We start from the raw sequence: 72,089 nt of genomic DNA, 5'->3' as shown, positions 1-72,089 counted from the left end.
AAAGTTACTCATATCAAAAATCATCTTCAAAACCATAACCAATGCTCTTTCAAATTGTTGGGGAATAATTTTCAACAGTACCTCCCCAAAAATTGGGGTTTACCACCCGTCACGGGTTCCCTCAAACCAATCTCAGTACCGCATCAGCATTCCAATTTAGTGGTTTTCACATTCGTCCTTCAAAACCAATCATTATAAATCTCAATCTAATTCCAAGGTCACTATGACCAAACATCATGGTACTCATCTCTCAAACACGACAACTTGCACTCTCTCATCATCTAAATCCAATTATGCATCAATGATAATTTCCTCATCCGCTTTAGAACCATCAAAGCTCGCAGCCGCAATCAATTCCAACTATTGGGGATCATTACTTGCAGTAACCCACTTAACCCTTCTAGTATTTAAACATAAGATACTATAGTAAACTTTTACAGCTCTTATTCATAGCTATCCTGTGTTACTGCTTCCACAAGTTTCCGCTGCTTTATTCTGATCTCTCGTCTAGTACGAGTTCTATCACTTACTTCCTCACAACCACAACTTAGCATGACTGGCATTTCAAACCAACGTTTCCAAATCCATCATTTAGGACCATTCTTTATCTATTTAAATCAAAGGAACTAAAAGTCACGGGTTCAATCCGTTTCACCAAAAATCCAGAAATCAACCAACTACATAACAAACACAACACATCATTCTCAATAGAAAATCATTTACATCTCAGGCATTTATCCATTTGTAGTAAGGCAAATCCTTACTCGGACCATCCGGTTTGCTTCTCAGTCTAATATTAAGCTTGACATTCCCAGTTTTACTGTACAGGCGGTATTATAAAATCACGCACTGTCCTTTAAGCCTGATTATTGCAATTACCTCAATCTTACTGTCGCAATCGGCCCGCATCCTGACTCTCTCCTTGTTGGCAATTTCTTGATACATGCCCTGGTAACCCGCACTTGTAACATATACCTAACCCCAATCGGCACGGCCTATTTGGGTGATGACTCCCACATCTCTGACAGCTCGAAGCATCAGAAGCAGCCGCTGCCCGCTTTTCCTTACCATTCCTTTGGGACTCCTCACTCGTCGCAAAGTTAGTCTGTCCTTGGGGAAAGTGTTGTACGTATCCTCTCTCCTTAAACTCTCGACCCCTTGGTGCGAATCCTTGGTTGTGCTTTCTATGACTTCCTTTCTCTGCAACCCTCCTTTTCACACACTCTTCAGCAATTCTGCTCTTATTCACGAACTCTGAAAAAGTTCGGATCTCCATTGGTCCCACTGAACTTAAGATGTCGCTCCGGAGCCCTCCTTCATACTTAATGCATTTTCATTCCTCGAAGTCTCCCGGAGCTCCTTGACACATGCGGAAAAATCTGAATAGCTCCTCAAATTTGTCTGTATACTCAGATACGGACATAGCACCTTGCTTTAGCTGCAGTAACTCCAATTCCTTGGCTGTCCTGGCGAAATTCGGAAAGTACTTCTTATAGAATTCCACCTGGAAGGCATCCCAAGTGATAAGATCATTCCCCTGTTATAGGAGGCGTCGAACCCCTTGCCACCAATGCGATGCTTCTCCCGTGAGTAGATGGGTAGCAAATTCAACACACTGCTCTTCAGGTACCAACTGCGCTTGCAGTGCTCGCTCCATGGCCTAAAACCAAGTATCAGCTTCAGTCGGATTGGTGGTTCCCTTGAACTTAGGTGGATTAACCTTTAAGAAAGTCGCCAGTGTCATCAGGCCCTGAGCTTCCCTTCCGCCATTGCCATTATTGTTTATCTGTTGCCCAAGAGCCTCCGTAGTGGCCTGCATAGCAGCAGTCATATTCTCCAACGCAACCATAAGGTTTACCGGGTTATTCGGGTTAATTTTCGATTCCTGCGTATTAGTACGGTTTCTTTCACGTCTACGATCGGGTCCACGAGGCGCCATCTGGTTCCTATACACACTAAACAATCGATATTAAGTTGATCAGTCTCAATATCGAAAGTATAATGCTTCAAGTACCAAAGGTACACTCATGGACTTCATGCTAGATGTATCAGTTAGATACCCTAACTAGCACAGGCACAGACTCAGAGTATGCATTGAAGCATAAGCAGTTCCATCCCTCAGGCTCACGAGGACGAACTGCTCTGATACCATAATGTAACACCCTAATACTCAAATCCTTATGCTCGAGTCATAAGTCAATGATATTACGGTGGTACGACTCTCAGGTGGATTTTTAATATATAAATATAGGTAATTTCGAAAAGAGTATTAATCGAGAAGCCTGAAAAGAGTAGAAATAAAATCGCGAAGGCGTATCACTCACGTTTCGACAACGAAAAGTTAAACTGCTAAGCCAAACGCGATATACGGACAAGGCATAAAGGAGATTAAGAGATAGATATATATAACATAAGTAAATAGACACTAGTCGCGACCCGCGAAGTTTAGGCCGGCTAGGGTACAGTATGAAAGTAGATGACAACAACATATCCTAATCTCTCCCAAAGGAAACATAAGAGCCTCTATAGGCAAGTTCCGAAAGAGTTCAATACATAATATAATCTTTTCAAAACAAAGGTGGAAAGATTCTAATCAAAACACAAAGTAGAGGAAATAAAGATCTTTGCCGTCTCTCAGACGACCCACAACTCACTTCTGAGCACCTGGACCTGTATCTGAAAAACAAGAGATATATACGGAATGAGAACCCCGGGCCCATGGGTTCCCAGTACGGTAAAAGTGCCAAATAGATACAATGTACTGCAATAAAAACTCACTAAGCATCCTAAACTTCTTCACCAAATATTCATCCTAGGTTCTCGCTAATCCATGAATAGGCAACTGTCATAAGGGAGTGCTAAATCTAATTCATGTTTCACATATTTCCCAACTCGCTGACTCTTCCACGAATCAGACTCAGAATTATAAGCAAAACCATCACCAGTTGTTCTGCCTCAGCAATTCTATATCAATACATCATACCCTCGCCTGGAGCTAGTGAAACTACATCACTGCGTCTACCCAGGGAGCTCCGATTATCTCATTCAATAATCATCATCATCATGCAATCGCATCATCAGTTCATCCCATCAAGAACAACCCTCACACCTACCGACACCAGCATGAGGGCATCTCAGTTGTACAAACACAAGCAATTCAGGCAAGTAATACACAAATATGGTACAAGTAGAACAAGTAGCATATAGTCAGGTAACATGGCATATATGGTGTAGAAATCCAAAACAAATGGCAAACCCAAACAATTCAAACATATGCAAATGATGAATGCCTGCCCTATGGCTGATGATATCATCTGTCGGTTATCAAGCCAACCCGACATGTCCGGTAGTTAACCCGGGCACAGTCTCTCTGTTGCGTATTAATATCATTAGAGGGAATATGTGCCCTGTCACCATTAGAGGGTATCTACGCCCTGTCGCCATTAGAGGGTATCTGCGCCCTGTCGCCATTAGAGGGTATCTGCGCCCTGTCGCCATTAGAGGGTATCGGTGCCCTGTCACCCTTACAACCAGAGAGAAAACACAAGCATGCTTACATTTGACATTTTTCATCATTATTCATTCAATCTCAATTCATATTATAAATCCTCATTGTTATCAAATCTCAAACATTAACCTGGAGCAAGTGGGACGAACCACAACCCTTACTACTACCCAGGTATCACAAATACATTCATTCAAAACTCCATAATTAAACTCATTTATCATAAACATCCTTTTCCGTCTCATAACCGGAGCAAGTGGACAACGCCACTGCCTACTACCCGGGGTCACACATCACATTTCAACATTTTCCATTATTATCCATTTAACACATTCATTCATTAATCGTATATGCATTTATACTCAGCCATAAACATTAATGGCTTTGCCGTAACCCGACAATAACTCAGCCATCCGGCCCATGGTTCAATCAAGAACCGGCCATTTATCAATAATTATAGCCTTTCGGCTCATGGCTTACACGGTACTTCCACCGTCATCCTCCATATCTCATATAATCATATCTGATCATCATTGATCATAACCTTTTTCCCTTGCTTCACTCGCAAGTTACCACATCCCCTAGCTCCTTCCTCATTGCTAGGCATACCATAATGATTTAATACATAAGGGGTGAGATCGGAGGCTTAAAAGTATGAGGTTTGGCTTTAAAACTCAAAAATCAACTTTGGCATGAAAACAGAGCCACGCGCACGCGTACTCCACGCGCACGCGTGGATGGCCAAAAACTCATCGACGCGCAAGCGTTATACGCGCGAACGCGCGGGTTGAAAAATATCCAAACGGCGCGCAAGCGTCAGCCACGTGTACGCGTGGGTGCTCTTGCGCCCAGGCACAACTCTGGCACAACTCTGGCACAACTCTCTGGAAAATGGCTGGGCATTTGGTACAGCGCATCGACGCGCCCGCGCACACCATGCGCACGCGTGGATGGTGCTTTCTGGAAGAACGGCGCGCACGCGCCAGGTGCACCTACGCGCGTAGGGTCGTTCTGCTAAAAATTTTCCAAGTTAAAAGCTGCAGAATTTACAAATTCAACCCCCAATCTTCCGACGGACATAACTCTCTCATTTTAAATCGTTTTTCACCCGTTCTTCGAACGGCATGGACATCTCGGATCCAATTTCATTTCTAAATAGATTTGGCAGAAAACAGAGATCCGTAGTCCAGGTTATGTCCCGTCAAAGTATGCCCAAAAATCATATTTTCATACAAAACCACAAAGTGCCATTTTCAAAACAAGCCATTTTCAACTCTTTTCAAAATCAATCAAAACATGCCAATTTCAGCCTTTTCTTTGAAATCAATCAAAATATACCAAAATCAACATCAAACCTCCTCAACTCGCACGTTGACACTTTCTCAAACTCAAACACATTTACATATCATATACTCTTTCTCATGCCAAATTTCAACAACACTATTTCCAATCAACCATCATTATACATAATCAATATTGTACTCACTATCACGCGGCCTCACCCACAAATCAACATTAATCATTCCTCAAGCATATATCACGACATACATATCTCTAGTGCATCATCATACCATCAAGGCATCAATAATCATAATCACATATATGACCATATAATATATCTCAACCAAAACCAAATATACCTCATCTATATAATTGCACCCAAATTTACCAAATCCCACACCTCAACTCCTCAAACCTTATTATTCAATAACCAACCCAATCATTCATATATTCATTATCTGAAATTCATCCAATCACTTGTGTCATCATACAATGCACACATCAACTTACCTTTCTTGCCTTTTTCCGGCCTCCGGCCCAAAATTCACGGCCTCCGGCCCAATTTCATAATTTAAATGCATAAACCACAAATCAATACTCATTACCCAGTACATCAAATTCTCAATACACCAAGTATACAAGGCCACACAATTCTCAACCCAAATCATTAATTCACATTACATACCAACTATGCATATTAGCACCAACCATTTACACAATCCAAACTTAATCCTAGGGGCATCTAGCCTAGGAATTCTCATCACAACACACAGTACTTAAATAAAACTTAAACCGTACCTCTTGTAGCCAAACCAATTGAGCCTCTTCTATGGAAGTCTTCACCAACCTTAGCTCCAAGCCTCACCAAAGCTCCTCAAGCAATACCAATCTCCCAATTGTGCACCAACATCACCAAATACACTAACATAACCAATATCACATACATACATCAACCTAGGGCTCATAAAAATGACAAATCACAAGGGTTTGAGCACTTCTTACCTCAGCCCATATGAAGTAGGGATAGAACCCACTTAGAATCCATGTTGGAGTATCCCTAAACACCCAAAATCACAAGATTTCAACACTAATTACCCAAAAACGTGTAACAGTGGGGAATTTCGAAAACTGGGCAGAGATGAATGGAATACACACCACAAAACTTAAATAGAATTGTAGAGGATGAGAAGAGCGACGCGTGGCCGCAAACGGCTCGTCAATCGGAGCTCCGTAGCTCAAGTTATGGTGGTTTGAAGATCAAAGAGAGTTAGGTTTTCACTCTTCTCTTCTCTCTTCTCAAATCAGCACCCAACACCCCTTCTTTAGGGAAAAATGAGCTGAAATACTCATAACTAATGTTTATATATGTTGGGTCTTGGGCCCACTTAGGCCCGGTTCACTTATTTTTGTCCGTTGGCCCAATTTTGGACCAAAACCTTTAAGATTAGCGCTCTAAATCGCACTTCAAATATTTCTACCTTCCCTAATTATAATTCCTCATTTCTTAATCTTATTTACTCATAATCAATTTTCTCAGCTGTAGTACCAGACAGATCTCAGCCGGTACTGCCGGTCAAAATTCCACTGCGCGCTTTTGCGCAGAAAACTATATTTTCCGACTCGGAAAAATTCACTGAATCCAAATATCATATTTAAATCATCAAAATCCAATTGCCAAATCTTCCAACCATATTCACTCCCATTTAACTTATTATTTAATTAATTTTGGTTAGACCGGGTATTACAAGTACTCACAACTTGGTAAAATGTTATATCAAACCAAAGGTAATAAGAATTTAGATTATATCCTTTCTGGTCACTGAATTTCACCCAACAAGTACTAGAATGACAAAATTGAAATTTACACTTTATAATGAACAATAAGTCATGAGTAATGTGGATTTAATTATACTGGTTGGATGAGAAGGAAATGTTCAGATAAGGTAATACTTAATTATCACAAGAGTCGCAACAATTTAATCACGGTTCTTATACTACCAAAACAAGAGCAAAAGATATGAACTAATATAATAATAAACAAGACATGATAGTTGATGAAAAAATTAGAGGCAAAAGAATAATGTGTGTTCCTTCTTCCTTCTCCTACTCATACCTATACCACCCCAAAAAATAACGTGTGTGATAGTTTCCTTGAATTGTAATGCAATGAGCAGTGGGCACTACTATCAAGATGGCGGTGGAAAAACTCTGCTGTAACACTAGGATTCATTCCCTTAGGATCCATATTCAATCTTATTAGCAATAACTATATAATTAACAGAGTTGCATCACTAAGCATTATTATATATCCTTATTATTCATTATTATATACTATGTTAGTGGAATTCGGTGCCTAGATGCTTCATTGTTATTTCCCGCACTTAAAATTTATGCGCATGCACGCACATAATTGCAATGTTTATCTCAACCAGGGAAAATTGGCCAAAGCATGTTGCAGCTATATGTATGTTTTGTTCTATTTTTCGGATTGATAAATACATAATTCGGTAACTTCGGTGCAAAAAAGAAGGAAAAAAAAGAAGGGGGGCGGAGATGATTTGAGGCATTCTTGGGATCCACCGATAGCTTTCCTCAATCATCGATTTCATTTGAGGGCAGATTGTGATCAATTTATTTATAATCTTACCTACGTAATATGTCAGCTTAACAAACCACAGAGGAAAATACTTGTAAACACATAATACAACGTTAGGCCGCTACTTTTCAATCTATATCATAGCCTTGTGCGTGAAGGAATTCCTCGCCAACGAAATGATCAAATGAACGATCAAAGTACGATCACATATGCCCACTTGAGACATATAGAGATACCCTTATATTATAGATTTTCGTACTCCAATCAAAAGTTCAATGCATGAACCAAAAGGAACAAATCACAATTAGGATCGTATGCATATTACATTATTACATGATATTAAAAAACTAATTCCTCCAATCCTCCCAAACCTAAAAAAGAAAGGAAGAGATAAGCTACATAATATCACTGTAACACCCTAATTACCCTAAGCCTTACGTCACATCGTAAAGCAAAGATTAATCAAAGGTTACGACAATACTAAAGCTAGTACATAAATATATAGAAAGAAATAATAATTATAGAAGTCCGATGAAGAATTAAGCTAAAAAATAGAGTTTGAAAAGAGCAAAGCATTCACCTGAAGCTACAAACTTAAGGCACAAGATATACATACAAATATCAAGACATATATAGATATATAAGAGCATAATAGTATAAAGATCTAGCCGCAGCTCACGGAGTTTAAGCCGACTAGCTATATACAAACAATACAGAGTTTTTGAAAGTAAAACAGCTTATACAATATTTCTCTCAAAGTAAGCCTCTAAGGCATAGATAAATACAAAAGTGAGAGATCTACACAAAATAAACCAAAAGACTTCCAAAACACAACAAGGATTCTCCGTTCTGTCACCATCAAGCAACTCACCGAGGTGGGTTGTGACCTGCATCTGAAAAATAACAACAGAATATGGAATGAGAACCGGAGGTTCTCAGTATGATAACAGTTCCCAATGATGTAAGATATAAGATTCCGGGATGCCAGAGGCAATCCTAGAACTTCATATCCATCACAAGATTCAAGCTTAAACCATAAGTAAATTTAAAACATTAACTTTAAAACCACAATGAAAAATGGTAATCTAACTTAGTGGATTTCTAATCTAACGATTCTCCGCTGTCCCACAGCCTTTGCCAGCCTAACCGCCATGCGATCCCATTGCCACCTCCTTCCGAACCTCCTCAATCCCAGTAGAATACACAGATAATAACAATGCAAGTAAAGCACAAGTATAAGCATGTATATCAAGTAATTCAATAAGCATTTAGGCATGTTAAACACTTAGGCAAAACAATACAAGTCGGCAAAGCAAACAAACAGATAGAATATGCACATGATGAATGCCTGTCGTATTTGGCTGTGATATCACATTGCCGGTTCAACTGCCAACCCGACACATCTCCATGGAGATGTCGCCTTTCGATCACGAACATAGATACGGGAACCCCCACGGCTATAGTGTCGGGCACACTTATGTGATCCGAAAGGATGCGAGCGGGATACTCTACCTCAGACCTCACATCTCAATGTAAGGGGGATTAACCACCGTCTTTACGCCGCCGCCGCAACCTCGACAAGTGGGATTAACCACTGTCCTTGCCAGGCGCATAGCGTCTCAACAATCTCAACTTAAAAATATTACATCAGTGGTTTTTAGAAATCATTTTATTCAGTACTTGGTAGTTCACCACTTCCACAACTCGTATCATTAATCATCAATACAATACTCTGCCTTCTCACTCAACCACATCCGTCCTCAATACTCCAGAAACCTAAGTCTCCGTTTTCTAAATTCATGTAAAATTCATCTAATTAAGTCACTAATTCTCTTTTATAGGTCTTTAAGCCTAACTATAAAACATTACCCTTAAACTGCATCTTGGAGAAGTTTTAAAAGTTTGGAGAAACCTTAAAAATAAAGGAAATAATTTTTTAGCCAAACAGGGGGTCTCGCGTACGCAAGCCCCTGCCTCGTGTACGCATGCTGTTGAAAAAGGGGTAGTCGCATATGCAACCCCCTGCTCGTGTATGCGAGATGCCCAACCCGAGTGGGTTGCTCACGTCACGTATTAAAGTTTGCGTACGCAAGGTTGCAATTTTGATAGCTCGCGTACGCATGCAGTGCCTCGCGTACGCAAGTGGCCCAACCCGAATGGTTTGGTCGCGTCGTGTGCACTGTGTTACATACGCAAGGGTTGAAAATCTGTTAGCTCGTGTACGCAGGCAGTGTTCGCGTACGCAGCCCACACCAGACTTAGAAAATTTTCAAATGTTGCAGAATTCAATTTTTGGTACCAAACTTCAAACAGTCATAACTTCCTCTATAAAAATCCATTTTCTTCAAACTTTATATCAATTTAAAGCTCTAAAAGTAACCTTTAATTTAAAATAAATTTCATTCAATTTCAAGCTTTGAGGCTCAAGTTATGATCCGTCAAAGTTCACCAAAAACTAGTTTTTACCAAAAAACAACAAGGTTCTCAACTTTCCAAATTTCACAACTGATGACCGGATAATTTATACCCTTTTCGGCATTATTTTTACATAGTTTTTAGTATGTTTTAATTACTTTTTATTATATTTTTATTAGTTTTTATTCAAAAATCATATTTCTGAACTTTACTATGAGTTTGCGTATTTTTCTGTGATTTCAGGTATTTTCTGGTTGAAATTGAGGGACCTGAGCTAAAATCTGATTCAGAGGCTGAAAAAGGACTGCAGATGCTGTTGGATTCTGACCTCCCTGCATTCGAAGTGGATTTTATGGAGCTACAGAAGCCCAATTGGTGTCTTCTTAATTGCGTTGGAAAGTAGACATCCTGAGCTTTCTAGCAATATATAATAGTCCATACTTTGCCCGAGATTTGATGGCCCAAACTGGCGTTCAAAGTCAGCCTAGAACATCTTGGCGTAAAACGCCCAAACTGGCACCAAAACTGGCGTTTAACTCCAGGAACAGCCTAAGGACGAAAAAGCTTCAATGCTTAGCCCAAGCACACACCAAGTGGGCCCCAGAAGTGGATTTCTGCACTATCTGCACTTAGTTACTCATTTTCTGTAAACACTAGTTACTAGTTTAGTATAAAAACTACTTTTAGAGATTTATTTTAGAGTTTTTTTGATCAATCAAATACTATCATCTATTGTACACGTTTGGAGGCTAGCCTCATGGCCATGCCTAGACCTTTCACTTATGTATTTTCTACGGTGGAGTTTCAACACCTCATAGATTAAGGTGTGGAGCTCTGCTGTTCTTCATGAATTAATACAAGTACTATTATTTTTCTATTCAATTCACGCCTACTTCTTCTCTAAGATATTCACTCGCACTTCAACTTGATGAATGTGATGATCCGTGACACTCATCATCATTCTCAATTATGAACGCGTGCCTGACAACCACTTCTGTTCTATCTGCAATAGCTTGAGTGTATATCTCTTGGCCTCCTGGTTCACGACGCATGGTTGCCTCTCCTGACAACAGAGCATTCCATTCCATGAGATCAGAGTCTTCGTGGTATAGGCTAGAACCATTGGCACCATTCATGAGATCCGGAAAGTCTAAACCTTGTCTATGGTATTCCGAGTAGGATCTGAGAAGGGATGACTGTGACGAGCTTCAAACCTGCGAATGTGGGGCACAAGTGACAGTGTGCAAAAGGACAATGGTCCTATTCCGACGCTAGCGGAAATCGACAGATGATTAGCCGTGCGGTGACAGCACATATGGATTTATTTTCATCTGAGAGGATCATACAGCTTGCCATGGAAGGAGGTAACGCATGGTTGGAAGAAGACAATAGGAAAGCAGAGGTTCAGAAGCAACAAAGCATCTCCAGACGCTTATCTGAAATTCCCACCAATGAATTACATAAGTAACTTTATCTTATTTTATATTTTATTTATATTTTAATTATCAAAACCTCATAACCATTTGAATCTGCCTGACTGAGATTTACAAGGATGACCATAGCTTGCTTCAAGCCGATAATCTCCGTGGGATCGACCCTTACTCACGCAAGGTATTACTTGGACGACCCAGTGCACTTGCTGGTTAGTTGTGCGGAGTTGTGAAAAAGAGTTGAGACTAAGATTGTGCGTACCAAGTTTTTGGCGCCATTGTTAGAGATCACAATTTCGTGCACCAAGTTTTTGGCGCCGTTACCGGGGATTGTTCAAGTTTGGACAACTGACGGTTCATCTTGTTGCTCAGATTAGGTAATTTTATTTTATGTTTAAGCATTTTATTTTTAATTTTATTTTTGAAAAATAATTCAAAAAAAATATATCAATAATAATATTTAGTTTTCTAAAAATAAGAATGAATTCTAGAGTTTCATCATGATCTGTTGAAGCTTGGCTGGCTGTTAAGTCATGTCTAAATTTTTTTGGACCGAGGCTTCCACTTATCATTGCAGGAGCCTTTTGATTCCCATCAATTTGGCTGTTGTAAGTAATGCTCTGTTGAAGCTTGGCTGGCCATTGGCCATGTCTAATCTTTTGGACCGAAGCTTTCACATAAAGCTTGGCTGGCTATTAAGCCATGTCTAAATTTTTGGACCGGAGCTTTAGACTAACATTGCATGATTCCTGGAATTCTCATTAAAAATTTTGAATTTCTTATTTTTTTTTTCAAAATATTTTCAAAAAATACAAAAAATTAATAAAATCATAAAAACCAAAAAAAAAAAATTATGTTTCTTGTTTGAGTCTTGTGTGAAGTTTTAAGTTTGGTGTCAATTGCATCTTTTTAATTTTCTTAAAATTTTCGAAAAATACATGCTTTGTGTTCTTCATTGATCTTCAAGTTGTTCTTGATGATTGTCTTTGTTTGATCTTTACATTTTTTTGTTTTGTGTCTTTCCTTGTTTTTCATATGCATTTTTGATTTATTAGTGTCTAAAGTTTAAAAATTTTTAAGTTTGGTGTCTTGCATGTTTTTCTTTTCTTAAAAATTTTCAAAAATATATTCTTGATATTCATCATGATCTTCAAAGTGTTCTTGGTGTTCATCTTGACATTCAAAGTGTTCTTGCATATTTTTCTTATTTTGATTCATAATTCTTATGTCATGTTTCATTTTGATATTTTTCTCTTTCCTCATTATAATTCAAAAATAAAAAAATATCTTTCCCTTATTCTTTTCATAAATCTTGAAATTTTGATTGATTTAGTCAAAAAGTTTTAAAATTTAATTGTTTCTTATGAGTCAAGTCAAATCTTCTATTTAAAAATTCTATCTTTTCAAATCTCTTTAAAAAAAATCAAATCTTTTTTATTTTTCTTTTATGTTTTTCGAAAATTTCAAAAAATCGATTTTCAAAATATTTTTCTTATTTTTATTTCATAATTTTCGAAAGCTTTGCTAATAATTAATATTTTGATTCCAAAACTTCAAGTTGTTACTTGCCTATTAAGAAAGGTTCAATCTTTAAATTCTAGAATAACATCTTTTAGTTTCTTATTAGTCAAGTAATCAACTTTAATTTCAAAAATCAAATCTTTTTAATTTCCTTTTCAAATCTTTTTCAAAATCAAGTTCAAAATCTTTTCTAACTTCTTATCTTTTCAAAATTGATTTTCAAATCTTTTGCGATTAACCACTTAACTTTTTGTTTGATTTTAAAAGTTTTACTATTTCTTATCTTTTTCAAAACTACCTAACTACTTTTCTCTCTCTTATTTTCGAAAACTCCTCACCACTTTTTCAAAATTTCTTTTTAATTAACTAATTGTTTTAAATTTTAATTTTATTTTATTCCTTTTTATGATTTTCGAATTATAACTAATAATTAAAATAAAAACAAAAATATTTTCCTTTTATTTTAATTTAAAATTCGAAGTTTCTCTCTCTCTCATCTCTTTCTATTTATTTATTTATTTACTAACACTTCTCTTCTTCTTATAATTCGAACCCTCTCTCCCTCTCTATGTTTGAATTCTTCATCTTCTCTCTTCTTCATTCTACTCTTTTATTCTTCTACTCACATAAAGGAATCTCTATACTGTGACATAGAGGATTTCTATTCTTTTCTGTTCTCTTCTTTTTCATATGAGCATGAGGAAGGATAAGAACATTCTTGTTGAAGCTGATCCGGAACCTGAAAGGACTCTAAAGAGGAAGCTAAGAGAAGCTAAGGCACAACACTCTGGAGAGGACCTGACAGAATTTTTCGAAAAAGAAGAAGAGATGGCCAAACCCAACAACAATGGTGGAGATGCAAGGAAGATGCTTGGTGACTTTATTGCACCCTCTTCTAACTTCTGTGGAAGGAGCATCTCAATTCCTGCAATTGGAGCAAACAACTTTGAGCTTAAGCCTCAATTAGTTTCTCTGATGCAGTAGAATTGCAAGTTTCATGGACTTCCATTGGAAGATCCTCATCAGTTTTTAGCTGAATTCTTACAAATCTGTGACACTGTTAAGACCAATGGGGTTAATCGTGAGGTCTACAGACTTATGCTTTTCCCCTTTGCTGTAAGAGACAGAGCTAGGACATGGTTGGACTCACAACCTAAAGATAGCCTGAACTCTTGAGAGAAGTTAGTCAATGCTTTCTTGGCCAAATTCTTTCCACCTCATAAGTTGAGCAAGCTTAGAGTGGAAGTCCAAACCTTCAGACAGAAGGAAGGTGAATCCCTCTATGAAGCTTGGGAAAGATACAAGCAATTGATCAGAAGGTGTCCTTCTGACATGTTTTCAGAATGGAGCATCATATGTATATTCTATGATGGTCTGTCTGAATTGTCCAAGATATCATTGGACCACTCTGCTGGAGGATCTCTTCATCTGAAGAAGACGCCTGCAGAAGCCCAGGAAATCATTGAAATGGTTGCAAATAACCAGTTCATGTACACTTCTGAAAGGAATCCTGTAAATAATGGGACAACTCAGAAGAAAGGAGTTCTTGAGATTGATACTCTGAATGCAATATTAGCTCAGAACAAAATATTGACTCAGCAAGTCAATATGATTTCTCAGAGTCTGTTTGGAATGCAAGCTGCAACAGGCAGTACTAAGGAGGCTTCCTCTGAAGAAGAAGCCTATGACCCTGAGAATCCTGCAATGGCAGAGGTGAATTACATGGGAGAATCCTATGGAAACACCTATAATCCTTCATGGAGGAATCATCCTAATCTTTCATGGAAGGATCAACAGAAGCCTAATCAAGGCTTCAATAATAATAATGGTGGAAGAAACAGGTTTGGCAATAGCAAACCTTTTCCATCATCTTCTCACCAACAGATAGAGAATTCTAAGCAGAGCCACTCTGACTTAGCAACTGTAGCCTCTGATCTATCTAAGACCACTCTCAGTTTCATGACTGAAGCAAGGTCCTCCATTAGAAATTTGGAGGCACAAGTGGGTCAGCTGAGTAAAAGAGTTACTGAACTCCCTCCTAGTACTCTCCCAACACTACAAGAAAAAGTAATATTTGTAACAAAAAAATTTGTTACAAAAAATCGAAATTTTGAAACAAAAGAATTTTGTAACAAAAAAAGGGGCCGTTGCAGTATGTCCCGTTACAAAAAAATTTTGTAACAAAAAACAGAACTGTTACAATTCAAAATGATATTTTGTAACAAATTTTTGTGATACAAAAAATCAGAAGTCATTACAAAAGCGGTAACAAATTTTGATCTTCAAGGTATTTTTGGTGACAATCTATTTTTTCCTATCATAAAATTTTGTTACAAAATGTAACTTAATTTTGTAACATTTTTTTCTTTAGTTACAAAATACTATTTATTTTGTAATAATTTTTTTTACTACAAATTACACACATAATTTATCAGATTATATTATTTTTTAATTAAAAAATATATTAACTAATTTACTCAACAAGTCAACATTTATATAATATATAATAACATAGATAGTTCAAATATCTTTCATTAACTAAGATTATTTTATAAATCTTCAACATATAAACTTTAAAGTACAAACTAACAAGACATATTGAAGAACCCTAATGAACTAGATAGATACATAAGACAAGAAAAACAAGGAATTATAAATCTCCAAAATGTAAACTACAAATTACAAACTCCATCATGTTCATACAGCTCCTTTCTCATTTCTCATGGAGAAGTTCTAATAAGTGCCACACACCTGAAAATCTTAAATAAAAAAATAATAATATAAATTGTCTAAGAAAATCTTAAATAATGCAGACTCACTCTAAGAAGTAATTAAGAACTTAGTATTCAGAAAGGGAACGAATACATTGTATTGCAAATATGAGTTTAGATATAGAGTGTCAAAGTATTGAAACCGAACTGCATGCATGAAGAAACAGAAATCCAGCACAAAGTATGAAGGTACATGAAACTAAAATCCATCCAATAACTACTAGGCTGCAACCACCACAAAATTCAACACAGTCATGATTTGAAATGCAATAAAAAAAAGTAGCTCAATATAATATAATGACTAACAGTCAATGAACTTACAAGTATACAAGGCACTGCATCCCAAGTAAGGAACATTCTGCATATTCAAAAGGAATTTCTGAATCAAGCTTGGAAGAAGCACCCAATTTCATAAAAATAGAATTGGTTCATATCAATTATAACTAAAACACTTTGATTCCTGTTCACACCACATGATCATTATTCATTGCATCAACAAATCCTTCTTCCTTTTTTTTTAATTTTTCTCTCATAAAACTTCAATATATAACAGAACTAACACTTTTCTCCCAATATTACCAATTCATGAGAGATACAAAGAATCTTCAACAAAAGTAATCAAAACACGCTAGTGTCAGTGGATGGTGCTACTATATGCTCCTTTATTAGTTCAGAGTTTTAACACTTTATAATAGGTTTAACTAAACCTCAATCTTCTTTTAATTATAATTTGATAGTTTCTATATACAAAGTAGTCAATAATTAATGTGCCAGAAATATGATATTAATTAAAAATAATAGTAATAAAAAGAAGTGATGTACTCATCACAAGGACACTTGCAGATGTTTATTTTATTATTATTTTTTTCTAAATGGCATGCAACACATTTTCTTTCTAAAAAAAATAGTTTAAGCTTTTAAAAGAATTGGCTCATACCAATTATATTCTAAGTTCTAACGTGAAATCCCCGAACTACTTAATATTTTGTTTTAGACCTATTAACAAGTTGAGATGCTGAAGATTAATATGTAAATCAAAAATAAAGAACTTTTGGCATCTCGATGTTCAAATTTTTAGAGCTTTGATCAATAGATGTGTTCACATCAACGTCAACATAAGTATTAGGTAAGACAAGAAGCTAAAGAATGACCCCAATAACATCAGTATAATTATCTACATACTACTGAAAAAGTTAATGCTTATAACCAGTTTACTGGGCTTTATTATAGCATTACAAGACATAGCTCTCAGTTGAAATATGTTTGCGTTTATTGAATGATGTTATTATTTAATGGATTTTCAAAAGGAGATTTTAGTAAAGCACATTATTGGTGCACGAAATTGTGATCTCCAGGTTCTAACAAATCCTGGTAATGGCTCCAAAGCTTGGTGCTCTGATCTTAATTCATGATTGTCACAACTTCGATACAACTAACCAGCAAGTGCACTGGGTCGTCCAAGTAATACCTTACGTGAGTAAGGGTCGAATCCCACGGAGATTGTTGGTATGAAGCAAGCTATGGTCACCTTGTAAATCTCAGTCAGGCAAATATAAAATAATCATGGAGTTTTCGAATAATAAATAATAGAATAGGGATAGAGATACTTATGTGATTCATTGGTAGGAATTTCAGACAAGCGAATGGAGATGCTTTTCGTTCCTCTGAACCTCTGCTTTCCTGCTATCTTCATCCAATCAGTCTTACTCCTTTCCATGGCTGGCTTTATGTGATACATCACCACTGTCAATGGCTACTTTCGGTCATCTCACGGGAAAATGATCCAATGCCCTGTCACGGCACGGCTAATCGTCTGGAGGCATCACCCTTGTCAATGGCTTCATCTTATCCTCTCAGTGAATAATATGCTCACGCACCCTGTCACGGCACGGCTATTCATCTGTCGGTTCTCGATCATGCTGGAATAGGATTTACTATCCTTTTGCGTCTGTCACTAACGCCTGCAATCGCGAGTTAGGAGCTCGTCACAGTCATTCAATCATTGAATCCTACTCGGAATACCACGGACAAGGTTTAGACTTTCCGGATTCTCTTGAATGCCGCCATCATTCTAGCTTACGCCACGAAGATTCTGGTTAGGAGATCTAAGAGATACTCATTCTAGCTTAATTCATGTAGAACAGAAGTGTTTGTCAGGCACGCGTTCATAAGGGAGAAGGATGATGAGCGTCACACATAATCATCACCTTCATCACGTTCTTGGGTGCGAATGGATATCTTAGAAGAGAAATAAGAAGAATTGAATAGAAAACAGTAGTACTTTGCATTAATCTTTGAGGAACAGCAGAGCTCCACACCTTAATCTATGGAGTGTAGAAACTCTACCGTTGAAAATACATAAGTGAAGGTCCAGGCATGGCCGAGATGGCCAGCCCCTCTGATCTAAGAACCAAGTGTCCAAAGATGATCAAAAGATACCTAATACAATAGTAAAAGGTCCTATTTATAATAAACTAGTCACTAGGGTTTACATGAGTAAGTAATTGATGCATAAATCCACTTCCGGGGCCCACTTGGTGTGTGTTTGGGCTGAGCTTAAGTGTAGCACGTGCAGAGGCCATTTGTGGAGTTGAACGCCAGTTTCTATGCCAGTTTGGGCGTTCAACTCTGGTTTTGGATCCTTTTCTGGCGCTGGACTCCAGATTTGGGCAGAAGGCTGGCGTTGAACGCCAGTTTAAGTCGTCAATTCTTGGCCAAAGTATGGACTATTATATATTTCTGGAAAGCCCTGGATGTCTACTTTCCAACGCAATTGGAAGCGCGCCATTTCGAGTTCTGTAGCTCTAGAAAATCCACTTTGAGTGCAGGGAGGTCAGAATCCAACAGCATCAGCAGTCCTTTTTCAACCTCTGAATCTGATTTCTGCTCAAGTCCCTCAATTTCAGCCAGAAAATACCTGAAATCACAGAAAAACACACAAACTCATAGTAAAGTCCAGAAATATGAATTTAACATAAAAACTAATGAAAACATCCCTAAAAGTAACTAGATCCTACTAAAAACATACTAAAAACAATGCCAAAAAGCGTATAAATTATCCGCTCATCACAACACCAAACTTAAATTGTTGCTTGTCCCCAAGCAACTGAAAATCAAATAGGATAAAAAGAAGAGAATATACTACAAATTCCAAACTATCAATGAAACATAGCTTCAATCAAATGAGCGGGACTTATAGCTTTTTGCCTCTTGAATAGTTTTGGCATCTCACTTCATCCATTGAGGTTCAGAATGATTGGCATCTATAGGAACTCAGATTTCAGATAGTGTTATTGATTTTCCTAGTTTAGTATGGTGATTCTTGAACACAGCTTCTTTATGAGTCTTGGCCGTGGCCCTAAGCACTTTGTTTTCCAATATTACCACCGGATACATAAATGCCACAGACACATAATTGGGTGAACCTTTTCAGATTGTGACTCAGCTTTGCTAGAGTCCCCAATTAGAGGTGTCCAGGGTTCTTAAGCACACTCTTTGTTTTTGCTTTGGACCTTGAATTTAACCGCTCAGTCTCAAGTTTTCACTTGACACCTACACGCCACAAGCACATAGTTAGGGACAGCTTGGTTTAGCCGCTTAGACCAGGATTTTATTCCTTTAGGCCCTCCTATCCACTGATGCTCAAAGCCTTGGGATCCTTTTTATTTGCCCTTGCCTTTTGGTTTTAAGGGTTATTGGCTTTTTCTGCTTGCTTTTTCTTTTTCTTTCTATTTTTTTTTCGCCTATTTTTTTCTTTTTCTTTTTTTTTTTTCTGCAAGCTTTGTTCTTTGCTGCTTTTTCTTGCTTCAAGAATCATTTTTATGATTTTTCAGATTATCAAATAACATGTCTCCTAGTCATCATTCTTTCAAGAGCCAACATATTTAACATTCTTAAACAACAACTTCACAAGACATATGCACTGTTCAAGCATACATTCAGAAAACAAGAAGCATTGTCACCACATCAATATAATTAAGCTAAGTTCAAGGATAAATTCGAAACTCATGTACTTCTTGTTCTTTTGATTTAAAACAGTTTTTATTTAAGAGAGGTGATGGATTCATAGGACATTCATATCTTTAAGACAAAGTTACTAACTACTAATGATCATGTAATGAAGACACAAACATAGATAAGCACATAACATAGAAAACGAAAAACAGAGGAAAGCAAGAACAAGGAATGAATCCACCTTAGTGATGGTGGCGTTTCCTTCTTGAGGGACCAATGATGTCCTTGAGCTCTTCTATGTCTCTTCCTTGTCTTTGTTGCTCCTCCCTCATTGCCTTTTGATCTTCTCTTATTTCATGCAGCATGATGGAGTGCTCTTGATGTTCCACCCTTAGTTGTCCCATATTGGAACTCAATTCTCCTAGGGAGGTGTTGATGTGCTCCCAATAGTTTTGTGGAGGAAAGTGCATTTGAGGCATTTCCGGAATCTCATGGTGATGAGCTTCTTGCGCCTCTTGAGCTCCATGACTGGGCTCTCTTGCTTGCTCCATCTTTTTCTTAGTGATGGGCTTTTCCTCTTTAATGAGGATATCTCCCTCTATGTCAATTCCAGCTGAATTGCATAGGTGGCAAATGAGGTGAGGAAAGGCTAACCTTGCCATGGTGGAGGACTTGTCAGCCACCTTGTAGAGTTCTTGAGGTATAATCTCATGAACTTCCACCTCTTCTCCAATCATGATGCTATGGATCATGATGGCCCGGTCTATAGTAACTTCAGACCGGTTGCTAGTGGGAATGATTGAGCATTGAATGAACTCCAACCATCCTCTAGCTATAGGCTTGAGGTCCACTCTTCTTAGTTGAACCGGCTTGCCTTTGGAGTCAATCTTCCATTGAGCTCCTTCTACACATATGTCCATAAGGACTTGGTCCAACCTTTGATCAAAGTTGACTCTCCTTGTGTAGGGGCGTGCGTTCTCTTCCATGTATGGCAAGTTGAACGCCAACCTCACATTTTCCGGACTAAAATCTAAGTATTTCCCCCGAACCATTGTAACATAGTTCTTTGGATCCGGGTTCTTACTTTGATCATGGTTCTTGGTGATCCATGCATTGGCATATAACTCTTGAACCATTAGGATGCCGACTTGTTGGATGGGATTTGTTAGAACTTCCCAACCTCTTCTTTGAATTTCATGTCGGATCTCCGGATACTCATTTCTTTTGAGTTTAAAAGGGACCTCAGGGATCACCTTCTTCTTGGCCACAACATCATAGAAGTGGTCTTGATGGGCTTTGGAGATGAACCTTTCCATCTCCCATGACTCGGATGTGGAAGCTTTTGTCTTCCCTTTCCCTCTTCTAGAGGATTCTCCGGTCTTAGATGCCATCAATGGTAATGGAAAAACAAAAAAGCTATGCTTTTACCACACCAAACTTAGAATATTGCTCGCCCTCGAGCAATAAACAAAAGAATAGAAGAAGAAGAAGAAGAAATATGGAGAGGGAGAGGGAGATGAGGTTTCGGCTAAGGAGAGTGTAGAGGGGTGTGTTGTGTGAATTTGGTGAAGAATGGAGGTCTTTATATAAGGAAGGGAGGGGGGTTTAAGGTTCGGCCATATGGGTGGGTTTGGGTGGAAAATTGGTTTTGAATTTTGAAGGTAGGTGGAGTTTATGAGGTAGGTTTATGGGGAAGAGTGGGTGGATGTGAGTGGTGAAGGTTTAGTGGGGAAGAGAGATTGAGGTGATTGGTGAGGGGTTTTTAGGGAAGAGTGTTTATGGGGTTGTGTGAAAGAGAGTGGTGAGAAGAAGTGAGTGGAGGTAGGTGGGGATCCTGTGGGGTCCACAGATCCTGAGTGGATCCTGTGGGGTCCACAGATCCTGAGGTGTCAAGGCATTTACATCCCTGCACCAATTTAGGCATGTAAAATGCCCTTGCACACAACTCTGGGCGTTCAGCGCCAGGTTGGTGCCCATTTTGGGCGTTCAACGCCCATCTGTGTGCCATTTCTGGCGTTGAACGCCAGAACCATGCCTGTTCTGGCGTTCAGCGCCCAGAAGCTGCCCATTTTGGGCGTTCAGCGCCAGAACCATGCTCTGTTCTGGCGCTGAACGCCAGACAGATGCTCCTCCAGGGTGTGATTTTTCTTCTGCTGTTTTTGATTCCGTTTTCAATTTTTCTATTTATTTTGTGACTCCACATGATCATGAACCTAAGAAAACATGAAAAACAATAAAAATAAGAATTAGATAAACATTGGGTTGCCTCCCAACAAGCGCTTCTTTAATGTCAATAGCTTGACAGTGGGCTCTCATGGAGCCTCACAGATGTGCAGAGCTTTGTTGAGACTCTCCAACACCAAACTTAGAGTTTGGATATGGGAGTTCAACACCAAACTTAGAGTTTGGTTGTGCCCTCCCAACACCAAACTTAGAGTTTGACTGTGGAGGCTCTGGTTGACTCTGCTTTGAGAGAAGCTTTTCAAGCTTCCTCTCCATGGTTGCAGAGGGAGATCCTTGAGTTTTGAATACAAGGGAGTTCTCATTCCATTGAAGGACTATTTCACCTCTGTCAACATCAATCACAGCTCTTGCTGTGGCCAGGAAAGGTCTTCCTAGGATGATGGATTCATCCTCTTCCTTTCCAGTATCCAGGACTATGAAATCAGTAGGTATGTAAAGGCCCTCAACCTTTACTAATACATCTTCTACTTGTCCATAAGCCTGTCTTCTTGAGCTGTCTGCCATCTCTAGTGAGATTTTAGCAGCTTGCACCCCATAGATTCCCAGTTTCTCTATTACAGAGAGGGGCATGAGGTTTATTCCTGAACCAAGGTCACACAGAGCCTTAAAGAGCATGGTGCCTATGGTACAGGGTATTATGAACTTTCCAGGATCCTGTCTCTTCTGAGGCAATGTCAGTTGATCCAGATCACTTAGTTCATTGATGAACAAGGGAGGTTCAACTTCCCAAGTATCAATGCCAAACAATTTGGCATTCAGCTTCATGATTGCACCAAGAAACTTGGCAGTTTGCTCTTCAGTAACATCCTCATTCTCTTCAGAAGAGGAATACTCATCAGAGCTCATGAAGGGCATAAGGAGGTTCAATGGGATCTCTATAGTCTCTAGATGAGCCTCAGAGTCCTTTGATTCCCCAGAGAGAAGCTCCTTATTGATCACTGGACGTCCCAGGAGGTCTTCCTCCTTGGGATTCACGTCCTCTCCTCTCCTCTCAGGTTCGGCCATGGCACTTATGTCAATGGCCTTGCACTCTCCTTTTGGGTTCTCTTCTGTATTGCTTGGGAGAGTACTAGGAGGGATTTCAGTGATCCTTTTACTCAGCTGGCCCACTTGTGCTTCCAGATTTCTGATGGAAGATCTTGTTTCATTCATGAAACTTACAGTGGCCTTAGATAGATCAGAGACTAGATTTGCTAAATTAGAAGCATTTTGTTCAGAGTTCTCTGTCTGTTGCTGAGTTGATGATGGAAAAGGCTTGCTATTGCTAAACCTGTTTCTTCCACCATTATTAAAGCCTTGTTGGGGCTTTTGATCCTTCTATGAGAAATTTGGATGATTTCTCCATGTTGAGTTATAGGTGTTTCCATAAGGTTCACCTAAGTAATTTACCTCTGCTATTGCAGGGTTCTCAGGATCATAGGCTTCTTCTTCAGAAGATGCCTCTTGAGTACTGTTGGATGCAGCTTGCATTCCATGCAGACTCTGAGAAATCATATTGACTTGCTGAGTCAATATTTTATTCTGAGCCAATATGGCATTCAGAGTATCAACCTCAAGAACTCCCTTCTTCATAGGCGTCCCATTACTCACAGGATTCCTTTCAGAAGTGTACATGAACTGGTTATTAGCAACCATGTCAATGAGTTCTTGAGCTTCTGCAGGTGTTTTCTTTAGGTGAATGGATCCACCTGCAGAAGTGTCCAGTGACATCTTTGATAGCTCAGATAAACCATCATAGAATATATCCAGGATGGTCCATTCTGAAAGCATGTCAGAAGGACACTTTTTGGTCAACTGTTTGTATCTTTCCCAAGCTTCATAGAGGGATTCACCTTCTTTCTGTCTGAAGGTTTGAACATCAGCTCTAAGCTTGCTCAGCTTTTGAGGAGGAAAGTACTTGGCTAAGAAAGCCGTGACCAGCTTATCCCAAGAGTTCAGGCTGTCTTTAGGTTGAGAATCCAACCATAATCTAGCTCTGTCTCTTACAGCAAAAGGGAAAAGCATGAGCCTGTAGAGTTCAGGATCTATTCCATTAGTCTTAACAGTATCACATATCTGCAAGAATTCAGTTAAGAACTGAAAAGGATCTTCAGATGGAAGTCCATGAAACTTGCAGTTCTGCTGCATCAGAGAAACTAATTGAGGTTTCAGCTCAAAGTTGTTTGCTCCAATGGCAGGAATGGAGATGATTCTTCCATGTAAATTGGAATTAGGTGCAGTAAAGTCACCAAGCATCTTCCTTACATTATCATTATTTTCGGCTGCCATCTCCTCTGCCTGTTCGAAAATTTCTGAAAGGTTATCTCTGGATTGTTGTATTTTAGCTTCTCTTAATTTTCTCTTCAGAGTCCTTTCAGGTTCTGGATCTGCTTCTACAAGAATGTTCTTATCCTTGCTCCTGCTCATATGACAAAGAAGAAGGCACAGAAAAATAATAATAATAATAATAGAGATTCTTTATACCACAGTATAGGGATCCCTTTGTGAGTGGAAGAAAAAGGGGAGACAAAGAATGTAATATAAAGGAAGAAACACAATTGTGAGAATGGAAGAGATGTGAGATGAGATGTTAGGATATGAATGAATAAATAGAATAGGATGGGGGAGGTATAATTTTCGAAAATTATTTTTGAAAAGGAGTTAGTGATTTTTGAAAATAGTTTTTGAAAATTGTTAGTATTTTTTCGAAAATTTTTTGAAATAAAAATAAAAATAAAATAATTAGTTAATTAAAAAGAAATTTTTGAAAAAGGGGGAGATATTTTCGAAAAATGAGAGAGAGAGAGAGTTAGTTAGGTGGTTTTGAAAAAGTTAAGAAACAAACAAAAAGTTAGTTAGTTAGTTGAAACAAATTTTTGAAAAGATAAGAGGTTAGGAAGTTAGAAAAGATATTTTGAAAAGATATTTTTGAAAAAGATAATATAAGAAGATATTTTTGAAAAGATATGATTGAAATTAGTTTTGAAAAAGATTTGATTTTTAAAATCACAATTAATGACTTGATTCACAAGAAATCACAAGATATGATTCTAGAACTCAAAGTTTGAATCTTTCTTAACAATCAAGTAACAAACTTCAAATTTTTGAATCAAAACATTAATTGTTTATGTTATTTTCGAAAATTTGGTATAAAAATAAGAAAAAGATTTTTGAAAAATATTTTTTTGAAATTTTCGAAAATAACTAATAGTTTTGAAAAAGATTTGATTTTTGAAAAAGATTTTGAAAAAGATAAGATTTTCAAATTTGAAAATTTGGTTTGACTCATAAGAAACAATTTGATTTTAAAAATTTTTGAAAAAGTCAATCCAAATTTTCGAATTTGATGAGAGAAAAAGGGAAAGATATTTTTTTGATTTTTGAATTTTTATGATGCAAGAGAGAAAAACACTAAAAAGATGCAATGCATGAAATTTTTTAGATCAAAACATGTGATGCATGCAAGAATGCTATGAATGTCAAGATGAACACCAAGAACACTTTGAATGTCATGATGATCATCAAGAACATATTTTTGAAAAATTTTTAATGCAAAGAAAACATGCAAGACACCAAACTTAGAATTCTTTAATGCTTAGACACTAAGAATTCAAGAATGCATATGAAAAACATGAAAAGACACAAAACAAAAAAAATCTTCAAGATCAAACAAGAAGACTTACCAAGAACAACTTGAAGATCATGAAGAACACCATGAATGCATGAGAATTTTCGAAAAATGCAAGATGCATATGCAAGTGACACCAAACTTATAATGTGACTCAAGACTCAAACAAGAAACACAAAAAATATTTTTGATTTTTATGATTTTCTAATTTTTTTGGATTTTTTTTTATATTTTTCGAAAATTATATGAAAAAGAAAAATAAGGATTCCAAAATTTTTAATATGAATTCCAGGAATTTTGCCATGTTAGTCTAAAGCTTCAGTCCAGGAATTAGACATGGCTCACTAGCCAGCCAAGCTTTCAAAGAAAGCTCCAGTCCAAAACACTAGACATGGCCAATGGCCAGCCAAGCTTTAGCATGTAAATCAGAAACAGTAGCAGGTGGATTAACTCCAACTAGCTTGCTCTTGATAACAAATTGCTGCCTCAGTCCAAATAAATTTAGACATGGCTTTACAGCCAGCCAGGCTTCACATGCTTCATGAAACACTAGAATTCATTCTTAAAAATCTTGAATAAAATTTTGAAAACATTTTTATTTTTTTTCGAAAACAAGAGAAATTTTTTTGAAAATATTTTTGAAAAATTTTTGAAAATAAAATAAAAAGAAAATTACCTAATCTGAGCAACAAGATGAGCCGTCAGTTGTCCAAACTCAAACAATCCCCGGCAACGGCGCCAAAAACTTGGTGCACGAAATTGTGATCTCCAGGCTCGAACAAATCCTGGTAATGGCTCCAAAGCTTGGTGCTCTGATCTTAATTCATGATTGTCACAACTTCGATACAACTAACCAGCAAGTGCACTGGGTCGTCCAAGTAATACCTTACGTGAGTAAGGGTCGAATCCCACGGAGATTGTTGGTATGAAGCAAGCTATGGTCACCTTGTAAATCTCAGTCAGGCAAATATAAAATAATCATGGAGTTTTCGAATAATAAATAATAGAATAGGGATAGAGATACTTATGTGATTCATTGGTAGGAATTTCAGACAAGCGAATGGAGATGCTTTTCGTTCCTCTGAACCTCTGCTTTCCTGCTATCTTCATCCAATCAGTCTTACTCCTTTCCATGGCTGGCTTTATGTGATACATCACCACTGTCAATGGCTACTTTCGGTCATCTCACGGGAAAATGATCCAATGCCCTGTCACGGCACGGCTAATCGTCTGGAGGCATCACCCTTGTCAATGGCTTCATCTTATCCTCTCAGTGAATAATATGCTCACGCACCCTGTCACGGCACGGCTATTCATCTGTCGATTCTCGATCATGCTGGAATAGGATTTACTATCCTTTTGCGTCTGTCACTAACGCCCTGCAATCGCGAGTTAGGAGCTCGTCACAGTCATTCAATCATTGAATCCTACTCGGAATACCACGGACAAGGTTTAGACTTTCCGGATTCTCTTGAATGCCGCCATCATTCTAGCTTACGCCACGAAGATTCTGGTTAGGAGATCTAAGAGATACTCATTCTAGCTTAATTCATGTAGAACAGAAGTGTTTGTCAGGCACGCGTTCATAAGGGAGAAGGATGATGAGCGTCACACATAATCATCACCTTCATCACGTTCTTGGGTGCAAATGGATATCTTAGAAGAGAAATAAGAAGAATTGAATAGAAAACAGTAGTACTTTGCATTAATCTTTGAGGAACAGCAGAGCTCCACACCTTAATCTATGGAGTGTAGAAACTCTACCGTTGAAAATACATAAGTGAAGGTCCAGGCATGGCCGAGATGGCCAGCCCCTCTGATCTAAGAACCAAGCGTCCAAAGATGATCCTAAGATCCTAAGATGATCAAAAGATACCTAATACAATAGTAAAAGGTCCTATTTATAATAAACTAGTCACTAGGGTTTACATGAGTAAGTAATTGATGCATAAATCCACTTCCGGGGCCCACTTGGTGTGTGTTTGGGCTGAGCTTAAGTGTAGCACGTGCAGAGGCCATTTGTGGAGTTGAACGCCAGTTTCTATGCCAGTTTGGGCGTTCAACTCTGGTTTTGGATCCTTTTCTGGCGCTGGACTCCAGATTTGGGCAGAAGGCTGGCGTTGAACGCCAGTTTACGTCGTCAATTCTTGGCCAAAGTATGGACTATTATATATTTCTGGAAAGCCCTGGATGTCTACTTTCCAACGCAATTGGAAGCGCGCCATTTCGAGTTCTGTAGCTCCAGAAAATCCACTTTGAGTGCAGGGAGGTCAGAATCCAACAGCATCAGCAGTCCTTTTTCAACCTCTGAATCTGATTTCTGCTCAAGTCCCTCAATTTCAGCCAGAAAATACCTGAAATCACAGAAAAACACACAAACTCATAGTAAAGTCCAGAAATGTGAATTTAACATAAAAACTAATGAAAACATCCCTAAAAGTAACTAGATCCTACTAAAAACATACTAAAAACAATGCCAAAAAGCGTATTAATTATCCGCTCATCAATTATCAAATAAAAGAAAGGTATTATAAGAGCTCTCAATAGAGAAATTGAGAAACTGAGAGGAACTGAGACACCTTACCTATAAAATTTGACAGTTTTTCAGTGTGCTTTTCCCACCTTGTAGTTCACAAAAAATTCCAAATAAAGAATAAGCAAACAGAACAGTAGTAATTGAGTTAGTAAAACATTAATCTTTAAAATTTTTCTTTCTTTGATTGTGGGGGTGTTTCAAGTGATGATTTTCCTTTCTTTGGAATGGATAATTATAAATATATAATCCTCCAAGACTTATGGTACTTTAAAATGTTCATACAAATAGATAGTTAGATAGGGGTTTGGAGGATCACATTAAAAAAGCCCTCACTATCTAATCCTCAGACTTCCAAATAAGATAATGGTTTATTATATGTAGATGCAGATTTCGATTAAATGTACTCCCACCAAAAGATAAATCTAGAAAAGTTAAGCTATTGTAATTCATCAAAAGAAGCAAACACCAGTTTCCATTGAAGTTTCATATCCATTAATGCTAAATTACTAAATTACAAGTAATAATTTGAAGTTCCAATAATACTAAATTACTAATCAGAACAAGTAAAAAAAAGTAACAAATCAGAAAAAAAACTACACAGAACAATAATCAACAGCCTTAATATTCATAAGTTCTGATAATCAAAAACAATATCCCTAATCAGAAGTTCTAATAAATTAAATCCTAAACTACCATGGCATTCATAAATTAAAACAGTTAATTTCAAAATAAAATCTCCTACCTCAATTAGCCAAAACTTGGTAATTAAACGTAACAAACCATTCGTTTGCTTTTAATTCCTAGTAGCAACAACTTTCCTCTTGGAGCAGCAGCAACAATGATCTCAGCACCAATCATAATTGTTTAGGAGATAAATTAGCAACACTAGAATAAAATATGCTAACATAATTAGGACGGAAATATGACAGAGGAATAAAATGGTAACAAAGCAAGGAAGAAAATGTTACAGGTCTCATAAACGAAGGAATTGGAACCAGAATGGGAACAGTGCTACCGGCAACAACGGCAGTGACATCCCCTTTCAAGTTTCACGATGACAGAACGCTCCTTAGCAGCTAGCTCCAGTGGCGACGACAATGGCTCCGGCGGCTAGCCCTAGCAACAGCAGTGGCAACTCCTCCCTCACCCCTCCATCACGTCTTTCACTCTCTCTGCTTTGTGCGATGGCGGCAGCTTCGGGCTCGACAGTGGCGCGCGATGATGGCGATGCAACAGCCGCAGAGAGCTGGACGCGAACGGCCTCCCTCCAGCGGCGGCGACAGGACGCAGGCGGCCTCCCTCTTCTCACGGACTCTCTCTCTTCGCGTCTTGACAGCCTTTTCTCCACGGTTCCATTTCTGATGGTGATTCAGCAGTAGTGACCGATGGTAAAGCGCGACAGAGGTTGCTCAACGATCGCCAGTAGCGGCGCGGCCTCACCCCTTTCCTTTCCTTCTTCTTCCCCGCGACTCCCTCACTTCCTCGAGTCTCTCTATATGCCTGTGTCTGTGTATACACTTGTATTGGTGGTGTGTGTGGTGTGCTGTGAGTGTTAGAAAAAGATAGGATTAGAGATTGGGTAACTTAAATATTTTTAATAAAAATAAGGATAAGTGGTGTGCTGTGAATGTTAGAAAAAGATAGGGTTAGAGATTGAGTAACTTAAATATTTTTAATAAAAATAAGGATAAGGATAACTTAAATATTTTTAAATATTTTTAATTTTAAGAATTAGAGTAATTAAATTAATTATTTTTAAAATATTATTTTATTCTTATTTTATAATTATTTTTAAACAAATATTAATTAAGATAAAATTGGAGATATTCAAGTTAATTTTTTTATTCATAAAATTTAAAATATTAAATTCAAAAATTTTAAATATTTAAATTAAATGATATAAAATTTTTATATTTTTTTCAATTACTAAAATTTTTAATTATAAATAAGAAAATACTCTGTTTAATATATAAATCTCTAAAAATTTATTTTGAATAAGTATAATAAATTATAAATAATTTATTATTTAATTTTTAAAATAATTTTAAACTCAAACTATCATTAATTAGACTTAAATATTTTTAGTAAAATAAATTTTTAAATATAAAATCTTAAATAAATATAATAAATCATAAATAACTTATTATGTTAATTTTTAAAATTTCAAAGTCTTACATTTAGTATCTTGAAACAAAATTTTTTATTAGCTACAAAAAATCTTTGAATTTTGGGACAAATAAATAACTTGTTACAAAAATATTGTATTTTGTGATAAATTAATTTTTTGTTACAAAATATTTTGAATTTTTGCAACAATATAATCTTTTGTTACAAAATATTATAACATTTTGTAACAAAACAACAATTCGATACGAAAGATAACATAATTTGTAACAAAAGAAATTAAGTTGTTACAAAATATTGAAATGTTTTGTAACAAATTTTCTTATTGTTACAAAATATTCTTATTTTGTAACAATAACTAATTATTGTTACAAAAAAACTATAATTTGTAACAATTTTAAATTTGATACAAATTTTTTGTTACAAATGTTTCATTTTCTTGTAGTGCAAGCAATACAGAAGAGAATCCAAAAAGAGAGTGCAAGGGCATAACTATAACCAACATGGCCGAACCTGGAGAGGAAGAAAAGGCAGTGATTTCCAATGAGGAAGACCTCAATGGACGTCCACTGGCCTCCAAGGAGTTCCCTAATAAGGAACCAAAGGAATCTAAGGCTCATATAGAGACCATAGAGATTCCACTGAACTTACTGTTGCCATTCATGAGCTCTGATGAGTATTCTTCCTCTAAAGAGGATGAGGATATTACTGAAGAGCAAGTTGCTCAATATCTAGGAGCAATCATGAAGCTGAATGCCAAGTTATTTGGTAATGAGACTTGGGAGGATGAACCCCCATTACTCATCAATGAACTAAATGATCTGGTTCAACTGAAATTACCTCAGAAGAAACAGGATCCTGGAAAGTTCTTAATACCTTGTACCATAGGCACCATGACCTTTGAGAAGGCTCTGTGTGACCTGGGGTCAGGGATAAACCTCATGCCCCTCTCTGTAATGGAGAAACTAGGGATCTTTGAGGTGCAAGCTGCAAGAATCTCATTAGAGATGGCAGACAATTCAAGGAAACAGGCTTATGGACTTGTAGAGGATGTCTTAGTGAATGTTGAAGGCTATTACATTCCTGCTGACTTCATAATCCTAGAGACTGGGAAGGATGAAGATGAATCCATCATCCTTGGAAGACCCTTCCTGGCCACAGCAAGAGCTGTGATTGATGTGGACAAAGGAGAGTTAGTCCTTCAAGTGAATGAGGACTACCTTATGTTTAAGGCACAAGGATCTTCTTCTGTAACCATGGAGAGGAAGCATGAAAAGCTTCTCTCAATATAGAGTCAAACAGAGCCCCCACACTCAACTTCTAAGTTTGGTGTTGGGAGGCCAACATCAAGCTATGAGTCTCTGTGAAGCTCTCTAAGAGCTTCACTGTCAAGCTACTGACATTAGAGAAGCGCTTATTGGGAGGCAACCCAATGTTATTTAATTATATTTATTTATTTTCCATTGTTATTTTATGTTTTCTTTAGGTTGATGATCATGTGAAGTCACAAAAACAACTGAAAAATCAAAAACAAAACGAAAAACAGCATTAAAAATAGCACACCCTGGAGGACAGGCTTACTGGCGTTTAAACGCCAGTAAGGATAGCAGAATGGGCGTTTAACGCCCAGCCTGGCAGCATTCTGGGCGTTAAACGCCAGAATGGACAGCACTATGGGCGTTTAACGCCCAAAAGGGCTGTCTGGCATCTGGCTGGTGTTAAACGCCAGAAATGGGCATCTGGCCGGCGTTTAACGCCAGAAACGGGCATTTGGCCGGCGTTTAACGTCAGAATGGGCAGCAGAGTGGCGTTTAACGCCAGGAAAGGTAGCAGAGCTGGCGTTAAACGCTAGCTTTAGCACACAATGGGAGTTTAAATGCCAGATTCGTGCAGGGACTCGAATTCCTTGACACCTCAGGATCTGTGGACCCCACAGGATTCCCACCTACCCCACCTCTTCTTCTCTCCTCTTCACACCTTTCCGTAACACTCTTCCCCAAATACCCTTGACCACTCCCTCCCAAACCCAACCCCTATCACAAGAATTTCCTCTCCACTCCACTCCTATATAAGCCCCTCATCACTCCTTCCTTTTTCACACATCATAACCAACTAAACCCCCCTTGGCCGAACCCTCTCCTCACCTCCATCTCCTCAATTTCTTCTTCTTCTAATCCCTTCTTTCTTTTTTTGCTCGAGGACTAGCAAACCTTTTAAGTTTGGTGTGGAAAAAGCTCTGCTTTTTATTTTTCCATAACCATTAATGGCACCTAAGGCCGGAGAGACCTCTAGAAAGAGGAAAGGAAAGGCAATTGCTTCCACTTCCGAGTCATGGGAGATGGAGAGATTCATCTCAAAGGTCCATCAAGACCACTTCTATGAAGTTGTGGCCAAGAAAAAGGTGATCCCCGAGGTCCCCTTCAAGCTCAAAAAGAGTGAATATCTGGAGATCCAACATAAAGTTCGAAGAAGAGGTTGGGAAATCCTCAGCAACCCCATTCAACAAGTCGGGATCTTAATGGTTCAAGAGTTCTATGCCAATGCATGGATCACTAAGAACCATGACCAAAGTGTGAACCCGAACCCAAAGAATTGGCTTACAATGGTTTGGGGGAATTACTTGGATTTCAGTTCGGAAAATGCGAGGTTGGCATTTAACTTGCCAATGATGTAAGGAGATCCTCACCCTTTCACTAGAAGGGTCAACTTTGATCAAAAGTTGGACCAAGTCCTTATGGATATTTGTGTGGAAGGCGCTCAATGGAAGAGAGATTCAAGAGGCAAACCGGTTCAACTAAGAATGCTTGACCTCAAACCAGTGGCTAGGGGATGGTTGGAGTTTATCCAACGCTTTATAATTCCTACTAGCAACTAGTCTGAAGTTACTGTAGACCGGGCTATCATAATCCATAGTATCATGAATGGAGAGGAAGTAGAAGTTCATGAGATCATATCCCTAGAACTCTACAAGGTGGCGGACAAGCCCTCTACTTTGGCAAGGTTAGCCTTCCCTCATCTCATTTGTCACCTATGCAATTCAGCTGGAGTTGTCATAGAGGAAGACACCCTCATTGAAGAGGATAAGCCCATCACTAAGAAAAGGATGGAGCAAACAAGAGAGCCCACTCATGGACCTCAACAAGAGCATGAGGAAGTTCCTCATCATGAAATCCCTGAGATGCCTCAAGGGATGCACTTTCCTACACAAAACTATTGGGAGCAAATCAACACCTCCCTAGGAGAATTAAGTTCCAACATGGGACAACTAAGGGTGGAGCACCAAGAGCATTCCATCCTCCTCCATGAAATTAGAGAAGACCAAAGAGCCATGAGGGAGGAGCAACAAAAGCAAGAAAGAGACATTGAGGAGCTCAAGCACTCCATAAGATCTTCAAAAGGAAGAACTAGCCGCCATCACTAAGGTGGACCCGTTCTTTAATTTCCTTGTTCTTTATTTTCTGTTATTCGTTTCATATGCCTTATGTTTTATTTACGTTGTGTCTTTATTACATGATCATTAGTGTCTAGTGTTTATGTCTTAAAGCTATGAATGTCCTATGAATCCATCACCTTTCTTAAATAAAAAATGTTTTAATTACAAAAGAACAAGAAGTGCATGATTTCGAATTCTATCTTGAAATTAGTTTAATTATTTTGATGTGGTGGCAATACCTTTTGTTTTCTGAATGAATGCTTGAACAGTGCATAATTTTGAATTTGTTGTTTATGAATGTTAAAATTGTTGGCTCTTGAAAGAATAAAGAAAAAGGAGAAATGTTATTGATAATATGAAAAATCATAAAATTGATTCTTGAAGCAAGAAAAGGCAGTGAACACAAAGCTTGCAGAAAAAAATGGCGAAAAAAAAGAGAAGAAAAAGATAGAAAAAAGAAAAAGCAAGTAGAAAAAGCCAATAGCCCTTTAAACCAAAAGGCAAGGGTAAAAAGGATCCAAGGCTTTGAGCATTAATGGATAGGAGGGCCTAAAGGAATAAAATCCTGGCCTAAGCGGCTAAACCAAGCTGTCCCTAACCATGTGCTTGTAGCGTGAAGGTGTCAAGTGAAAAGCTTGAGACTGAGCGGTTAAAGTCGTAGTCCAAAGCAAAAAGAGTGTGCTTAAGAGCTCTGGACACCTCTAACTGGGGAGTCTAGCAAAGCTGAGTCACAATCTGAAAAAGGTTCACCTAGTCATGTGTCTGTGGCATTTATGTATCCGGTGGTAATAGTGGAAAACAAAATGCTTAGAGTCACGTCCAAGACTCATAAAGTAGCTGTGTTCAAGAATCAACATACTGAAATAAAAGAATCAATACCACTATCTGAATTCTAAGTTCCTATAGAAGCCAATCATTCTGAACTTCAAAGGATAAAGTGAGATGCCAAAACTGTTCAGAAGCAAAAAGGCTACAAGTCCCGCTCATTTAATTGGAACTAAGTTCATTGATAAGTTTGAAATTCATTGTATATTCTCTTCTTTTTATCCTATTTTGTTTTTAGTTGCTTGGGGACAAGCAACAATTTAAGTTTGGTGTTGTGATGAGCGGATAATTTATACCCTTTTTGGCATTATTTTTACATAGTTTTTAGTATGTTTTAATTATTTTTTATTATATTTTTATTAGTTTTTATTCAAAAATCACATTTCTGGACTTTACTATGAGTTTGTGTGTTTTTCTATGATTTCAGGTATTTTCTGGCTGAAATTGAGGGACCTGAGCTAAAATCTGATTCAGAGGCTGAAAAAGGACTGCAGATGCTGTTGGATTCTGACCTCCCTTCACTCGAAGTGAATTTTCTGGAGCTACAAAAGCCCAATTTGTGCCTTCTTAATTGTGTTGGAAAGTAGACATCCTGGGCTTTCGAGCAATATATAATAGTCCATACTTTGCCCGAGATTTGATGGCCCAAACGGGCGTTCAAAGTCAGCCTAAAACATCTAGGCGTAAAACGCCCAAACTGGCACCAGAATTGGAGTTAAACACCCAAACTGGCACCAAAGCTGGCGTTTAACTCCAGGAACAGCCTAAGCACGAAAAAGTTTCAATGCTCACCCCAAGCACACACCAAGTGGGCCCCGAAAGTGGATTTCTGCACTATCTGCACTTAGTTACTCATTCTCTGTAAACCCTAGTTACTAGTTTAGTATAAAAACTACTTTTAGAGATTTATTTTAGAGTTTTTTTTTATCAATCGAATGCTATCATCTATTGTACACATTTGGAGGCTGGCCTCACGGCCATGCCTAGACCTTTCACTTATGTATTTTCTACAGTGGAGTTTCTACACCCCATAGATTAAGGTGTGGAGCTCTGCTGTTCTTCATGAATTAATACAAGTACTATTGTTTTTCTATTCAATTCACGCCTACTTCTTCTCTAAGATATTCACTCGCATTTCAACCTGATGAATGTGATGACCCGTGACACTCATCATCATTCTCACTTATGAACGCGTGCCTAACAACCACTTCCGTTCTATCTGCAATAGCTTGAGTGTATATCTCTTGGCCTCCTGGTTCACGACGCATGGTTGCCTCTCCTGACAATAGAGCATTCCATTCTGTGAGATCAGAGTCTTCGTGGTATAGGCTAGAACCTTTGGTACCATTCATGAGATCCGAAAAGTCTAAACCTTGTCTGTGATATTCCGAGTAGGATCTGGGAAGGGATGACTGTGACGAGCTTCAAACCTGCGAATGTGGGGCACAAGTGATAGTGTGCAAAAGGACAATGGTCCTATTCCGACGCTAGCGGGAACCGATAGATGATTAGCCGTGCGATGACAGTGCATATGGATTTGTTTTCATCCGAGAGGATCATACAACTTTCCATGGAAGGAGGTAACGCATGGTTGGAAGAAGACAATAGAAATGCAGAGGTTCAGAAGCAACAAAGCATCTCCAGACGCTTATCTGAAATTCCCACCAATAAATTACATAGGTAACTTTATCTTATTTTATATTTTATTTATATTTTAATTATCAAAACCTCATAACCATTTGAATCTGCCTGACTGAGATTTACAAGGATGACCATAGCTTGCTTCAAGCCGACAATCTCCGTGGGATCGACCCTTACTCACGTAAGGTATTACTTGGACGACCCAGTGCACTTACTGGTTAGTTGTGCGGAGTTGTGAAAAAGAGTTGAGACTAAGATTGTGCATACCAAGTTTTTGGCGCCATTGTTAGAGATCACAATTTCGTGCACCAACAACCAAAACCCAATCAAAACCAAATATCCTACACCCAAAACAGTTTCAAGTTGACTAAATATTACTCATGCACCTTCTATGTCATTCCTTATCATACCAACACACAATTTTACTCATTTCATCCACAAATTCTCACTCAATGCATCATTCCACATTCCTCAACTTTCACCAACATCAACAAGCATCAAAATTTACCATAAACACTCCAAATCATCATGTTCAAGCCTCATTCCAATAATGAATAACAATATCAAAGTGCAACATCACAATTCATCAAATCAACAACACCATCATACATTATCAAATCCAATAACCAATTCAATCCTATCCTAAGGTCCACTAGTCTAAGTGTCCAGAAATATTACATATTACATAGAGAAAACCAAAACCATAACTTGGCCGATTCCCAATATGCACAAAACCCAAATTTGAGTCCCAACCAAGCCTCCAATCACAAGAGTTAACTCCCAAAGCTCCAATTCCACAAGTTCAACCTCTAATTTGGTTTTTCACCAACAATATTTAATCTAAACCATATACAACTACAATTAACCCCTAAACTCAAAATCTCAAGAATTCATAAGAAGATTAGGGTTCTTACCTTTTCCAAAGGTCATAGGATCACAACCCAATACTTTCCTTAAGTTAGATTGATCCTAAACACACTAAAACATCAAAATCTCAAAACCTCAAGCACTAAATTTTCGAATTTATGGAAGGGAAGGCTGAGAGAAAAATCGAGATTTTCTTACCAATTTCTTAGGTGTGTTTTGTAGAGCTCTTTGTGGTGATTGTGTGGCCGCAAACGGTGCGGCGATCGGAGCTCCGTAGCTCAAGTTATGAGCTTGGGAAGATGTATGTGAATAGTGACAATGGAACTCTCACTCTCTTCTCATTTACAGCTGCAACTCTCACTCTCTAAGGGTAATGGTGGCTGAAATGGGGTTCATTTGAGTGTTTATATATGTTAGGTTTCGGCCCAACTTAGGCCCGATCCAATCCGTTAGTGTTTTTGGCCCGTTAACCTTTAAAATTAATGCCTGATTTTCAATTCCAAATGTTTTCCTAAGGTTTTCTACTGTTGTTATTATTCTCGCACAGTACCAGACCGATTTAAGCTGGTATTACCGGTTAATTTACCGGTTCGCATTTTTATGCGATTTTTTGCAAAAAATTATATTTTCTAACTCAGAAAAATCTACTGAGTCCAAATATCATATTTAAATTTCCTAATTAATATTCTAAATTTTTGATCCTATTTTGGGCAGTTAATTTAATTTAATTAACGGTTAATTAGTCACGGTTCTTATATTCTTCCCACCAAATTAGAAATTTTGTCCCCAAAATTTAATGTTACTTGAGAATAACTCGGGATAATCCTTCTACATCTCAGACTCCAACTTCCAAGTATGTTCTTCAACTTCTGCTTGTTTCCAAGCCACTTTAACCAACTGAACTTCCTTTCCTCGCAGTTTCTTCACACTAGTATTGTCAATACGCACTGGTGTTACTTGAAACGCCAAATTCTCCCTCAACTCGACCGACTCGGGCTCTAACACATGAGCCACATCCGATGTGTACTTACGTAGTTGTGACACGTGGAATACGTCATGCAAGTTAGACAAGTGAGGCGGCAAAGCTACTTGATATGCCACCGGCCCGAATCGCCTCAGAATCTCGAACGGTCCAATGAATCTTGGATTCAGCTTCTTGGTCTTAATTGCTCTTCCAATCCAAGTTGTCGGAGTAACCCTCAGAAATACATGCTCTCCCACTTCAAATTCCAACGGTTTTCTTCTCTGATCCGCATAACTTTTCTATCGGCTCTGTGCAGTTAAAATCCTTGCTCGAATCTTTCTAATCTTCTCAGTAGTCTCTGCTACCAAATCACGACCCAAAACACTTGCTTCACCGGTTTCATACCAACACAGTGGAGATTGGCACTTCCGTCCATACAAAGCCTCATAGGGAGCCATCCCAATGCTCGCATGAAAGCTGTTATTGTACGCAAACTCCACCAATGGCATGTAATGGTCCCAACTTCCCGGTTGATCCAAAACACACGCCCTTAGCATATCCTCCGACGTCTGAATAGTCCTTTCTAACTGTCCATTCATTTGCGGATGATATGCCGTGCTGAGACATAGTCTCGTACCGAAAGATCTTTGGAAAGCTCCTTAAAACCTTGATGTAAATCGGGGATCACGGTCTGACACTATGCTCGATGGCACACCGTGAGACCTTACAATCTCCTTTATGTAGAATCTCACCAATTCCTCCATAGAATAGTTCACTTGGACAGGAAGGAAATGAGCGGACTTGGTTAAACGATCCACGATCACCAAACCGCATCAAATCTCGACCTAGTCCTCAGTAAACTGGTCACAAAATCCATTGCAATTCTTTCCCACTTCCACTGAGGAATCTCAAGTGGCTGTAATATTCTCGATGATCTCTGATGCTCTATCTTCACCTTCTGGCATGTCAAGCACTTAGACACAACTGTAGCTACATCATTTTTTATCCCAGGCCACCAGAACATCTTCTTTAGATCAGAGTACATCTTCGTACTCCCTAGATGAATAGAAAACCCACTGTTATGAGCTTTCGACAACAATTCTTGTCTCAAACTTCCGACATCTGGCACACAGATTCTCCCCTTATACCTCCATAACCCTTCATCACCCTTAGTAAATTCTCCATACCTCTTATTGCCAACTTGTTGAGATAATCTCTGAAGTTATTGCTCATTTTGCTAAGCCCTCTGAATCTCTGACTTGAAGGTACTTGAAATTTGCAACTGATTCTGACAAGCTATTACAGTAAATTCACCAAGGTCCAACTTGAAATCTGCAAACTTATCCACTAACTCCTCCTCTTTGATCCTCATCCAAGCTATCATCAAAGACTTCCGACTCAATGCATCCGCCACCACATTCGCCTTTCCAGGGTGATAACTTAGTTCAAAATCATAATCCTTCAAAAGCTCCATCCACCTCCTTTGAAACATATTGAGCTCTTTCTTATCAAAGATGTACTTGACACTCTTATGATCAGAAAAGACGCTAAACCTTACTCCGTATAAGTGGTGCCTCTAAATCTTCAATGCAAATACAATCGCCGCTAATTCCAAGTCATGAGTTGGGTAATTTAGCTCATGTGGTCTCAGCTGACGCGATGCGTAAGCCACCACGTTTTGGTGCTACATCTACACGCAACCCAAACCCTTTAATGACGTATCACAGTACACTTCAAACGGTTCGTGCGGTTCCGGTAAAATTAAAACAGGTGCTGAGGTCAACTTTTGCTTTAAAGTCTGAAAACTCTCCTCACACTCCGACGTCCACACAAATGGTACCTCCTTCCGGGTTAACTTAGTCATCGGTAATGCAATCCAGGAAAATCCCTCAATGAATCTTCGGTAGCATATGGCCAAGCCCAAGAAACTTTTAACCTCCGTCACCGTAGTCGGTCTCTCCCATTCCATCACCACCTCCACTTTCGAAGGATCTATGGTTATTCCTCCTTTGCATACCACGTGACCTAAGAACTTCATTTTCTCCTTCCAGAACTCGCATTTGGACAACTTAGCATACAATTTCCGCTCCTTCAGAATTTGCAACACAACTCTTAAATGCTCTTCATGTTCTTCCACCGTCTTTGAGTAAACTAAAATATCGTCTATGAATACAACCACAAATTTGTGCAAAAAGGGACGAAATACTCTGTTCATGTAATCCATAAACACAGCAGGTGCATTCGTCAACCCAAAGGACATCACCGCAAACTCGTAGTGTCCATAGCGCGTCCTAAACGCAGTTTTCGAAATGTCATCGTCCTTCACCCTTATCTGATGGTATCCTGACCTTAAATCAATCTTGGAGAATACCCCAGCCCCTTGCAACTGATCCATTAAGTCTTCTATCCTCGGTAACAGATACTTGTTCTTGACAGTTACTTTGTTTAACTGCCGGTAATCCACAAAAAGTCGCATTCCTCCATCTTTCTTCTTTACCAATAAAACTGGCGCTCCCCACAGAGATACACTCGGTCGAATGAACCTCTTGTTCAGAAGCTTTTCCAACTGAGCCTTTAGTTCAGCCAGCTCTATTGGAGCCATTCGATACGGTGCAATCGACACTGGTCCGGCTCCCGGCACCAAGTCAATCGCGAACTCAATCTCCCTTTGAGGTGGAAACTCAGGAATATCTTTCGGGAATACTTCTGGAAACTCCCTAACTACTGGAATTTGATCTATCCTCTAACACATTGGTGTATGAAATTGTAATCTCTAACAATGGCGCCAAAAACTTGGTACGCATAATCTTAATCTCAACTCTTTTTCACAACTCTGCACAACTAACCAGCAAGTGCACTGGGTCGTCCAAGTAATAAACCTTACGTGGGTAAGGGTCGATCCCACGGATATTGTCAGCTTGAAGCAAGCTATGGTCATCCTTGTAAATCTCAGTCAGGCAGATTCAAATGGTTATGAGGTTTTGATAATTAAAATACAAATAAAATATAAAATAAGATAAAGTTACTTATGTAATTCATTGGTGGAAATTTCAGATAAGTGTCTGGAGATGCTTTGTTGCTTCTGAACCTCTGCTTTCCTACTGCCTTCTTCCAACCATGCGTTACCTCATTCTATGGCAAGCTGTATGATCCTCTCGGATGAAAACAAATCCATATGCGCTGTCACTGCATGGCTAATCATCTGTCGGTTCCCGCTAGCATCGGAATAGGACCATTGTCCTTTTGCACACTGTCACTTGTGCCCCACATTCGCAGGTTTGAAGCTCGTCATAGTCATCCCTTCCCAGATCCTACTCGGAATACCACAGACAAGGTTTAGACTTTCCGGATCTCAGGAATGCTGCCAATGGTTCTAGCCTATACCACGAAGACTCTGATCTCACGGAATAGAATGCTCTGTTGTCAGGAAAGGCAACCATGCATCGTAAATCAGGAGGCCAAGAGATATATACTCAAGCTATTGCAGATAGAACGGAAGTGGTTGTCAGGCACGCGTTCATAAGTGAGAATGATGATGAGTGTCACGGGTCATCACATTCATCAGGTTGAAGTGCGAGTGAATATCTTAGAGAAGAAGTAGGCGTGAATTGAATAGAAAAACAATAGTACTTGTATTAATTCATAACGAACAGCAGAGCTCCACACCTTAATCTATGGGGTGTAGAAACTCCACCGTAGAAAATACATAAGTGAAAGGTCTAGGCATGGCCGTGAGGCCAGCCTCCAAACGTGAACATACAAGTTCAAAAGATAAAAGATTCAACCGAAAAAGACGTAAAATAAATCTCTAAAAGTAGTTTTTATACTAGACTAGTAACTAGGGTTTACAAAAAATGAGTAACTAAGTGCAGATAGTGCAGAAATCCACTTCTGGGGCCTACTTGGTGTGTGCTTGGGCTGAGCATTGAAGCTTTTTTGTGCTTAGGCTGTTCCTAGAGTTAAACGCCAGCTTTGGTGCCAGTTTTGGCGTTTTACGCCAAGATGTTTTAGGCTAACTTTGAACGCCAGTTTGGGCCATCAAATCTCGGGCAAAGTGATGAGCGGATAATTTATACGCCTTTTGGCATTGTTTTAGTATGTTTTTAGTATATTTAAGTTAGTTTTTATTATATTTTTATTAGTTTTTAAATAAAAATCACATTTCTGGACTTTACTATGAGTTTGTGTGTTTTTCTGTGATTTCAGGTATTTTCTGGCTGAAATTGAGGGACCTGAGCAAAAATCTGATTCAGAGGCTGAAAAAGGACTACAGATGCTGTTGGATTCTGACCTCCCTGCACTCGAAGTGGATTTTCTGGAGCTACAGAAGCCCAATTGGCGCGCTCTCAAAGTATAGACTATGAAGCTTGGGAAAGATACAAGCAATTGATCAGAAGGTGTCATTCTGACATGCTTTCAGAATGGAGCATCATAGGTATCTTCTATGATGGTCTGTCTAAACTGTCAAAGATGTCATTGGACAGCTTTGCTGGAGGATCTCTTCATCTGAAGAAGACGCTTGCAGAAGCTCAGAAACTCATTGAAATGGTTGCAAATAACCAATTCATGTACACTTCTGAAAGGAATCCTGTGAATAATGGGATGAATCAGAAGAAAGGAGTTCTTGAAATTGATACTCTGAATGCCATATTGGCTCAGAACAAAATATTGACTCAACAAGTCAATATGATTTCTCAAAGTCTGTCTGGAATGCAAGCAGCAACAGGCAGTACCAAAGAAGCTTCATCTGAAGAAGAAGCTTATGATCCTGAAAACCCAGCAATGGAAGAGGTGAATTACATGGGAGAACCCTATGGAAACACCTATAATCCTTCATGGAGAAATCATCCAAACCTCTCATGGAAGGATCAACAGAGGCCTCAACAAGGCTTCAACAACAATAATGGTGGAAAGAATAGGTTTAGCAATAGCAAGCCTTTTCCATCATCTTCTCAGCAATAAACAGAGAATTCTAAGCAGAACCACTCTGACTTAGCAACTGTAGTCTCTGATTTAATTAAAACCACTCAAAGTTTCATGATTGAAACAAGGTCCTCCATTAAAAATTTGGAGGCACAGGTGGGTCAGCTGAGTAAGAAAGTTATTGAACTCCCTCCTAGTACTCTTCCAAGCAATACAGAAGAGAATCCAAAAGGAGAGTGCAAGGCCATCAACATAACCCACATGGCCGAACCTGGAGAGGAGGAAGAGGCAGTGATCTCCACTGAGGAAGACCTCAATGGACGTCCACTGACCTCCAAGGAGTTCTCTCATGAGGAACCATGGGAATCTGAGGCTCACACTGAGACCATAGAGATTCCATTTAATTTACTTTTGCCATTCATGAGCTCTTATGAGTATTCTTCCTCTGAAGAGGATGAAGATGTTACTGAAGAACAAGTTGCTAAGTACCTTGGAGCAATCATGAAGCTAAATGCCAAGCTATTTGGTAATGAGACTTGGGAGGATGAACCCCCCTTGCTCACCAAAGAACTGGAGGACTTGACTAGGCAGAGATTACCTCAGAAGAGACAGGATCCTGAAAAGTTCTCAATACCTTGTACCATAGGCACCATGACCTTTGAGAAGGCTCTGTGATCTAGGGTCAAGCATAAACCTCATGCCCCTCTCTGTAATGGAGAAACTAGGAATCCTTGAGGTACAAGCTGCAAGAATCTCACTAGAGATGGCAGACAATTCAAGAAAACAGGCTTATGGACTAGTAGAGGATGTCTTGGTAAAGGTTGAAGGCCACTACATCCCTACTGATTTCATAATCCTAGATACTAGGAAGTGTATGGATGAATCCATCATCCTTGGTAGACCCTTCCTAGCCACAGCAAAAGCTGTGATTGATGTTGACAGAGGAGAATTGGTCCTTCAAGTGAATGAAGACTCCCTTGTGTTTAAAGCTCAAGGATCTCCCTCTGTAACCATGGAGAAGAAGCATGAAAAGCTTCTCTCAATACAGAGTCAAACAAAATCCCCACATTCAAACTCTAAGTTGGTGTTGGGAGGCCACAACCAAACTCTAAGTTTGGTGTTGAGAGGCCATCATCATGCTCTGAGTACCTGTGAGGCTCCATGAGAGCCTACTGTCAAGCTACTGACATTAAAGAAGCGCTTATTGGGAGGCAACCTAATTTTACTTATGTATGTTAAATTTCTATGTTCCATTGTTATTTTATGTTTTTTGTAGGTTGATGATCATTTGAAGTCACAAAAACAATTGAAAAAGCAAAAACAAACTGAAAAATAGAATGAAAAATAGCACACCCTAGAGGAGAAGGCTACTAGCGTTTAAATGCCAGTAAGGGCAGCAGAATGGGCGTTAAACGCCCAGTCTGGCACCATTCTGGGCATTTAACGCCAGAAATGGGCACCAGACTGGCGTTTAACGCCAGAAAAGGGCAAGAAGCTGGCGTTAAACGCCAGAAATGGGCAGCAACCTGGCGTTTAACGCCATGATTGGCAGCAAAGGGCGTTTTGCAAGCCTAATTGGTGCAGGGATGAGAAATCCTTGACACCTCAAGATCTGTAGACCCCACAGGATCCCCACCAACCTCAACTCACTCTCTCTCTTCTTCACACCTTTTCATAATACTCTTCCCCAAATACCCTTCACCAATCACCTCAATACCTCTTCCGCAAAAACCCCTCACCTATCAAATCCTACCCTCTTCTCCATAAACCCTTCACCAATCCACATCCATCCATCATAAATCCCACCTACCTCACCATTCAAATTCAAAACACTATCCCTCCCAAACCCACCCATACATGGCCGAACACTAACCCCCTTCATCTCCTCTATTTCTTCTTCCTCTACTCCCTTCTTTCTTCTTTTGCTCGAGGATGAGCAAAACTTCTAAGTTTGGTGTGGTAAAAGCTAAAGCTTTTTGTTTCTCCATAACTATTTATGGCACCAAAGGCCGGAGAAACCTCTAGAAAAAGGAAAGGGAAGGCAAAAGCTTCCACCTCCGAGTCATGAGAGATGGAGAGATTCATCTCAAGGGTGCATCAAGACCACTTCTATGAAGTTGTGGCCAAGAAGAAAGTGATCCCCGAGGTCCCTTTGAAGCTTAAAAAGGGTGAATATCCGGAGATCCGACATGAGATTCGAAGAAGAGGTTGGGAAATTCTCACCAACCCCATTCAACAAGTCAGAATCTTAATGGTTCAAGAGTTCTATGCCAATGCATGGATCACCAAGAACCATGATCAAAGTGTGAACCCGGACCTAAAGAATTAGCTTACAATGATTCGGGGAAAATACTTAGATTTCAGTCCGGAAAATGTAAGGTTGGCATTCAACTTGCTAATGATCCAAGGAGATGCACACCCCTACACTAGAAGGGTCAACTTTGATCAAAGGTTGGACCAAGTCCTCATAGACATTTGTGAAGAGGGCGCTCAATGGAAGAAAGATTCAAGAGGGAAGCCGGTTCAACTAAGAAGGCATGACCTCAAGCCCATGGCTAGGGGATGGTTGGAGTTCATCCAATGCTCAATCATTCCCACTAGCAACCAGTCTGAAGTTACTATAGACCGGGCCATCATGATCCATAGCATCATGATTGGAGAGGAAGTAGAAGTTCATAAGGTTATATCCCTAGAACTCTAAAAGGAGGCAGACAAGTCCTCTACTTTGTCAAGGTTAGCCTTCCCTCATCTTATTTGTCACCTTTGCAATTTAGCTGGAATTGACATAGAGGAAGACATCCTCATTGATGAGGACAAGCCCATCACTAAGAAAAGGATGGAGCAAACAAGAGATCCCACTCATGGACAAGAGCATGAGGAAATTCCTCATCATGAAATCCCTGAGATACCTCAAGGGATGCATTTTCCTCCACAAAACTATTGGGAGCAAATCAACACCTCCCTAGGAGAATTAAGTTCCAACATGGGACAACTAAGGGTGGAGCACCAAGAGCATTCTATCCTCCTCCATGAAATTAGAGAAGACCAAAGAGTTATGAGAGAGGAGCAACAAAGGCAAGGAAGAGATATTGAGGAGCTCAAGCACTCCATAAGATCTTCAAGAGGAAGAACAAGCCGCCATCATTAAGGTGGACCTGTTCTTTAATTTCCTTGTTCTTTATTTTCTGTTTTTCGAAATTTTATGCTTTATGTTTATTTATGTTTGTGTCTTTATTACATGATCATTAGTGTCTTAGTGTCTATGCCTTGAAGCTATGAAAATGATTCCATCACCTTTCTTAAATGGAAAATGTTTTTAATTGAAAAAGAAAAAGAAATACATGAATTTCGAATTTTAAAACAGTTTAGTTATTTTGATTGTGGTGGCAATACTTTTGTCTTTCTGAATGAATGCTTGAACAGTGCATATTTTTGAATTTGTTGTTCATGAATGTTAAAATTGTTGGCTCTTGAAAGAATGATAGAAAAGGAGAAATGTTATTTGATAATTTGAAAAATCATAAAATTGATTCTTGAAGCAAGAAAAAGCAGTGAAAAACTTGCAGAAAAAAATATATATGCGAAAAAAAAAGAAAAAAAAAGAAAAAAAAGAGAGCAAGAAAGAAAAAGAAAAAGCAAGTAGAAAAAGCCAATAGCCCTTTAAACCAAAATGCAAGGGTAAAATAAAAAAGGATCCAAGGCTTTGAGCATCAGTGGATAGGAGGGCCCATAGGAATAAAATCCTAGCCTAAGCGGCTAAACCAAGTTGTCCCTAACCATGTGCTTGTGGCGTGAAGGTGTCAAGTGAAAACTTGAGACTGAGTGGTTAAAGTCGTGGTCCAAAGCAAAAAGAGTGTGCTTAAGAGCTCTGGACACCTCTAATTGGGGACTCTAGCAAAGCTGAGTCACAATCTGAAAATGTTCACCCAGTTATGTGTCTGTGGCATTTATGTATCCGGTGGTAATACTGGAAAACAAAATGCTTAGGGTCACGGCCAAGACTCATAAAGTAACTGTGTTCAAAAATCAACATACTTAACTAGGAGAATCAATAACACTATCTGAATTCTGAGTTCCTATAGATGCCAATCATTCTGAACTTCAAAAGGATAAAGTGAGATGCCGAAACTGTTCAGAAGCAAAAAGCTAATAGCCCCGCTCATCTAATTAAGATTGATCTTCATAGATGTTTTTTGGAATTCATTGTATATTCTATTCTTTTTATCCTATTTGATTTTCAGTTGCTTGGGGACAAGCAACAATTTAAGTTTGGTGTTGTGATGAGCGGATAATTTATACGCTTGTTGGCATTGTTTTTAGTATGTTTTTAGTATATTTTAGTTAGTTTTTATTATATTTTTATTAGTTTTTAAATAAAAATTACATTTCTGGACTTTACTATGAGTTTGTGTGTTTTTCTGTGATTTCAGGTATTTTCTGGCTGAAATTGAGGGACCTGAGCAAAAATCTGATTCAGAAGCTGAAAAAGGACTGCAGATGCTGTTGGATTCTGACCTCCCTGCACTCGAAGTGGATTTTCTGGAGTTTTAGAAGCCCAATTGGCGCGCTCTCAATTGAGTTGGAAAGTAGACATCCTGGGCTTTCCAGCAATATATAATAGTCCATACTTTTTCCAAGATTTGATGGCCCAAACCGGCATTCAAAGTCAGCATAGAAATTCTGCCTGACTGAGATTTACAAGATGACCATAGCTTGCTTCAAGCCGACAGTCTCCGTGGGATCGACCCTTACTCACGTAAGGTTTATTACTTGGACGACCCAGTGCACTTGCTGGTTAGTTGTGCGGAGTTGTGATAAAGAGTTAAGATTACAATTGTGCGTACCAAGTTGTTGGCGCCATTGATGATCACAATTTCGTGCACCACAAAGTATAGACTATTATATATTGCTGGAAATCCCAGGATGTCTACTTTCCAACACAATTAAGAGCGCGCCAATTGGGCTTCTGTAGCTCCAGAAAATCCATTTCGAGTGCAGAGAGGTCAGAATCCAACAGCATCTGCAGTCCTTTTTCAGCCTCTGAATTAGATTTTTGCTTAGCTCCCTCAATTTTAGCCAGAAAATACCTGAAATCACAGAAAAACACACAAACTCATAGTAAAGTCCAAAAATGTGATTTTTGAATAAAAATTAATAAAAATATAATAAAAAATAATTAAAACATACTAAAAACTATGTAAAAATAATGCCAAAAAGGGTATAAATTATCCGCTCATCACACATCCGTAGCCAACAATATATAACCCTGACACACTTCTCCACTACAGTTCACCATTACAGAGTTCAGGTAATAACCCTCAGCTACCACTGCTCTACTTTCTCCTTCCGGCATAAACCGAATCGATCGCTCAAAAGCAATCCAACAAAACCCAATTCTTTGACATCCAATCAAATCCCAAAATCATCTCCAACCCGACCATTGGCAAACAGATTAAGTCGTGAACAAATTCTCTATTCTCAAGCTTGAAACCTACTTGCCTACAGTTGCAACTCTCACTCTCTAATGGTAATGGTGGCTGAATGGGGTTCATTTGAGTATTTATATCCGGTCCAACCCGTTAGCGTTTTTGGCCCGTTTGGCCCAATTTTGGGCCAAACTTTTAAAATTAATGCTCGGTTTTCAATTCTAAATATTTCCCTAAGGTTTTTTACTATTTTTATTATTCTCGCACAGTACCAGACTGATTTAAGCCGGTACTGCTGGTTAATTTACCAGTTCGCGTTTTTATGCGGTTTTTCGCAGAAAATTACATTTTCTAACTCAGAAAAATCTACTGAGTCCAAATATCATATTTAAATTTCCTAATTAATATTCTAAATTTTTAATTCTATTTTGGGCAGTTAATTTAATTTAATTAAGTGGTTAATTAGTCGCGGTTCTTACAACAACTACTACTAAATAGAATTTAATTTCCATAACAATGGCCTTTCATAAACCAGTAAAATTAATTGCCTATAAAATATACACGGTTAACTCTATGGAAACTACCAGCACAAATATTGTAAGTTGTAACCTCTAAATAATATCGTATAAAATGATACAAATTCACCGATTGAAAGTTGAAAGAAACCTCGCTCACCTCACCCTCAACTAAGCCAGCCTATTTCAAAGCTTCAATGCAGCTCATGCAAGTTGGTTGCTGCATACAGCTTGATAGAATAGAGACTTCAGATTTATGATTCTTCACTTGAAATATATCCTAACCCAAAGTTTAGGTGGCATATCCACATTGCCCATCCAATTGTCACATTACAATTCATCAACCATGTATAGAAAGAAAGATGGCACAGAGAATTCGTGTTAAGAAAGTTGAGATTTACTGTGGTAATTGCTGAGAAAAATGTCAGATCATTAAGTCTCATGAACACCAATTCATGTCACATAATGAATAACTGAAAAGTCAATTGATTCTGACAATCAAGCAAACAGGAAGTTGATGATTACAAAAATAAATATTTACCTTTTAATTTGGCATTCAGCACCTAAAGCAATTGGACATTTAACCAAAAGAGATTGTAATCACAAGTGGCACTGCTGAAAATTGAGTCTTCGATGTATGAACAATTAACAGTTTGGATCATATTCTTGAAATCGGTTCTTGAAATCTTCTACGATGAGTACAAGAGTAATTTTCCTTATAAGTAAAAGAATGATAATCATTGATGTCCTCTTGGAAAAAAATTGATTAAGTATGTGATTCATTCTTATATTAGCATATCATTCCATCAGTTAAGTACCTACCTCACACCCAAATTGGGCAGGGAATCTCACTTTCTCCTCAACACGGTGCAGCAGAATTGTGCCTCCTAGAATTTTGGCATAGAACAAACTTGACTCCTCACCAGCTTGTGTCTTCAGAAATTTTCTTCCATCAGAAATACTATAAACTTTGTCACAATAAAGAACATAAGAATGAATATAACCTCTAAAATGAGTCAAAGTGTAGATCATTTTCCAGAATAAAAAAATTGGAATTGATTTCTCAAGTCATGTCATTAGTAAGTTAGGAATAATAACAAGAAATTACAAACACGGGGAAGAAAGGTTAGTCAGAAGCAGACAAAATAAAAAATGAAACAGAAAGCATGACCAGAAGATTAATACTTACAATTCTTGGACACAAATTTAAATCCCATCTTTTGTGCAGCTAAATTGAATGCCTTTTCAATCCTAATTGCTTTGGAAGATGGAATAGGAATGGCCTACATGTAAGAGCAGAAATTACATAATAAGAATGAAATTCAAACATATTTGACAAAATACTAGTGTTATTAAGCAAAAAATAGCTTACCCAAAGGGAAAAAAGATAAACAGAGTGGACATCTATAGTGGAGTCAACATATCATAGAACTAGAAAAGGGACAAGAAAAAAGTTAGGGGAGGAGAGGCAACCTCACGTCAAGCAAAGAGCTACCCAATCAAGTTACAAGTATTACCTAATCAAAATGAAGGACAGATGATGAAAGAATAAGTAAATGGCCAGACCTGCTTATCTTTATTTCCAACAGAAGCAAGCCCTATGAAATGAGTCACATGCACAGCATCAACAATGGAATATGGTTCACGGGTATAGTATATACCTTTATTAATGCTTTGCTAGGTACTTCTCACAAGAAGTCAGCTAGAACCATTACCAGTGACTAGGATTGTTTGGAAACTTAAACACATGTACACAACCTATAATATCAACAACGTGGAGATGATTTTCACCTAAATAAACTCTAATCAAAGCCAAAGTGAACTTAAGCAAATCATCCAGACTTGACTGCAATTTTCAAAGAGAACAATTTGGAATTTTACCATTAAACCATCTGAATTAATGAATTGCCAAAATGGATATAATTCAAGTATAATGACAAAATGAGAAATTATTTTGCAATTCAATATTTTGCAGAGGTTGCACGAAGAAAATGAGAACTTATTTGATAAATTAACAGAGAAAAAGTCTTTGCTGACGAACCTGGATGATGTTGGCAATGAAATGCAAGTAAACGACGAGAGCGGTGCCGTGAGCTACAGCGGAGACGAAGCCGAAGATCATAAGGAACCAGTCAAAATGATCAGCGCAGGCGAAGAGGCGGGAGAAAGGCACGGTAGCTGGCAGCGGCTCAACCTCCTCTGGCTCATCGATCTCCTCCCCCACCTCAACCCGCTGTGACGCCGAATCCCTACTCAAAATTGAAACAACGTGGAGGAACTGGGTTATTTTTCTTCTTTATCCAGATGGAGAGGAGAAAACGGAGAACGATAAGGCGGTTGTTGGTGCGTGCTGCTACTGCATGAAGACCGACGGAGAGAGCGCGGCTACAAGGAAGGGAGAGGGTGAGGATAGACTGCTGCTGTCCGGGTAGGAGATTAGGGCTAACCGATGAGGTTGCTCTTTATTGGTAGACTGGTATATAATGATGGAGAACAATTTTCCAGAGTTCTTCTTTTTTGTATGAATGGGCAAGGAGAGATTAGATTAAGGTTCACAAAAAATAAACTAATTTTTTAGTGTATATGAATAATGAAATGTATTTTGGTTTTGATTTTTAAATTGATTCAGATTTAAAATTATAAACTAAAATTAATTGAATTTTGACTAAATTAAAAGGATTAGGATAATTTTTGTCCAATATAAAAGAAAGTATATTTAAGTCTTTTTGTAATATTAAATAAAAAATATTTTTTATTTTTATTAAAATATAAGGGTAATTTAGTAAAAATATTGATATGATATATATTTAAAAAAATAATAATTAATTATTGACGTGAAAAATATAATTCACGTGTCATGTTTTAATTTGTCCACATTTTTATTGTACCGGTACGTATGAATTTATCATCGTATCGAAGAAAAAAAGAAATATTAGATAAAAAAATTTTAATTTATCCATTTTTAGAAAGGATAAAATACAAAAAATATTATTCATTTTTAGGGTATATTCATTTTTAAAGGATGAAATGAGAAACATATGGAAAAAAATATTAGAAGACATTTTTTTTTAAAAAGATAAAGGGTCTATTTAGATTTTAGGAGACATATTCCTTAACATTAGAAGTAAATTATATTAGAAAACCATTTTGTTTCCACTATTTTTAGAAGTTGGGATTTCTCCTTTATAAAATAATAAAAAATTGACTTTTTTCCCTTCTTTTTGACAAATAAATACTAACTTTTTTTTGTTTGGAAGTTTTTTATAACGATATTTTTTAATCTGATAGATTAAGTACTAACGATTCCAGATCATAACATCATTTAGGAATTTGACATTGACTAATGAATTATTGCATAGTAGTTTACAGTATTTCCTAGTTCGAAGTTCCATTTAAAGGGGGAATGGATTCTCTCCATTTTTTTAACAATTGAGGGAGTAAAGTGTGATCTCTCACTATTAATTTTATAAGTGGGACCAAGAATAAATATGAGAGAGAGAACAATGAAGAATTAGAGATCACACTTTACATTGTCAATTTTTTTTAACAATTAAAAAGATCCATTCCCAATGTTTATCGCTAGCCTTCAATTAGTTAAGGTTTGAATTTTTTTATTCCAAAATTTACTTCACTTACAAGCTCATTTAGGCCCAATAAATAAATTTCCCTAATTCCTATATCCGCATGCAATTTTCTGTATCACTCAACGGCTAATTCACTTTTTCTCCCACTCCTTATTTTATTGTTTCTCAACTAAGTCTCAACTCTCAAGTCTCAACACAAGTGCAAGTGTCTAACCCACGTCAGCATCACCGTTATCTATTGTCATCAGGTTTTTACGCTCTACAATAACTGTTCAATCTCTAATCCTATTTTTTATTATGCGCGTCTATGATTTCCTTTTAATTTGCTATCCATTTTTTTCATTTTTATGTTAGAAACTTTGGAAATTCTCTATTTTTGTTTCTATTTTCTTCTTTGGATATTAGGTTTTGAAATATTGTATATAGCTATAGAAAAATCCAATTCTTTAGCCTCTATTAATATTTCTGCGGTTTTTAATTTGATTCTGGATTTTAATTACTCAAATAACAATATATTTATTTGTTACTACCTAGACTACATATCTCTGCATTTAATTTGAAAGGCAAAGTCTTTTTTTAGGTTAAGAATGGCTTGAGATATCAAGAAATAAACTAATTTTCTTCAAAAAAATAACAGTCTTTTAAAAACTCCGTATGAATATGAAACATTAGAAAGTTTAAATTTTAAAATGTTCTAATTTACTTTCTTAACATTTATTAGCTAGCTTTCCTTCTCATGTATGTGTAGAAGTCAATGTCAATAACTTATTGTTTATTCAATGTGTTAAGAAATTTACTACTTAACCAGTTATTAATGATATGTGAACTTGTATTTTACTCTTGCTAAAAATTAGTGTTGAAGGTTGAGAATCAACAATGTGTCCTATTACAATTTTGTTTTTAAACGTAAATCTGTCGTTATCATATCATTTTGGTGTTGCTTTAGTGTTGTTCATAAGTTTTTTTCCCAAAATAAATTTAATTTAAATGTTAAAACATTCTGAATTGTTTTATGAGTATAATTTTTATGTATTGATACACTTATTTAATTATATTTGTATCTTTAAGTAATTTTTTAAGTAGTATATTTAAAAATTGATTATTTTTAACCAATGTATTAATATATAATTGGTGAAGACTCACGTGCAGTTATTTTTCTAGAAAGTTATTAGTTGAAAATCGTTAAATGAACTATTAACTTTACTTGAAGACAATTACGCATACATTTTTACCTGTATAATTAGTTGTCTCACGATACATGAAAATTAAATTCTTGTTTTTGTTTCTCAAGTTTTGTTGAATGTACATTTTTCATGCTTGTTTTCGTTGAAGGATGAATAAGCGGAAGCGAGAAGAGTTGGCTTCAAATTCTGATAACATGAACGATGCAGAGCGCATAGTGTATAACGTAATTCACAGCAAACAAAACATGGGAATTTGGATGGCAGACATAAAGTGAGAAACAACTATCCGTGAAAGCATGATCAAGAAATCCATTAAGATGCTTCAAACCCAGGGTGAAATCAAGGAGGTTGTTAACATTTCACTACATGGCGGCCGGTTTCGAACCGGCAGATGAAATCACCGGTGGGAGTTGGTATTCAGAAGGGAAATTTGATCAAGAGTACATATTTCGCTTAAGGCAAGTATGCCTGGATTACATCTCCAGGAATGTCGTTACGAATCGCGATGATATTTTGGAGTTCATCAACCAAGGAGGCTATTTCTCTGGAACCGCAACACAAGAGGTAGATCAGATTGTTGAAAATTTGGTTTTGGATGATAAGATCATAGAGGTGAAGTATAACAACCCAAATTTTGAAACTATTTATGACATATTTTATTAATTTGACTTAGTTATTTAGGAATTATTTTTATTAGACATAATTAAATTGATTTTATAATTATTTGTGTTTCATTTAATTAGGATTCTTGTGTATAATTTTGTTTTAATGAAATATTTTGCACAATTAAAATTAGAATTTCAGTAATTTATAAATAGAAAAAATTATATGATTTAAATTGACTAAGGGATGGTTTGAATTTTAAATTTTTATTTTATAAAAAGTATTATTAATTTAATTATTACAATTCTTAAAAATAATTGTTTAAATTTATTAGTATGTGAATAAATTAAATTTTATGTGTCCCCAAAATAATTTTTGGTATCATAATTAAATTCTAAATTATTATTTTTAAATCTAAAGATTTTGTAAAATTTTTATACTATTAGTATGCATTTTTTTGAACCCTAAAACTAGCAACACACTCACTAATTATACTCTCAGCCTCACTAAGAACACGCGTTCTTTTCCTCCTCACCATCACCATGACTCACTCCCAATGACACTCGTCCCTCACTCCCTCGGCCATGCTCCTTCAGTCCTCACCACTCATTCTTCCATATATAATTCCTTCTTGCGTCTTCTGGGTCATCAAGAACACGCAAAATAGAAAAAGAAAATAGAGGAGGGAGAGCTTGAGAGAGGAAGCAGAGTGTGAGAAAGAGGGAGGGATAGGGCCTGGGAACGCTGCCGCCACGTTGTCGTCGATTGGAAGTTGCCGCTATTAACGGGACGAACAAAATGCGAAGAGGGGAGAGAAATGTGTCCAAACATGAACAAAGGGGGAGGAGAAACTCGCGGAGGAGAGGGAGACCACGCTGCTATTGCCATCATCGTCGTTGTCAAGAGTTAAAGGAGACGCCACTAGAGCTGCTGCTGTTGTGGGTATCGCAGTTTCTGATTATTGATTCACTCCACCATGACTGAACCCTATCTCTCTCAATCTAATAGAGCTTTAATGAACGGATTTTCTGCTAGTAAAGAAATTCACAAATAAATTCTCGTTGCAAGTATAGTTTCTAAACCAGCAAAGAATCCTTTCGTACAAAAGTTTGGTTGTCACAAGTAACAAAACCCCCTAAAAAGTAATAACCGAAGTATTTAAACCTTGGGTCGTCTCTCAAGGAATTGCAGGGAGGTGTAGTTATTATTGGTTATGAATTTTCTGAGAAATTTTGGAATGAGGAATGGAAAAATAAATAATTATAAATTAAAGCAATGAAAATTAACAAGAAGTTTTATGTAATTAAAATAAAAAGCCTTGACTGGGAGAATGATTAATTGGAAGTTCTATCCTTGTTAGATTTTCTCAAGTGTAGTATCAAAAGGTTGTTATTTTCACTTAGTTAACCCTTACTAAATAAAGGAAAGTCAAGTGATTGAGCTAACTCTTATTTGCAAATCTTAATCCTCTCCCTTGGGAAGGATTAGTGTTAGTAAATAGAGAATTAGCTAACAACTTCCAATTTAACTAATCACTTGAGCATTCCAACTCAAGGGTCTCCTTTTAATCAACTCCCAAGTCAAGTTGGGAGTCTACTCTATCAACATGCATACCATCTTCGTTGTTGGGAGAAGGGAGTAGAAAAGAGACATGATAATGGAAATAAAATTGAAAGCAATTAAATAAATAATAAAATTAAATAAAAAAGTACTCTTTGCATTAATAATTTAAAGGAACATTGAACATGGAATTGAGAAGAAGAAGAAGAAATCCTAAATCCTAAAACCTAGAGAGAGGAGAGAGCCTAGCCTCTCTCTCTCTCTAGAAACTATATCTAAAACCTAAAATTATGAATATGAACGTTGTCTGAATGAATGAATGAATTTTCCCACTTTATAGCCTCTAATATGTGTTTTCTAGGCCTAAAACTGGGTCAAAAACAGCCCAGAAATCGCTGGGGGCGAATTCAGAAACGTACAAGTCGCTGGATTTGCGCAGATCCACACGTGCGCGTCACTTATCTTCAAGGAAACTATGGCAAATTATATATCATTTTGAAGCCCCGAATGTTAGCTTTCCAATGCAACTAGAACTGCCTCATTTGGACCTCTGTAGCTCAAGTTATGTTCAATTGAATGCGAAGAGGTCAGGCTGGACAGCTTTGCAATTCCTTCAGTTTCTTGTATTCCTTCCACTTTTGCATGCTTCCTTTCCATCCTTTAAGCCATTCCTGCCCTATAAACCTTAAAAACACTTAACACATGTATCAAGGCATCGAATGGTATAAAGGAAAATTAATGTTTGGTAATTTAAAGGCTTAGGAAGCAAGTTTTCAATTATACAACAAAATTAGGAAGGAAAATGTAAAACCATGCAATTTATATGAATAAGTGAGTAAAGAGTTGATAAAAACCACTCAATTGAGCACAAGATAAATCATAAAATAGTGGTTTATTAATCTCCCCACACTTAAACATTAGCATGTCCTCATGCTAAGTTCAAGAGAAGCTATAAAGGAGTGAAGAGGAATGATAGAATGTATGAAATGCAACCTATCTATATGAATGCAACTACATGCTAAGATGTTTCTACCTACGTGGTTAAAAGTAAATAAGCTCTTCAAGACAAACATAAATCAAATTTCACTAATTCAAATTATACAATAAAAGACAAGTAAACTTGTAAGAAGATAGCTCATGAAAGCAGGGAACATAGAATCAAGCATTGAACCCTCACTTGTAGTATATATGCACTCTAATCTCTCAAGTGTCTAAGGTGAATCACTCTACTCTTCTCTAACCATGCTTTCTAAACTTTATTCTTCATCTAACCAATAAACAAATATTTAATGTACTAATGCAAACATCATGAGGTCTTTTCAAGGTTGTAGTGGGGCTAAGGTAAAGGTGAGGATATATATATATATATATATATATATATATATATATATATATATATGGCTAAGTGAGCTATAAATTGAATATTTGATTAACCTAAGCTCTCACCTACTCACACACACACACTCTAAAATTATGCCTAGCAACCCAAAATTCTCATTTTTGTATATTTCACATACTCATGTATCAACTTTTCTTTAATTTCACCACATGTGCATTGATCTTTTATTAAACTTAGTACTAGGGTAATTTTATCCCCTTATTTATTTATTTATATTATATATTTTTTTCTCTTTTTTTTTTTTGAAAATATAAAAGTAAACATAACATATCAATGCACATGAGTTTTTTAATTTTTTCTGGTCTCATATGAGTATGCACCCAAATTCCCAATACTTTTGTCACTAAACACAACACACTTTCATCAACTCAAGTTCCCACAGTTCCCCACACTTAATTGATACACAATCTCTAACTTAAGCTAACCAAAGATTCACTTGGGGTAATTATCTATTTTTCTGCTTAAGGCTAGTGATGTGGTAACATATAGAACAAATGGGGATAAAAAGGCTCAAGGTGGCAAACAAAGGTAATTGAAAGGGTAGGCTATTTGGGATAAGTGAGCTAATAACAATTAATGGCCTCAATCATATGCAAGCATGTAACTACACTAAACATTGGACATATAGAATGAAACAAAGCAAATATTGCAGCCATAGAGAAGAAAACACACAAGAATAAAATATTATGGTTAAATAATGTAACCATATAATTAAGCTCAAATCTCACAGGTTGTGTGTTCTTTGCTATAATTTATATTCCAATTTACAGTCTTCAAACAAATTTAACACAAAATTTTAATTTAAATTAGTGGAATACTATAAAAATTTCTTGAAAAAGAAAATATTACTTCAACCAAGTAGTAACTAAATGCATAAAATCAAACAAACATGCAATTAAACATGCAAATGCAATAATAAACTAACAAATAAAGTAAAATATTGGTGTTGAGAAGAAAATAACTAACCCATAGAGATCGGTATCGACCTCCCCACACTTAAAAATTGCACTGTCCTCGGTGCATGCTAAGATGTGCAAGTGGACGGGTTGCTCCAACTGACGCTTGTAGATGGAGGCACCTTAGCTGGAGGTCTCTTGGTTCCTCTCCTTGCTGGTGTCTTGTCAGTGTTCTTCTCTTTTCCTTTCTTGATACCCATGCCTAAGGAAGAAGAAAAAAAAAGAAGAGTGTGAAATATAGATAACTAAGATTGGAAGGGAGAAAATTCCAAGTGATAATGAATGCCACAGAAAAGATAATGGCTTAAATACATGGTAGCTACAACATGTAGGTAAGACATCAATTAAGATCATGTAGGCAATTCAGAATAATAAGATGCAGGAGGGTAAAAACATGCATGTAACAGGCATGAGAAGCATAACTCAAGCATCAAGTAATAAATGTGCCAAACTAAAGAGCACTTGCTATGATGACAATTGTGAATGATAATCACAAATACATGTGGAGTGCAATGTGAGAATAAGAATGAAAAGAATGAGTCCAAATGTATATGAGAGCCAAACTTAAATGTCAATTGTCAAATCAATCCTTATGATATCCACAGGTTCAAGATAATAAAATAGTACCCAAATAAAATTCCAACACCAACATAAAAATGCATGAGAAGAAACCATAGATAACTAAGGTAACATGAAATAAATAAATGCAATAAAGAAGAGAAGGGAAAAGGAGAGAAGAAAGGAGAAAGGAATGAAAAACAGGACGTGACGTGCGCGCTCAAGGCATGCGTGCGCATGAAAACTGTATTCGCCATGCGACGCGTACGCTTGGGTGGTCTTGGAAGCAAAAGGACACGCACGCGTCCAAGACGCGTACGCGTGGATGACCTTGTGCCTCTAGCACAGTTCCAGTGTGGCGGCAGCACAACTTTCTGTCCAACATGCTATTTACGCCGATTTCCCTATCCACGTGTGCGCGTGCTTGACGCGTACGCGTGGATTTCTCTTGTGGCAGATGACGCACGCGTCATAGACGCATACGCGTGGGTCGAATTGTGCGCAGAGCACACCAGCCGCACGATTCCATCACAACTTTCTGTTCGTCATTGGATGGGAGAGCGAGATTGCTATCGACGCCCACGCGTGGCCTGCGTGTACGCGTGGTTTGCCCCCTTTTTTTATGTGTATGCAGAATGCAAAATGCAGAATGCAGGTGAATATGCAGAAATTATGAATGAACACTAGTAAAAATAAAATAAAATAATATTAAGAATAAAAAAGAACGATTATACCATGGTGGGTTGTCTCCCACCTAGCACTTTTAGTTATAGTCCTTAAGTTGGACATTCGGTGAGCCCCTTGTTATGGTGGCTTGTGCTTGAACTCATCCAGAAATCCCCACCAATGTTTGTAATTCCAATGGCCTCCGGGATCCCAAACTAGGCGCAAAGAGCCTTCAAGCAAGATTAAGAAAGTGACAATGACCCAAGAGTGTTGATTGCTAGACTGGATTTCGGGGTCCCAAACCTTGCTTTTGCACCCGTCTTCTTGTTGACCATCTTTGTTCCAACCGGGTGGTAAGCAATCCGAATTCTCACTGAGGCATCCAAATAGTTTCCTAGACCCATACAATTTAGTATTCTTCCAACCATGATAATTCAGCCGTGAGCTTCCTACCGCAATGAACCTAGGATTGTGTTGCCAACCACTGACCATCTCCCTCTTACTCTTATAGCCATAAAGAGCTCTAAGTTGCCCATCCGTCTCAAACAAAGCATATTCAAGTGGGCTAATTAAGCTTAGATGAGAGATTTATCCACTTGAATGAAGGGATGGATGGTGATGGCTTTGGGGGAGAGGTCTCCAACAACCTTGGCAAGGTGATCTCCAACTCCATTCCCTTGGGCTCTTCTTTGACAACTTTCACCTCTTTGCAAGCTTCTTCAATATCAACCTCTTCCTCTTGGTAGCTTTCTTCCAATTCGATCTCTTTTTCATTGTTCACCAAGGGCATGGGAGGTTATGCTTCTTCTTCTTTAATCTCCATGTCAAGTCCAATGGGAGAGGATTCAAATATAGATAAGAATTCATCAATGATTGAATCCATCTCTTGATCATCCCCTTCAAAGTCTTCAACCATGATATGCCTTGGAGGTTGTACACCCTCCTCAACATCAAATTCAAACTCCTTAGAAGGGGGCTCTATGACTGGGCTTTCCCATGGACGTTCCACATCTCCTAAGTCTTCGACCACTTCTTCCTCTTCAATGATTACGGCTTCCTCTAATTGTTCCAATACAAAGTCATGCTGCTCACTGTCCACTGGAGTTTCTAGCTTCTCCTTCATGTTGCGTTCTTTAGTAGATTCTCCACATGAAGCCGTGGGAGTTCCTTGAGTGTCCGAATGTTGGGAAGCTAATCAAATTATCACTTGCTCTAATTGATGAAGGGTTGCATGGAATCGATCCACTGTTTCCTTGAGACGATCCTTTGATTCTTGTTGCGCTTGCCTATCATAAGTAGGATCATAGTGCTCTTGGATTGATGGATATGGACATGGTGTATATGGAGGTGGTGATTCTTGGGAGTAATTGGGTTAAAATTGGGGTGGCTCTATGTATGGTTCATAGGGCGGTTGGTATGGTGGATATGGGTTAGGGTCATATGGAGGTGAATGGTGTAAAGGGGCTTGTGAGTATGGTGGTTCAAAGGTATGTTGGGGAGGTGGTTCATAAGCATATGGTGGGGCTTGTTGGTAACTACAAGGGGGTCCACTATATTCATCATCTTGGTACGCTCCCTGGAATGGCTCTTGACCATAGTAATTTGGTGGAGGTGGTGGTGGTTTGTCACAAAAGGGTCCACCATAACTATTGTCTTAGTATGCATCACAGAATGGTTTTTGGTTATAGCTCATTGGAGGGGGTTGTTGCGAAGAGGGTTGATCAAATCCTTGTGGCTCCTCCCATCTTTGATTCTTCCAACCTTGATGCCTGTTCTCATTATAGCTTCCATTCCTTACAACAACATTAGAATCAAACTTAAAGTCAGAGGGGTGAGAATTCATAGTAGCAAAAGAAATAAAAACTAATAGAAATTAATAAAAATAAACTCCTAAAACTAGAAACACTAACAAAGAAACGAAAAAGTAAATATTTACAATAACTAATAATAAGGCACACGTTTGCAATTCTCCAGCAACGACGCCATTTTGACGAACGAATTTTCTGCTAGTAAAGAAATTCACAAATAAATTCTCGTTGCAAGTATAGTTTCTAAACCAGCAAAGAATCCTTTCGTACAAAAGTTTGGTTGTCACAAGTAACAAAACCCCTAAAAAGTAATAACCGAATTATTTAAACATCGGGTCATCTTTCAAGGAATTGCAGGGAGGTGTAGTTATTATTGGTTATGAATTTTCTGAGAAATTTTGGAATGAGGAATGGAAAAATAAATAATTATAAATTAAAGCAATGAAAATTAACAAGAAGTTTTATGTAATTAAAATAAAAAGCCTTGACTAGGAGAATGATTAATTGGAAGTTCTATCCTTGTTGGATTTTCTCAAGCGTAGTATCAAAAGGTTGTTATTTTCACTTAGTTAACCCTTACTAAATAAAGGAAAGTCAAGTGATTGAGCTAACTCTTATTCGCAAATCCTAATCCTCTCCCTTGGGAAGGATTAGTGTTAGTAAATAGAGAATTAGCTAACAACTTCCAATTTAACTAATCACTTGAGCATTCCAACTCAAGGGTCTCCTTTTAATCAACTCCCAAGTCAAGTTGGGAGTCTACTCTGTCAACATGCATACCATCTTCGTTGTTGGGAGAAGGCAGTAGAAAAGAGACATGATAATGGAAATAAAATTGAAAGCAATTAAATAAATAATAAAATTATGAATATGAAAGTTGTCTGAATGAATGAATGGATTTTCCAACTTTATAGCCTCAAATATGTGTTTTCTGGGCCTAAAACTGGGTCAGAAACAGCCCAGAAATCGCTGGGGCGAATTCAGAAACGTACAAGTCGCTGGATTTGCGTAGATCCACGCGTGCGCGTGGATTCACACATGTGCGTCACTTATCTTCAGGACAACTATGGCAAATTATATATCATTTCGAAGTCCCAGATGTTAGCTTTCCAATGCAACTAGAACCGCCTCATTTGGACCTTTGTAGTTCAAGTTATGTTCGATTGAATGAGAAGAGGTCAGGCTGGACAGCTTAACAATTCCTTCGGTTTATTGTATTCCTTCCACTTTTGCATGCTTCCTTTCCATCCTTTAAGCCATTCTTGCCCTATAAACTTTGAAAACACTTAACACACATATCAATGCATTGAATGGTATAAAAGGGGAATTAATATTTGGTAATTTAGAGGCTTGGGAAGCAAGTTTTCAATTATAGAACAAAATTAGGAAGAAAATGTAAAACCATGCAATTTATATGAATAAGTGAGTAAAAAATTGATAAAAACCACTCAATTGAGCACAAGATAAACCATAAAATAGTGGTTTATCAAGCTTGTGGCGCTGCTCTGATGGCCACTGCTGGAGAAGACAAGCTACTGCTGCTACCCCGGTTCTGCATCGTAACTACTGTTACTACCGCTGTCGGAGGCGATTAGCGTTGTTGTTGTTCCAATTGATGCTGCTGCCACTGTGTGTTGCCGTTGCTGCGAATTCAAAACAAAATAGGGTTTGTCGGGTTTAATTTCGGAGTTTGACTAACTAAGGTAGGGGGTTCATTTTGAAATTAAGAGTTTTTAAATTAAGAATGCCAAAAAGCTTATTGAATAATTACAAATTATTTATAAATGCTATGCATGCCCAATTAATGAGAATTGATGAAGTTGGAAATTGTTAGTAAATGTGAGTATGTTTGAGTATGCTAAAAGTGAGTTTTGGTAGGGTTGATGGTGTTGTAAAGAATTGGGTGATTAGATGAGTTATATATGTATTTGTAAATTGTGATTCTATTGTTGATGATGATATGGTCATAGTTGCTGCTGGTTGTATTGTGATGAATGATGATTCATTGTGGATTGGTGAATTATTGTGTGCTTGAATGATGATGATTGATGATTTATTATGTGTATGATTGATGTTGAGCTCCTATGGAAAGAAATTCTATTTATGATAGTGTAGAAAAGTACATGTTCAACTAAGTATATGTGCACTTGTGAAAAGGGTGAATTGATGAGTCTGAACTCCTGGAGTTGTGCTAAACACTTTGACAACTTTGATTAGTCAAAAGAAAGTTGGAATTGTGGTTTTAGAGGAATTTTAGGCTTGAATATAGCATTTGGTATGAAGGGTTGTTAAATTATTCAATACAGAATTTTCTACATAATTGACAGCAACTTAAATAAAAACTGGGAGCAATCTAGACATGATTTTTTATCCAAATTATTTTTTTGTCAAACTTCAAGAAGTCAAAAGTTTTCTATAAAAATATCAGGAAATTTGGCCAAGTGATTTGGAAGATGAGAATTTTTGAAATTTGGTGGTTGCCGCAGAATTTTCTGGTTTTCTGGTTCTACAATATCAACTTCCAACCACAATAAGTTTTGACATATTTGGCATTTCTTACAATGGGATTTTAAAGATCTATGAGTCTACTTCAATTGAGTACAAATTTTATATCCATAGCAATTTTGAAGAGTTAGTTATGTCTCTTGGAAGCGGGGCTGTTCGCAGAAAATTCAGAACCAATTACTAAAAACAGGGCAGCACTTCCAATTGACATTTAATTAACCAAACGAGGTGATATAAATCTGAAATTTGTTTGTTCTAAAACTTAGGGGTGTTGAGTGTATCCTCACCAAAATTTAGAAGTAATGGATTAGGATTGAATTTATTACAGATTTATCGAAAATAGAGCTGCTTGTTGTATTTTTTCTGAATTCTCTTTAGTGCAGCAGCAGATTTTATTAAGTTGGCTATTGGATTCAATTCTAATCCAAACTTGGTAAAATTTGATTTAGACCCAAAGGATATGTCTAAATTTGGCAGAATGTAAGAGCTTAGTTAAACAAAGGTGTGTAGGTTATCTCTAGGACACGTTTAAAGCTTCTTGGTGATGCAGAGGTATGCTTAGCTGTAAGGTGAAGTGGAGGCATAATGGAAAGGAAAAAAAGTGGGAATTAAAGAATGAAAAGGATACTTAGAGGAAAAGAAAAGGGAAGTAAATAATGAAATAAATAATTGAGAATTATATGTTAAACGGGTCTTGTGCTAAACTACTAATGCGAAAGTGCCCGCCTAACTGATAGCCTGAGATTGCTAATGCGGGAATGTTTGCCTAACTGATAGCACTGTTTCTTACTGTGATGCACATTGAAATGCTATTATGATGAGGCCTAACTGACATGGGTAACCGTGATGCCAAGGTGTCTAACTGACACAGTAAAAGAACCATATTCGGGGTTCATTCTGAGTAACATCGGGTTGCGGGTAGACAACCGATGCATGAGCTCATGGCCTGCGTTAGGGATAGGCATGCATCATATTATTTGCGCATTTGCATTTGATTGTGGTTGTTTACTTTGTTTATTTGTGCTTGTGCTATTGTCTTGGTGACTTGCTTGTATGCTTGATTGGACATTTTACTTGTGTTATGGACTTAATAATGTTGTGGGGGCTGATGTTTGTGGTTTGGGTTAAGTATATTATTTGTGATGATGGCTTACTTAGATATCGCGGTAATTAAGGAATGTTGTTTAAGGATGACGAATTGATAACGTGACTGTGACTTTATTTAAGTAAGGTGATTTAAAGAAAGAGCTTTAAATAGCTTTAGGTAAGACTTAGGAAAGATTTTAAGAGTTTAACAAAGGAAACTATATTTTGTGATATGAGTTAGCTATTTGTATTTCATTCTGTATTTTTATGGTATTCACTTTTCCTACTGAGAACATGCGAGGATGACGTTCTCACCCCCCTACAGATCATTTGTTTCAGCGACAGGTTCAGGAAATCCTTGACAAGGAGCTACGACCGGTCCACAGAATTTTATATATGTATTTTGTATTTTCTAGATTTTGGTTTAATCTTAGATTTTTATTTCTTCCCTCGTCATTTATTGTTCTGGAAATTTCAGAGGGATAGAACTTGTATTTGAGAATCCTGAGATAAGTCTATGTGTATATATATATATATATATCTTTGTGATTAAGTGATTAAGAGTAAACTTCTCGTTTTCTTATTTAAAGTTTCGATTCGTATTCACAAAGACTCGATATTAAACAAATATAGTATAAAATAAAAAGGTTTAGAGGTAAGTAACGCCTGAAGTTTTAGCATGGTCATGAGATACTAAAAATTAGGATATTACATGAAGAGCACTGGTTATGGGGATTATGTGAAATTCCTGTTGGTAGAGTTTGTTATAGGTGCAAAAGTAAAGGAGGTGTTAATAATAGTGAAGGAAAAATTGGTGTCATGGCTTCAATTCCATGTGGAGTTTGTCCAAGAATTAACTTGTGTTCACCAGATAGCTTTATTTCCCCCAAAACTTGTGAGCTTTATCAGAAATAGTTGGACTTCTAGGTGATCCATGTGTTAGTTCTTTTTAGTTTTTAATTTTGATACTAGTCTAAAACAGCTTTATACATATATATAATTATAAAATGCAATATTTGAAAAATTATTATCTTTTACATTAATTGCGTAAATAATTATTTAAAAAATAAATATAATTAGACATCTTTGTAAAATATTTTATATTGTTAGTGCATTAAAATCAAGTTATTATTTTTATTTATACACTCAATTTATTTTTAATTCATAATTATAGAATTTAATATTGATGCACTGTTAGTGCATCAAAATTAAATTCCATAAATATATGGCTAAAATTGTATAAGGAGATTCAATTACATAACGTTATATCAATAAAAATAACTATCTTTTATATTGACCGCGTGAATGATCATTCAAAAGAATAGATGTAATTGTATGGCTGTGTAAAATATTTTATACTGATAGTGTATCAAAATTAAACTCCATAAATATATGGCTAAAATTGTATAAGGAGATTCAATTGGGTTGAAATTTCTTAAAACTATTTAGACACAACACTAAATGAACAAAAAATGATATTAAGGACAAAAGTATGCGTGAGATTCATTATGATTGTTGACACAACTGGTTTTTTTTCTTCGTTGATAATATTGATAGTGTTCATACCTGACCAAAAACATAAACCAGTTCTAAGCGCCACTACAACAGAGGCGCTGCTTAGCGGCGGTTTATTTCCCAAATAGCGGCGGTTTAAACCGCAGCAAAATCAAAGGCCGGCGGCTTACTGGACCGCCCTGGTTATGGGCGCCGCAATTAGGTTTTACGGCGGTTTCTAGCAACCGCTGGTATAACCGCCACAGAATCAGTAATTTACGGCAATTAGTTTAGCGGCGGGTTTAAACCGCCGCAATATACAAGTATTAGGATTTAGTCCATTTTTACTGGCGGTTGCAAACCGCCGCAATGTTATTACGTTTTTTTTACTTATGACTGTTTGCGGCGGTTATAAAACCGCCACTATTTTCAATACAAATTTCAAAAAAAAATCCTTTTAGAAAACGCTAATTTTTTTGTTTAATTTAAAGATAAATTTTTTGAAACAACTTACTAATAACATCAAGTGGAAGCAAATATAGAAAAAAAGCCAATAACCACTAAAAATGTCTCTACACATAAATAAAGAACGCTACTTTATTTTGAAACATGGATATCACTATTTACATCAAATGTTCCAAGAAAGCCAAGTGCATTTCAGCAACATGGTAGCATGAACACCAATAAGTTATTCTCTGATGAGTTCCAGTTACTCATATTAATTATGAATCACCCTCAACATATCTCAATCCTCTTCTCTCCAACAAGGACATAGATTAGACAATATCAGCCAAGCTTCAAGCTTCGAACTCAAGTAACATAACAGCATAGAGTGACAATAACAGTAATAATAGCAGAAATATAGAACATGGGAAGAAAAGCCTCTGATGAGCACGGACACCGTCGATAAGGAATTTCACAAGATTTTTCGCGTTGCAAGTATAGTCCTCAACCGACAAATAATCCGCGAATCAAATTTAGAAGGAATTGGTTGTCACAAGTTCAACCCCAATAAAGTAACCGAAGTATTCAAACCTCGGGTCATCTCACAAGAAATGGACAAACATGTGCATCAACATTGGTTAGAATTCCGGGGTTGCAAGTCATGAGCAAGAAATTAAACTAGGAATCTTAACAAGCAAGTAATCTTGAAGTGTAAGAAACTAATTCAAATAACTAAAGCAAAATGTGAGCAATTCTAAACTAATAAAATAGCATCCAGTATAAGTCTATTCTAAAGCTAAACAAATACTATAGCTAAGGCAAAGCAATTAGGAATTTTGGGTTTTCAAATATGAATAATAAAAGCAACTCTTGGCTAGACACGGAAATTGGGGTCACTATCCTCGTCTAATAACCATATCTTGACAATTATGAGGAACCAAAATCATTAAGTCTACTTCTATACTTGAAGTATGTTAAATGGTTTAGTCAACATCAACCCATAAGGTCCAACCTAACTACTAATTAACTTAGTAGTAGGCTAGTGTCAATGGCTATCAAATTGACCACTAAGGGTTCCCAAATCATCAAATCTATTAGACCCAATGACTCAAGTTTACCCAATTTCCTTAACCTAGGCCAAGAGTAAAGAGAACTACTCCATAATCAAAGAAAATATTTCATCAAACACGTGGTAAGAATTAATAAAAGACCTATTCAAATTGCAATTAAATTGGAACTAACAAGTACCCACTAACAATTATCAACATATAATCACTCAAACAACACAATTAATCATGGAAATCATCAATGTAACATTAGCAATTCAAGATTCACAAGATTCATAAAATGGGTATAAAATGACAATTGACTAGAAATCATAAACTAACACAAGATCTAAACAAAATTATACTAGGAAATTCAAATTAAGCAATTAAAACTAGTAATTAACAAGATCCAATTCATAATTCAACAAGAGAAGATCAAATTAAAGCTAGATCTAGAGAGGAACAAGGGTTTCTCTCTCTAGAAGAACAAGAACTAAAAACTAGCTAAAAGTTTTGCCTAAGTGTAAAATGATTGATCCCCCCTTTTTCCCCTAGCATCCTTAGGTCTTTTCCATGAAGAATCAGCTTGAATTTGGGGCCTCTTGAGCCTCAAAAATCACCAGGCACGATTTCCTTTAATGAGGTCACGTGAAGCTTGTCGCGCGTGCACGCCATGCGTGCGTGCGCGCCGATTGATTTTGTGATCCACGCACGCGCGCCATGTATGCGTGCGCGCCGGTGTGGATTTTCCTAATCTGCGCGGATGTGTCCATCTTTGCGTGCCGCTTCCAGCTGTCCTCATCCACGCGTGCGTGTGAGGTGCGCGCGCGTCCATGCTGAAATTCCCAAAATCCAAATCTTCATGGTCCTTCCTCTTGTGCATGCTTTCTTTCTTTCTTCTAGGCCATTCTTGCCCTATAAATTCTGAAATCACTCAACAAACACATCACGGCATCGAATGGTAATAAAAGAGGATCAAAATATAGCAATTTTAGGGCAAAAGAAGCATGTTTTTCATCATGGAGCAATATTAGGAAGAGAACACAAAACCATGCATTTCTTGTGAATAAGTGTGAAAAATATTGACAAAAACCCCAAATTCTACACAATATAAACCACAAAATTGAGTTTTATCAAATCTCCTCACACTTAGACCAAGCATGTCCTCATGCTTAAAATAAAAAGACCAAAGATCATGGTAAGAAAGGGTTTATGAAATGCAAATTTCCTAAACGAATGCATGCAACTAATGTAAAATCATCTACCTACTTGGTCAAGGGTAAATCTATCCTCCAAGAACACATATGAGCATACGGGGTGAAAGTGATATGTGGTTCATAAATCCTACCAAATTGAACATTACTATGGAGTCATATAACTTGCTAGATGAACGCTTGTGAAAGCCGGGAATAAGGAGTTGAGCATCGAACCCTCACCAGAAGTGTATCCGCTCTATTCGCTCGAGTGTATAGGGTTCATCACTCAATCCTCTCCTAATCATGCTTTCCAAGGTTTGTCTTTCATCTAACATTCAACAATTACTTAATGCATGCTTACAAGTATCATGAGGTCTTATTCATGGGTTGTAACGGGGCTAGGTAAAGGTAAAGATGTATATGGTCAAGTGAGCTTAAAATTTGAATCCTTGATTAACCTAAGATCCCACTAGACACATAGAACAACCTATACAACTATAATACAATACCTAGCTACCCATGGGTTTCACTTTTTGCATACCCATGCATTCTCTTCAATTCACATCCCATATGCATTGTTATTATTACTTTGTCTTGGGCCATTTTTGTCCCCTTTCATTGCTTTCTCTTTTTTTTTCTATTTTTGTTTCTTCAATATATATATATATATATATATATATATTTTTTTTTTTCTATTTCATTTTCTTACATACTCATATATACACATAAAAAAAAATTTTTTGGTCCCCTTTTTCTTGGGGTTTCATGTACAAAAGTTTCAATGCATATGGTTCAATCATTCAATACATGAGTATGTTTCCAAATCCTAGAATTTTCAATTACAATTACAAATACACCGCTTTACATCTACCCGAGTTCCCAAGTACACCCTCCCATTTGAACGATACACACCACCACTTACCTAAGCTAATCAAGGATCTAAATCCAGTGACATTCATTATTTTTCGCTTAGGGTTGTTGATGTGCTCCATTTAAGAACAAAGAGGATTTATCATGGGCTCAAAATTGGTTAGCAATGGTAGATAAAAGGGTTAAGGCCGTTTGGGAGAAGTGACTATTGAAATGATGGCCTCAATCATGTAAATGCATTCATATACAAAGTAATGGACATATAGAATCAGACAAAGCAAGGATTACAGTCATAAAGAGAAAATAATGCACACAAGAATGGGAAATAGTGGTTAGAAGATGTAACCACACAATAGGCTCAAAACTCATGCTTGTGTTCTTAGCTCAATCACTATGTTCCAAAATACATTCTCGAAGCAAATTTACCGCAAATTTTTTTTTTTCAAAATTGGTAGGGTACCCCGAAATTACAGTTTCTTGGGGAAGAAGTCATTATTTTGACCAAGTAACTCTATAGAGACTAACTATCATGCAAGGAGTATTTACAAGTAAGACTAACTACACATGCAATGTACTAACTACTAAGCAAAAGATAAATCCATGGGTATTGAAAGGAAGAGATTGTTACCCATGGAGATCGGTCGAATGACCTCCCCACACTTAGAATTTAGCACGGTCCTCCGTGCTACCAACAATGCACAAGGGATGGTCGGGACCGGAACCTTCACTATCCCCTTCATCAGAGCTCTCATCACTTGGGTTTGAGGTGGATGTGAATATTTCGAGTTCCTCCATGCTAGGGGTAACACAACGCAGAAGCTTCTTGATGTAAGTGTATCGGCGTTGATTGCGCCGCTCATATCTATCAATCTTCCAATGTAGATCTTCTATCCTTTGATGGGTGGATCTTTGCCGTGGTTGTGACGATGAGGTGGAAGGAATAGTAGATGGAAGGACTATATCAAGGCTTGGGTTGTTCATGGGAAGATGTAAGTATTTTCCGCTTGGGACCACATCGCCCTTAGCTGGAATTATAGCCTTCGTATCCATGTCTTCCCAAGGAACACCCGCAGCAGCAACTAAATCAGATACCAAAGCTGGAAATGGCAAATTACCACGGGCGTGGACTTGACCCATCGCTTGCTTAACAAGAGGCGGAATGTTCACCGGTCTTGCTGTGAGAACACACCAAACAAGCAAAGCGAGATCCGCCGTGAAGGACGACTTGTGGGTGCTAGGTAGCACATAGTGGGATAGGATCTGGGCCCAAGCTCTAGCTTCTAAAGTGAGGAAACGTGCGTCAATGCACTTGGGCCTCATCCGGAGTCGACCATGGGTCCAAAATGTCTCTAGTTCAGCAATGACTCGGAGGATCGAGTCCCAATCAAACCCAAATGCTTCTCACTGATGTAAGACCTCTTGGTAGCCATCCATGTCACTTGGTACTGGTAAGACATTAAGCACTTGCTGAATAGCCTCTTCTGAAACTGAGACTTACTTCCGGCGCACGTATACCACTTGAAGAGAGAGAAGATGGTAGTTAGTGTAGAATTCTACCACCCATGAGAGGTTGACCTCTTGCGGTTTTCTCAGAAGAAACTCCCATCCTCGCCGTTCAATGCGGGGTAGAATACAAGGAGCAACCTTGTCCGGCGGGGCGAGTAGATGCTCAGCATGATAGTTTCTCTCAACCATGGCGGGGAACACAAGTTCACAGAAGCGATTGGAGAACCTTGAAGAATCCTTTGTCGGTTTGCTCTTCTCGTTTTCATCAATAGGAGCGGGTGACTTCGCCTTCTTAGATAGGGGTTTGGCTCCTAATGAAGAGTGCGCCTTAGAGTTTGACCTTTGGGGTGCCCTTTTTGCGGCCGGTTTCCTTGAAGATTTCTCCTTGCCTTTCTTGGTGGCTATCCTGAAAAAGGAAGGGAAAAAGGAAAGCATTAAACCCAAAGAATCATCTCAACAAAAACATGCAAGCGAAAGATAGTGCCCAAAAGAAATATTGCAACAAAGTAATCATAGAGACATGGGTCACAACACTTGGCATGGGATGCAAGAGGGAGTGAAGCATGCAATATGGCATGAGAAGAATAATCTCAAGCATCCATAACAAAGAGCAAGTCATGTTCAATGAGTATCTAATTAGCAATTAATAAGCAAAGTTGACTAAATGCACTTAGAAGAGAGCAAGTGAATGAGGAGGAAGCACCAAATTGAAGATATATGACTAGAATAAACCAAAATGGCATATGTGCATTTCCTCGAACACTTGGCGTGCAATTATCAAGCAATGAGCAATTATGAGATACTCAACCAATTAGAAGCTCAAAATGAAATATCAATCATCACACAACATCACTTATTGACAAAGATAATGAAAAACAATGAAAAAGATCTATTAAAGCAAATGAAAACTCAAATTCAACATCCATGAAAAAGCAAGAAGAAGGAAAAAGTAAACAAACAAGTAAGTAGTATAAGCATGAAACTAAACGAGAAAATAAGTGAATTAACAAGAAACATCTAACTAGAAAAGGAGGATATGCAAAGAA

At 37.5% G+C, this 72,089-nt stretch overlaps 1 protein-coding gene and 2 non-coding genes across 3 annotated transcripts; 1 reads left to right on the top strand and 2 right to left on the bottom strand.

Moving 5' to 3' along the window:
• Positions 1-13,978: 13,978 nt before the first annotated feature.
• On the bottom strand, positions 13,979-14,082 carry LOC112739505 (small nucleolar RNA R71). The gene has a single exon (XR_003170440.1). It is a non-coding gene; the product is annotated as a small nucleolar RNA R71 (small nucleolar RNA).
• Positions 14,083-23,481: 9,399 nt separating this feature from the next.
• On the top strand, positions 23,482-23,589 carry LOC112738865 (small nucleolar RNA R71). Its single transcript, XR_003169818.1, has one exon. It is a non-coding gene; the product is annotated as a small nucleolar RNA R71 (small nucleolar RNA).
• A 13,989-nt stretch (positions 23,590-37,578) lies between these two features.
• LOC140177696 (uncharacterized) lies at positions 37,579-38,947 on the bottom strand. The gene is made up of 4 exons (XM_072210844.1): positions 38,863-38,947; positions 38,670-38,770; positions 38,204-38,380; positions 37,579-37,995 (listed from the first exon to the last, which is right to left on the bottom strand). The coding sequence occupies exons 1-4, from the start codon at positions 38,945-38,947 to the stop codon at positions 37,579-37,581; spliced, it is 780 nt and encodes a 259-aa protein (XP_072066945.1).
• Positions 38,948-72,089: the final 33,142 nt, after the last annotated feature.

This window comes from Arachis hypogaea, chromosome 13 (assembly GCF_003086295.3).
Source record: "Arachis hypogaea cultivar Tifrunner chromosome 13, arahy.Tifrunner.gnm2.J5K5, whole genome shotgun sequence".
NCBI classification, from domain to species: domain Eukaryota; kingdom Viridiplantae; phylum Streptophyta; class Magnoliopsida; order Fabales; family Fabaceae; genus Arachis; species Arachis hypogaea.
The sequence above is the reverse complement of the archived record's forward strand: the minus strand, read 5'-3'. Positions and strand labels throughout refer to the sequence as shown.

What these genes read in the sequence shown, in the direction of transcription:
- LOC140177696 (XM_072210844.1), bottom strand. Translation starts at nt 38,947, where the DNA reads ATGAGCAATAACTTCAGAGATTATCTCAACAAGTTGGCAATAAGAGGT. An exon ending in GGTGATGAAGGGTTATGGAG is followed by an intron (nt 38,771 to 38,862) that starts GTATAAGGGGAG and finishes CTATTCATCTAG; the next exon opens with GGAGTACGAAGATGTACTCT. An exon ending in AGTGCTTGACATGCCAGAAG is followed by an intron (nt 38,381 to 38,669) that starts GTGAAGATAGAG and finishes ATTTACATCAAG; the next exon opens with GTTTTAAGGAGCTTTCCAAA.